The sequence below is a fragment of the Hordeum vulgare genome, chromosome 7H (assembly GCF_904849725.1).
Source record: "Hordeum vulgare subsp. vulgare chromosome 7H, MorexV3_pseudomolecules_assembly, whole genome shotgun sequence".
Lineage (NCBI taxonomy): Eukaryota > Viridiplantae > Streptophyta > Magnoliopsida > Poales > Poaceae > Hordeum > Hordeum vulgare.
The window spans coordinates 117,220,043-117,292,131 of NC_058524.1; the positions used below are offsets into that span (position 1 = coordinate 117,220,043).

Genomic DNA, 72,089 nt, shown 5'->3' on the forward strand with positions numbered 1-72,089 from the left:
AAAGCTTTGTAGCAGTTTTCATTATACATGATATAAAAAGCATGTCATAGGTTGTGTTTGTCAATTTGAAAATATGCCAACTTGTCATATTTACATACAACTTTGCCAGAAAATTATTTTGTGTGCTTGTTAGTTTAACTATGCCGAGTTATCATATTTACAAACGATGACCAAAAAAGATTTTTGTGGTCATCGGTTTTAAATATGTTGAATTGTCATATTTTTGCGCGTAATCGCCTAAAAAAAGTTGTTTCTACTTGTCAGTTTGATTATGTCGAGATGTCATATTTATACGCAATTTCTAAAAATATGGCAATTAAGTTATTTTTTATCAGACAAGTAAATGCAACAAATGTGGTAAGTACGAGCAAAAAAAATATTGTCGAAACATGTCGACATGAGATATAGTTTTGAAGATTTCATCGAAACAAAGTCAACGGAAAAAACGGATCATCGGTCGAATTAAAGGTTTAAGGGATAAAAGTTTTAAAATTCTGACCATAGGAACGGAATCTAGCGTGCGCCCGCCGCACGGAAGCACACGTATCCGCACACTTCTCTTTAGACTTTCCCTTTATTTTTTTGTTTTTTTGTTCAACTTTGTTATTTCATAAAAACACAGATTTGCAAAAATGATTTGTTTCATATATGTGTTCATGTTTTCCAAAAAAGTTCACTTATTAAACCATTATTTGAAACTATAAATTTTGTTCAAATTTTTTAATAAATATATAATATTCAAAATGTGCTCATGATATTAAAACAATCTCATGTTTAAAAAAAATTATATTTAGAAAAATCCAGAATTTCAAAAGTGTTTGTGTTTGTCAATTTTTTTGAGGATTAAGAAAAGTGTAGTCAGTTGTCGAAATGTCAATTGTTTTCTTCACAATCTTCATGATTGGTTCAGAAAATTTTGTTTGCATTTTGAAACAAATCTCAGGTTTTTTACCCTTTTCATATTTAAAATATGTCCAGTGTTTATATGAAAAAACAAAAATTTAAAATTGTATGCAATTTGAAAATATGTTCGAAATGTCAAAAAAATCACAACCTTCATGATTTGTCAATGGAATTCTAGAAAAATGCTTGGTTCTTCCATTCTAGTTGGTTCTTACATGTTCAAGGATTAGTTATTAAAAACTAATCAGCTTCAATGACTAGGAATGGGGGTTGTGAGTTTGATACCTTGCTAGCGTGCAACACTTTTTGTGAAACCGCTAGTTAAAGGGTACACCTTATAAAGGTCACCACCACCTTTTTTGTATTAACAAATGACGCATTGCATGTGTGTTTCATGTTGCAACCTAGGTATTTTTATTATTTTTGTCGATTCATTTTTTTTATGTTTTATCTTTTCAATCGTGTGTCTAAATCTAGACCCGTCTTATCATGATCTTCGAAACTAGATTCCATATTATTAAGCTTTAACGAACTTCTTCACCAAAAGAGAATACCAGAAAAGCAAACACAAAAAAACAATATAAAAAAATTTAAAACTAAAAAACTCGATTCGCGTAAAAAACCAATACCAAAAAAGGAAAGAAAACGGAGACTGGAAGCACTTTTGAGGCGTTTAACTTTTTTGGAGCGCATGTTTTCCCTTTTTTCATGGATGCTTCTAGCGAAAGCAAAATTGTGATTTCATGAAAAGTAAATGTGTTGTTCTCATGAAATCAAAACTTTTTTTTTAGAAAAGCACAATCGTGCTTTTGTTTCTCGTGAAAGCATAGATTTACTTTCATGAGAAGTCAATATGTGCTTCTCGTGGAAGCACGGATTTTTTTTTTAAGTGGCACAACTCTAGTTCTTATGAAAGCAAATATGTGTTTCCATGAAAGATTTTCTTCTTCTTCTTCTGAGTAGCACAACTGTTTTTTCACGAGAGCAAATTTGTGTTTCTCGTGGAAACACATAATTTTTTAAAAGCAAATATGTGTTTCTCGTGGATGCGATGGTTTTTTCTTTTAACTAATTTTTTTTGCAAAACTTTGTTTCCATCTAAAACCTTGGGAAAACCAAACTAAAACCGAAAACCCTGAGAAAATTCCATGTAAAACTCATAAATGTGTACAATTTTTTTAAAACAAAATTCAGAGAGAGCGCCGAGCGCTTGCCATATGGGGCGGCTGGACGCACCACTCGGCATGCTTCCAGGCAACCAAAAATAACCCTTGAAGGTCCACGCAAGGGGTAACCTTCATTTTTGTTAAACCGGACAACCTCCACTTAGTTGCTCTTTCTTTTTAGGGATTTTTTTTTGGATGTCGCAAGTTCTATCCCTCCTTTGGAGCGGGCCACTCAGAGGCATCCTTTGTGAAGCGGTTGTTGGACACACAGAGGGCGTCTCTATGTCTCGCATCCAGCGAGGCAGTGGGAACCCTGCTGATGGTTGGGTGCCGCTAGTTCGGCCAGCCCATGCGCGTGGGAAAACAAATGCCCTGTTTTTTGGGGGGAGGGGTGTCATTTTTTTTTTTGCTTTTTTAATCTTTTGCTTGTACAAACAAATATTCTGCATAAATACATTACAAAAATCACTCTACACAAAACGTTTGAGAAATGTTTACCATGCATATTAAAAATGTTGAATGTGTATAGAGAAGATGTTTATCATGTATATGAAAAATGTATAAAAACAAATGTATATGAAACAATTTGATCATGTGTTTAAAAAGGTTAATGAAGTATTTGAAAAACATGTTGAACAAGTTTTAAAGAAAATAAGCAAGCATTTGGAAAATATTAAAAGTGTATAGAATATTGTTTTGATCATGAATTGAAAAACTATGAGTAAAACTTGATCATGTATATAAAAATGTTAATCAAACACTTGAAATAATCTTGAAAAATTATTCAAAAAATTCTAAATGTGTATAGGAAAAAGGTTGACTATGTTTTCAAAACTGATGAAAATATGCACATGAAAATGTTAATCAATGTTTTTTTGTAAATATTATTTTTTTTTGTAAAATATTAATCAAGCTTTTGAAAAACATTAAAAGTGTTCAAAAAATGTTGACAATGTGTTCACAATTTCTTGATATTGCATTTAGAAAATGTTAATCAAATATATGAGAATGTTAAATGTGCATTTAAAAAGTTGATTATCTATTAGGAAATGTTAATCTTGCATTTAAACAATATTAAGCAAGCATTTGGGAAAAAAATATTAGTGTTGTAGAAAAACTGTTGAGTATATATTAAAAACTATTAATTTTGTATATAAGAAATGCTAATCATGCATTTTAAATTATTGAAAATATGTATGGAGAAAAGGTTGACCGTGTATAAAGAATTTATGAAATTTGTACTCTCTATGTTCCTAATTTGAAGTCTTCTAATAGATTCTGCTATGGAGTATATATAGATGTATAAGACATACTTTAGAATATATATTCACTCATTTTGTTCGGTATGTAATCTATAGTGAAACCTCGAAAATGGCTTACATTTAGGAATAGAGAGAGTATAATATGTATTCTAAAAATGTTGTTGACATGTAATGCAAAAGAAATCTTTACCTAATAATAAAGCGGCTATCGCTTCTGTCGGAATTTCCGCCGCGACATTTTTACAAAAAAAGTCCCTGTCGTTTGGCTGAATAAACCCGCAGTCCATTGTTTATAGTTGAAAAATGTTTCGTTTTTTAAAAAAGCCCCTTAGGCAGTGTCGGGCTGCGCACATCCCGTCGTTACCAAGCGCTACCACTCCGGTGCATCTCACAGTCCGGGTCCGGCGTCTACGGGAGGCGCAAACGAGGGCAGCTGGATCTGGATGGAGCCGGTCCGGTGGAGGCAGATCTGGCGACGGTGGGACTTGGTACAGGCAGCGGCGTCCTGCGTTCAGTAACAAATGAGAGAGATGTTACATAAGGAGAGAGAACGAGAGGAAAAAGAAGGAACAAAGAGGAAGGCAGGAAGGTTTAGGCGGGCCGGGGTTGACGGCGCGGTTGACAAGGAGGGGGAACTCCTCGGTGGAAGTTGCTTGGGGACGAGCGAGCCGGCGGTACTGGAGGCGCTCTGAGTCGGAGGGAGAGATGAGATGTGGGGATGGGATCGATCTCCCTGGCTTAGGATTAACGAAATTAGTTGGGCCTGACCCTGAAAGTTTAGGTTGGGCCAGCTGCATGCCCTTGCAAGTTGCCCCATGCTTATGAATGGGCTATTGTTTGTTGATGTAACGTGGGCCTCTAATTTATTATAAAGTCACTGAAATCCCTTTTTTAATTAAATAGGTACTTGAATAAAATGAAGATAGATATTGGATCTGATGTTGGGCTGGTTGGACTCCCTCTCACTTTTTTTTTCTCTTCTTTAGTTAAACAGAAACTTGAATATAATAAAGATAGAGAAGAGATTTAGACCAACATACTTATGTCTCTCTCATCGGAGAAATACTGGGAGTTTAAATAAAATGCTTTGGTGACTTTTACAAACTTTACAATTGATGATTGACACATCAAGTTTTCCGTTGCAACGCACGAACATATGTGCTAGTAAAGAAAACAAAAAAACAGAATATACCCAAAAAACCACAAAATAAAACAAATGCAAAAGGAATAAAAAACAAAAAAGATGAAATCCAATAAATAAATAAATAAATAGCAAAGAAAGAAAGAAAAGATAACAAACCGGGAAAAGCCTGGAAATAAAGGATGAAAATTTATGAAAAGCAAAGGGACAACAAAGAAAACGTTGGATAACAAAGAAAAAAAACTAAAAAAAACCTGAACGAACCAACCCACCGAGCATGGCGAATGAACTAGCGAAGGAAAAACAATAATACTCCGTAGAAATGAGACGAAAGAATCACTCGCTTTATGCGAGATATAGAGTTTGCGACGCACAGAGCATCATACACCGTCCTACCCTAGCGACCGACTTGGCCTGAAGACCAAGTCAACCCCGCAGAGTAACACAGTCAAGCAGGACCCACCCGGAGCACCCGTCCCCGTGGGCCAAGACCACGCACCGCGCCCCAACCCCGACCGTCCACGCGCCATCGGACGGACGAGGACCGTCCATCCACGTCCACGCGCCGTGTCTCAGCTCAGGGTGCAGTAGTATACCGCGTGCGCCCCGTGGTCAACTCCGATTCAAAAAAACAATCCCACCACTCTCCGCTTCGGCTCCACACGCCGCCCCCCGCCGGAACCCTAGGACGTCGCCGCCCGTCGCCGGGCGCGCGGCCGCCGCCATGACCGGGTGCGTCGCCCCCCCTCGATCCGACCGCGTAGACGCTTGCCCGCGCCGCGCTCCTCCGATGGCTCGACCCGCCGCGGGGGAATGCGATCTGCCTGCCTAGGTCGGGATAGGAGGCGCCGGCTGTTTCCCTTTTCGTGCCGAGCTCCGGTGGGGTGCCCTTTAGGGTCTGGGGGCTTGCGGGATCAGTATCCCCTTGTCGCCACTAATTTTTGCGATTCAATGGATGCACGATTTGGGCGTCGGAGTCGTGGGATTTTTTACAGTTAAAAACGATCTTTCCGCCAAGGGGTTTGGATCGAAAGGCGTCTTCTTTTCTTGCTTATGAGGCTCAGTGTGAAGGACAATGGCTAGGTTATGTGAATGTAACATGTTCTTGTTTCGGATGTGCATGAAAGGCATGTTCTGGTTTGTCCTTATTATTATATAGCAAGTTAAAGACACATACGCTTCTGGTCGGAAGGAAGAGTGGAAATGTTACTTCAAAGGAGGCAGTCATCGTCTCTCTGCTGTTGTGTCCATCTTAAACATTTGGATGGCTTTCAGCATGACTAATTAAAGATCACTTTCCAACGCTTTCTTCTATTTATCCGATTAGCATCGCATGCAAAACTGACTTCAGTCATTGTTAGTGGTCGTTAGTTTGCCAGTGTCATGGTTCCTGGGTAAAAAAAATGTTTCTTTCGAACTGACTTCTGGTTAGCAGTGCTTTAATTTGGATTTACACCGTAGCGAGAAGCCAGCAGTGTAGTTGAATTTGGTCCTGTATTTTGTAAATGAGATGCTTAACCGATATTAGCACGAAAGATATTTTGAGGAACTATGCATTAGCGGTACATATTGATTGTATTTCGGTGTTCTTGCCAGATTCAAAATTAAGTTCATTTTGTACCTCTAAAAGATTGACTGGATATGTTTAATGAAGTTATCCCCTTTCTTGTGTCAGCCTTTGGTTCTTCCTTTTTGTGGTTATAATGCTGTTGATAGGTGCATAAATATGCATTGAAGTTGTGATAATGTTGTTGGAGTTGTAGAACAACTTTTCTGTATCCATCTGTCTTGACTCTACTGCTAATAATTTCTGCAGGACATCCTGGCTAATCGATAGCCAAAGAATTGCTTCGAAAATAAAAAATGTATCTGGGTCACGGGATCTCAGTAAACAAAAATGGTTGAGCAACCCAACTAAGGAGTGCCCGAATTGCAGCCACATCATTGATAACAGTGACGTAAGAGTTGTGCATTTGCATTTCTATTATGTAAAATTGAACTAGCTGTGGTGCATGTGTATATCATTTGCATTTTGTTGTTAGTATGGCTGAATGGCTGATTCATGCTTATTTTAAATGGAGGGTTAGGAAAAAAAAACTATATAATTAATGTTTGAGCGATTACTCTTATCTTTATCCAGCCTTCTGCTCATTGGTCTATGTTAATCAGGCAATCACTTCTTCCTAAAGCTGGAACAGATTCTGTTATAATTCTGTGACTTTATGATTCTCATGTTCCAGATCAAGTGTTATATGAATATATTGTTTCTAAAGTTTTTGAGTTTTCCCACTTCGGGACTATGGATAAGTATTGTTGATTAGTAATGCCCATTAAGGTTCTATAAGGTGTAATGTAAACTGCAACCCTGATTAATTAAGGTTTTTCTACAGGTTGTTCACCAGTGGCCTGGTTTGCCAAAGGGTGTAAAGTTTGATCCGTCTGATCAGGAATTGCTTGGGCATTTGCTTGCGAAACATGCCGCAGCAGGTTCTCAACCTCACCCATTCATTGAGGAATTTATTCCAACAGTTGAGGAAGCTGATGGTATCTGCTACACTCATCCACAGAAACTTCCAGGTTCCCCTCAGTTTAAATCTTTGAAGTACCCAGACATCTTCCTGTGTTTACTATCTGGTCTTTTTCAGTCAGACCCAAGGCCCAGCATTTCTACTAAATCTAGCATTATTTTCAGTGTTGGCGATAACATTATTCTTTTCATTCAATATATTACCTTTACACATATGTCACTCAGGAACATTCTACACTGGTTCAGTTCCGGTCCTTTTTTTCAAACGGGGACTTCACTTTCTTTTATAAAGCACCTATTTTATAGCTTTGGCAATAGAACTGTGCTTTTGAGAAATTTATTAATCTGTTTTTCTCTGCTCTGCTTTGGTGCTTTGCATTACTGTTGAATTGACTTCATCCTTTTCAGGTGTTAAACAAGATGGAAGTGTATCACACTTCTTCCACAGAACATTTAAAGCATATAACACTGGGACTAGGAAGCGTCGAAAGATCAACACTGGTGATCTTGCCGATGTTCGCTGGCACAAAACAGGCAAGACAAAGCCAGTAATAGTTGATGGACAGCACCTTGGCTGTAAGAAAATAATGGTGCTATATATGAGTACCGTGAAGGGTGGGAAGCCTAAGAAGACTAATTGGGTGATGCATCAATATCATCTAGGCACTGGCGAAGATGAGCAGAATGGAGAATATGTTGTCTCCAAATTATTTTTCCAGCAACAATCTAAGCCTGGAGAAAAGAGTGCACTAGAGTTAACCAACACAGATGTGATGGAAACTATAGTAGCTGAAGGATATCTCCCTGACCTCCCTGAACCAACCATGGAAGAAGAAGATGAACGGATTAGTAGTATTAGTAATCAAGAGGTTCTTCTTAATAATGAATATAATGCTGACGAGGAAGCCCTTCATAGCCATGAACATAATACTTATCAGGTAGTTGCCTATTCATACCACTTTATTTCTGTTCATTACGTTCTTACTCAAGTTGAATTAGCAAACAAAACATAGGAAGTGTTTAAGGTAACTGAATAATGAAGCCAATAACTGATATTCAGGAAAACGGAGATTGTGAAATAAACATGGAAGAAAAAGCTGCTGAAGAAAATGCCGTCTATCCATCCTCTGAAAAACCCGAGGATGGAGATAATCCCCCATCACAAGATCCAAACTTGTGGGAAGGTGATTCCCAGTTTCTGTTAGATTCTCAGCAACTGGCAGAAAATTTGGCCATTTGTGACGAGTTCCTGCAGAGCCAGACCTCGTGCGGCGATGGAGATGAACCAGGTTCGATCAAGCCTCGCCTGGCAGTTTATGCCCAATTGCCAGTAGAGGACTTGAAGAAAGATCTGCAAGAATACAAGGACTTGGGCCCTTCAGACAATGCAAATCTTGAGCCTGACAACAATGCTGAAGTTCGATTGAGCCAACTTGTAAGATTTTGATACCTTGAATTCTGACGCAGTTTTTTGACATGTTCAATTTCCCCTTTCCACCCTGTGTTTGCTAATCTGTGCCTTACTTGCAGGAATTTTCACAGGACAGCTATACGATGGGAATTTTCACAGGGCAGGCGACTGATTGAAGTCGTCTCCTTGAATGCACTGCCAGCACCTTGTGCATGAAGAAACATCCGAGTCCCTTTTTGCGAGACAATATTAGAGCAATGTGCTGCAAGCATCACCAATTGTGGTTTTCAGCTGTTTGGTGCTGTGGCTATTTACCTCGGTGAATCCGAGTTGTAACCCGCCAGCTTAACACCTTGGCGCTGTATATGAGACGCCCTGTTTATGCACTGATGAATTGCTCTCAGGCATACAAACTGTAAGTTATGAAGAAGGCCAGAAGGTGCGATGTTATGTGCTGGTTACTGTTCAGCCCTAGAACTAGCTACGCCTGGCAGCATGCGCTTGTAAATTGTAAGGATTAGCTGCCTCATTTTGGGAATCTTGAATGAATAGTAAATGATTAGCTGACGTGCTGATGAGTTTTTCTTCAGTTATAAACCCTGAATTAGTGTTGTCTACTGATGTTGCAGTGTTTCTTCAGTTATAAATCCTGAATTTGAGTTGTCTAATGATGTTACAGTATTTCTTCAATTATAAATTCTGAATTTGAGTCGTCTAATGATGTTGCATTGACAACGTTGGCCGTCATGGTACCACCTATTAAATGTAAAAAATAAATCACTTTCATGTGCTGGATTAGTACCTTGGTGAAGCTGGGCTGAGAATTTCGTGCAAGATTGATCTCGTGATAATCACATGATAGAGATGGAAACCAACCCCAACTTTCTGAACTCCCTTTCAATGTCTGGTATAATATCTGTGAGTTTTGTATGAGTCGGTGTATTGTTTCAAATTGGATTATAATTGACAGCCATGCTTGGTAGTTTCCAGTGGGTTGGATTTAGGGACTTTGTATAGAATAGCATGTATATATAGAGAGAGATAGAAATAAGTTAAGGTTTCATGTGTTGCGTCAAGCTAAAGTCTTTGAAAATTCTTTGATGTGGGAATCATTAAAATTTGGTGTTTCAACGGTTCACGGGATTTTGGAGACAGACGACAGACACAGAGTCAAGCCTCATATAAGATTTCCTCTATTTTTGTGGAATCATACAGACAAATGCAGTTGTTCCAAATGGACAAATGGAAAGAGAAAAGGGGGCTCTGATCCTGGAAAAAAATAGCTTCATAAATCACTCTATAACATACTGGCATGTGTAGTATGTGTAACATAGTATGCATCCCTGATGACGGATAGCTTTCCTCGTGTTAGGAGCCCATGACATGTATTATTCCGTCGACCACCTGTATTGTTCTTCATATGAACTTGCTGCTGTCTTGGTTGGTTTGAGAGGCATTCTCTGCATATCCAAACCCAGAGGAAAGTTTGAGTTCAAATCGTACACGATCGGAGATTTTGGATCGAATCCAAACCTGTTCTCAAACACAATAGCCTCACTAATGTTGTTTTCCAGGAAGGTTATTATACAATGAGTTTAATCCGACACCAGACAACATACGTATGGTTGTCCAATTCTTAAAGGCATCACATCACTGTGTACAGGCCGACACAGTCATGTTTGACTAACCCAGAAAAGAAATAGAATCGACGTGCTGATCCATCTGACTAGATAATTTTCATCACGTTGCTAACCCGCAAGTGACGTCTGCTCTGCAGCAAATATACTGTCTCTAGTTTCTTCTTTTGAGAAACTCTATCGATACTGTCTGTAGTTTTGGTTTGGTAAGTACGTACAGATTTGCAACTTCGATTGGGTCCGCATACGTACGTGCACAGGCAAACGACGGCAGAGTACTCAATTTTTTAAGATGAGGCGAAGACAGCGCGATTAGTCCAGTGGGACCAGTGCAGCCGGGCCCATGCCTAGCGGCCCATGACGGTGCACGTCAGGACTAGAAAAAGGAGCGGCCCGGCCGTGTAGCGCGGAGCCGGCCGGCGGCTACCGTTGCGAGTGCGACGCGGAATACTTCGCCCCCACGGTATCAGCTGTCGCTCGGCAGCCCCTAAAAAAAATGTCCACCTCAAGCTTCTATCCCTCTGCGCCGAAAAGGTGATCGTTTTTGTTGTAGAATGTGTTGTAAGTTGAATTGAGAGAGATAGCGAGAGAAACAAATGAATAAATTGTTGTCTTTATTCCTTGATGATTGAACACTTATATACACGGGGAACGGACGCATCCAAAGGATGCGACGGTTCGGAAGGCGGTTCCTGGAGGCGACGCTCCAGGAACAATATGTCGGTTCCGCATCGTGGGGATATCCACGTGCGGTTACAAGTAGAGATTGATTTAACTAATTACATAATTAATTAAATTCTAACACTCCTCCTAATCTATACTTGTCCTTGAGCGATGTTCATCATCTTGAAATAGTCTCCTTCAAAAATTATGTGGAAAAAATATAAGGAGTGGTGTAGTATATGCGGCTAAAACTCCTTCAAACCCTCTGGGAAAATAAGGAGAAAATGATACATCATATAATGATTATTGCCTCTGTTAACTCTATATGAAATGTATCCATAGAATTAGAGGACAATGTATGTCGTATATATTTTCCTAAAAACCCCGGTGGGGAAAACAGATAATATGACATATGATCTTATGTTGATATTACCTCATTAAAAACCTCGATGAGAACCTATAAAGTAAACTCATAAAGGAAAAAAGAGTGTAATATGATGCTTTGAACAGGAACAGTTCAGGAAGATACTCCCCGTGACTCTTGCAAATCTTGGAGCCGTCGCATACCAATTCCATGAATGTATTTCTGAAATGTTGAAGCTGGTAGAGACTTCGTGAAAAGATCAGCGAGATTATCGCATGACTTGACTTGCAAGATGTTGATTTCCCCATTTTTCTGGAGTTCATGGGGATAAAACAACTTAGGGGCAATATGCTTAGTGATATTGCTCTTTATGTATCTTGTTTGCATCTGTGCAACACAAGCCGCATTATCTTCATAGATAATGGTAGGTGATTCGATAGAACCAGTTCCACATGATTGTTGTATGTGGTTTATCATCGTGCGAAGCCACACACATTCGCGTGAGGCCTCATATAATGTAATTATTTCAGAATGATTGGTGGACGTTGCAACCAGAGTCTGTTTTGAAGACTTTCATGATATGGACGTCCCATCATGTAGGAACACAAAGCCGGTCTGTGATCTGGCATTATGGGGATCAGATAAATAGCCAGCATCGGTGTATCCAATCATATTAGAGTCTAGATTTCTCTGGAACTGAAAAAATAGGCCAAGATCCTTTGCGCCTTGGAGATATCGAAAGACATTCTTGACTCCCGACCAATGGCGTTTGGTGGGAGTTGCGCTGTGTCTAGCAAGTAGATTCACTCCAAATGCGAGGTCAGGTCTTGTGCAATTTGCAAGATACATAAGCGCTCCAATGGCACTGAGATATGAAACCTCGGGTCCCAACATCTCTTCTCCATCATCCCTTGGCCTGAACGGATCTTTTTCTACGTCTAGAGATCGAACCATCATGGGAGTTTTAGATGGGTAGGATTTGTCCATATTGAATTTCTTCAATATTTTCTGGATATAGGCAGCTTGGTGTACCGTTATTCCTAAGGGAAGGTGCTCGAGTTGAAGACCCAAGCAAAATTTGGTTTTACCCAAATCCTTCATCTCAAATTCCATCTTTAGATGATTGCGTGCTTCATCAATATCTTGTGTGTTGCCGATGATGTTGAGATCATCAACGTACACTGAAATGATACAAAATCCTGAAGAGGACCTTTTGATGAAGACACATGGGCAGTCATCACTGTTGGAGTAACCCTTGCGAAGAAGGAACTCACTAAGTCGGTTGTACCACATCCGTCCCGACTGTTTCAAGCCGTATAGAGACTTGTTCAGTTTTACACAGTACATGTTGCGTTTTGCGCTTGAATTCGGGACAGAGACTCCGTAAGGAACCTTCATGTATATGTCTGAATCTAGTGACCCGTAAAGATATGCGGTCACGACGTCCATCAACTGCATAGATAGACGATTTTGCACTGCCAAAGATATAAGATATCGGAAAGTGATACCACTCATACTGGAGCATATGTATCATTGAAATCAATGTCGGGTCTGTGCGTGAAACCCTGTGCTACGAGCCTTGCCTTGTATCTCACCACCTCATTGTTCTCATTCCGTTTCCGGAGGAAAACCCATTTAAATCCCACAGGAAAAACATTAGGAGGTGTTGGTATTGCTTCAGTGAATACCTTTCTTTTATTAAGCGAGGCAAGTTCTGCTTGTATTGCGTCCTTCCATTGAGGCCAGTCGGAGCGTTTTTCACACACAACAATAGTCCTTGGATCATGATCATTAAGAAGGGAATTTGCAATTGTAGCAGAAAAATAAGTGTCGACAATCATAGACTTACGGTTGAATGATTCTCCAGAATCGATATAGTTGGTGGATATCTCCTGCACCCCTGATGACTCTTCGTGATTTCCCAATACGCGTGAGTCTGGGTGTTCCGATGTCCCAGCCAGTGTGTGCAGGCTGGAGCTGGGTTGTGAAGGTTGCCCTTCCACTGGGTGTAAACTACCCATAAGGTGTTCATCAACGTTGAGTTGACTTGCATTTACTGATTTTGAGGATTTTCTCCTCTCTCTCTCCTTTGCTGCTTGCGAGAAGCAGGTTCCGGGTCAGAGGCCATACTACTCCCCCTCTTTTTAGGAACAGGGAGTTGAGTGGTTTTAGTTGGTACCTCCACTCTTTCGGGCGCATTTCTGGCTGGAATCAAGGATTTTGTAACACATTTTAGATCAGTAAATGAATCTGGCAGATTATTTGCAAGATGTTGCAAATTGATGATTTTCCGAACTTGGAGTTTGGTCTCTTGAGTACGTGGATCAGAGGCTGAAATGGCAATGGCATTCCAATCAATTTCCGGGCATTCTTTCTGGTACTTGAAATCTCCCCCTAATGCCGGAAAATGTTCCTCGTCAAATATGCAATCAGCGTGACGGGTTGTGAATAGATCCCCAGTAAGGGGTTCCAGGTACTTGATAATTAACGACGATTTGTACCCCACATAGATCCCTAGTTTCCTATGTGGGCCCATGGATGTCCGCTGCGGTGGTGAGACTGGGACGTACGTAGCACATCCGAACTTACGCAGATGGGAAATGCTGGGAGGATTTCCACGTACCAATTACAGAGGGGAAGTACTGTGATATGCAGTAGGTCGCAATTGGATTAAGTCAGCAGCGTGTAAAATTGCATGACCCCAACACGAGGTTGGCAAGCTACAATTCATTAACAAAGGTCTTGCAATGAGTTTGATCCTCTTAATTAGAGATTCGGCCAAACCATTTTGAGTATGGACGTATGGAACAGAGTGCTGAACTTCAATCCCCAAGGCCATGCAATAGTCATTGAAAGCACGTGAAGAGAATTCTGCAGCATTGTCCATGCGAATTGATTTAATTGGACTTTCTGGATAATGGGCATGTAAATTAATCACTTCCCTCATTATCTTGGCAAATGCATGGTTTCATGTGGATAGAAGGCACACGTGTGACCATCGTGTAGATGCATCAATCAGAACCATGAAATACCAAAATGGTCCAGATAATGGTTGGATAGGGCCACGAATGTCACCTTGAATGCGTTCAAGGAACTGAAGTGGTTCAGCTTGTATTTTAAGGTGTGATGGCCTTAAAATTAGCTTCCTTATGGCGCATGATGTGCACACAAAGTTTGATGACTGAGGAAACTTTGACTCAAGCAAATTATGACCAATGGAATTGCTAGTAATTTTCCTCATCATCCCAACACTGGGATGGCCAAGGCGATCATGCCAAGTTTGGAATGCATTAACATTCTGAAAAATTACCTTGTAAACAACATGTTCTACGGGGTTGATGTACGTATAGTACAGTCCGGACAACAGAGAAGGAATTTTTTCAAGTACTTGCTTGCCATATCCGTAATCTTTTGTAAAGAGTAGAAACTCCTCTTTGTTGTCTTCATGGGTTTCAATGTGAAAACCATTTTTACGGATATCTCGAAAACTGATTAGGGTACGGGATGAATCGGGATACAACAAGGCATCCTCAATTGTCACTTGTGTACCACCTGGGAGGGTAAATATGGCACGTCCAGTGCCAACAATTACCGTATCGCGTCCAGCGATTGTCAAAATATCTCCATTCATCCTTTTCAGAGTCTAAAAATATTTCAACTCCCTCGGTATGGAGTTTGTGGTAGCACTGTCCACAAGGCATAATTCCTCTTCCATCGGATTGTCCCCGTAGAGAGCCATATATAAAAATGTGAAATTTTCAATAAGAAAACCTTGTTTCAATACATAGAATGCAATCTTATTATATCAAAGTGTTGATACAATATAAATGACAACAATACTTATGTTCTATTACAATCATCACACATGGATATGATTTATTTAATAAATCGATCACTAAGGAGATAATGGGACTAATCGAAGTCTCCAAACATGTCGGTTGAGGCTTACTCAACCATCATGTTCTCCGTGTCCATAGGGTCCTCTGATGTCTGGAGGGTCATGGTGTTGCTAGGTCCGAGAGGAACGTCTTGCGAACAACCAGCTCCATTGGTGCCATCTGGATGAGGGTTGAAGTTGGCTTCAAACATTTTCCCTTGAGGTACTTTGCGTCCCTGAGATTGCTGATACAGAATTGCCAGATGCTTCGAGGTCTTGCACTTATTAGCAGGATGCGTGTAGCATCCACACTTGTCACAAAGCTTAGTTTTGTCAAACTTGGGCTTTGCGGTGCCTTTCCCACGGTCCGAGTTTCTAGGCTTTCTGTTCCGGTTGCGCTTGCGTTTACCCTTGAAGTTCGATGGCTTTCCATGGAAGGCACCATCAAACTTTCGTCCGTTCACGACGTTCATATGAACTTCAGGCAGAGATTGGGAACCAACTGGGCGCTGAGAGCCATTCTTAGCGAGTAGCTCATCATGCTTTTCAGCCTGAAGTAGGATATGAATGAGGTCGGAATAGACTTGGTAGTCACGAGCGCGATACTGTTGCTGGAGGACCCTTTCAGATGGGAGCATGGTAGACAGAGTTTTTTCTATCTTTTCCGCATCAGTAGGTTCCTTCCTGCAAAAGCGTAATTTGGAACATATCTTATGAACCTCATGATTGTATGCCCCGATGGATTTGAAATCCTGGAGTCGGATATGCGTCCAATCATGGAGTGCTTCCGGCAGGACAACTGCCTTCTGCTGTTCATACCTCGTCTTGAGGGCCTGAAACAGAGTAAGTGGGGATTCCTCCTCCAAATACTCAGATTTGAGATCTGGGTGGATATGGTGCCTTATGATGTATAAGGCGACATATTTCTGTTCATCTCTCAGCGGCGTGACTCCATCCGGAAGAGGATCCTCCGGAGTCTGGATTGCACGCACTAATCCACGGGATGCAAGAGCGATCTTGATGTCCATGGCCCAGGTAGGGTAGTTGTGGCCATTGAGGTCGAGTGCATCGAACTCTCTTCCAGCCATCAGTTACCTACATGGGTAAACCAGAGATTATTAATTTACACTCGGTAAATTAAAACCGTCATGGTTATGTTGTATTGAACGTTGCAAAATTAATGATAACTTCAAGAAGTGGGCTTGAAATCATTAATGTGAATTTCAAATTGTTAAGTTTGACATATTGTAGATATGCCCCAAAAGAAAATTTCGGGGTCCGTCTCTCAGCACTAGAGAGTATAATCTGATGAAATCAGTAGATACTCATGTTTCTAGTACCTTATGTCATAACTTAATAAAATGTATGGGAGAGCACAATGTTAAGCAATCATAATGTCAATATGATAAAATGTAGGCTTAAACCGTAGTGGTGATAATCTGCTATGCAGTAGATCAACACACTACTTTATGGTCCCAAAACATCAATTTGAAAAAAAAATCACTTGGAATTTTGCATATCAACTCGTGCTCGTATTAAGCCAACTGCTCAATTAAGACGATGAATTGATTTTTATTTGCAAGAAATTGAAAATCTCAATTGCAAATAATAGAGGTAATAAATCTCAACATGTAGCAAACATGAAAATTTATTTAATCACATATTTTCAGGAATACACATGGTACTCGACCGACAAACAGTACTAAAATTTGTACTGAAATCAACAATCTCTAAAACAGGAAGCAAAATACTGCTAGGAGATACTGTTACTTTGCTAATATGCTAACATATCAATCAACTACTCCCTCCGTTCCTAAATATAAGACCTTCTAGAGATTACACTATAGACTACATACGGAGCAAAATGAGTGAATCTATACTCTGAAATGTGTTTATATACATCCGTATATAGTCCATAGTGTAATCTCTAAAAGGTCTTATATTTAGGAACGGAGGGAGTAGTTAAATAAGCTGAGAGAGAGAGAGGCCGCATGTGGCGTGCCATGTTGGGCCTGGACTGTCAACGTTGGACTGTCCACTAGATATTTCAGTAGTTGCATGTACTGCAGTACGAGAGGATAAGGTAGGAATCCTTCGATCCCCAATCTTCTCTACTGAAACAGCAACAACGACGACCACACGCGAAGTCCTCCGGGCTGCTAATGCAGCGGAGCTCACCATGGATGAGCGGCGCTCCGGCTGCCCCCTTCCTCGTCCTCGTCGGAGGATCCCCCAGGGAGCCGGGTCCCCGGGGCGACGCCGTTGGAGGCGCCATTCGCGAGTCCGAGCCCGGTCGGGCTCCAAGTGCCAGCGCGGCGGCCGCGGCTGCTCGTTGGCGAGTCCGCCGACGGGCTGGCCAGCGGAAGGCCGAGGGCCAGGAGGCGGCGGCGAGCGCTTGCTCGCGGTGAAGGAGGGGGCGTGGCCGGAGTTGGAGATGGCAGGCGCGGCTCGTCGACATCCGCGCGTGGCGGAGACGGAGGCGCCGCGGGGTCGCTCGTCAAGATCCTGACGTCGGAGCCCATGGTGAAGGCGGTTGCCCTGGCCGGTGCATGTCGAGCGACGGCTGTGGCGGGCGTTGGCTGAGTCGCGACGTCGGTCGCTGGACCGGAACGGCGGCGGTTGGGGAAATTTTGGCCACGAAAGTGGCCCATGCCGGGGCGGCGCGCCCGGTATCCGCCGGCGTTGCGGCGGCCGCCGTAGTTGCCAACGCCGAATCGCCGACCGTCGAAGCGCTGTGGAGCGATGAATCGGCGGCGTCGGCGGGCGGCGAAGCGGCGAAGGTACAGTGGTAGGCGAGGCATCTCGCCTTTTCTTTCTTAAACCGTTCTTGCCGGAATCGATCTCGCCGGAGTCGGTTTCGCTGGGAGCGTGCTGATAACGTGTTGTAAGTTGAATCGAGAGAGATAGCGAGAGAAACAAATGAATCAACTGTTGTCTTTATTCCTTAATGATCGAACACTTATATACAGGGGGAACGGACGCATCCAAAGGATGCGACGGTTCAGAAGGCGGTTCCTGGAGGCGACGCTCCAGGAACAATATGTCGGTTCCGCATCATGGGGATATCCGCGTGCGGTTACAAGTAGAGATTGATTTAACTAATTACATAATTAATTAAATTCTAACAGAATGAATGCAAATATAGACAAATGAAGAGTCTAAATGATCCATTCGTCTCATTGCAATGTGGGAGACCCACTTATATACAAGATGAAGGGATATGTTGGGGAGACATCTTTTCCCCAACAGACACCTCCTGGGAGGCATCCCTCCCATACAATTGATCACATGTTTTATTTCTCAACACCCCCCTTGATTAATTCGTCATCTCTATATTGCAAACTGAAAACTCCTCCAAAAATCCTGTGGAAAAAATTAAGGAGAAACCTTATAATAATATGCCATCGAAAACTCCTTTAAAACCCAGTGGGAAAAATATAAGGAGAAACCAATATGGCATACATCCGCACTTGTATTTATATTGTCTCGTTAAAAACCTTATATGAGAAACCATCTTGGAAAACTCATAAAGGGAAAAAGAGTACAATATGAATGATCTGAAGATCACCAACAGGTTATAACTTGGGATTTTACTCCCCCTGAATTTCGCAAACATCAATGTTGTCTCATACCAATTCCACAAATGTGATTCTGGAATATAAACATTGGTAGAGACATTGTGAATCTCACAGTAATTTATTTGCATATTATCCTCTTACATTTTTGTAATTTGCGAGGATAAATATAACCCATAAGAAATACAAGTGACATATCTTGGTAGATAATGATAATTGATTCCAATGAATCTTCACATGATCTCACATGTGACCAGTCATTCTATAAAGACATGTATATCTTGTCATGCTTCAATGCAGTTATGAAATAATGATCTTAGGAAGGACCCATTTAGAGTCTATTCTAAAGGATTCCCATAGAATATTCTTCCAGTAAATCTAGTTTTTGATATGGCATTGTTGGGATCAGATTATCGACCACTATCTGGATACCACATCATGGTCCCATCTTGATTTTCTCAATGGAATTAATCAGGACCTTTTGTGTCTTGGACATATCTCAAGATATTCCTTACACCAACCATTATACCTTTTATTGGGGATGCACTCTCAATAGATTGCCAACAAATATAGTATCAGGCCTGATTTACTTTGCAATTTATATGAGTGCTCCAACGGTACTTAGATACGGAACTTCATGTCCATTATCACTTTACCGTCTCCCCTAGGTTTGAATGGGCTTGTGTCCCATGCCACGTATAATATGACCATATGTGTCTTTGATACGATACATCCATATTGAACTTTTTCAATATTTCTAGATATATGAAGACTGACATACATTTATTCCCGAGGAAATGTGCTCAAGCTATAAACTTAGCACCATTTGGTTTGACCCAAATATCCGTCTCAAAATGATTGTGTGTATCTAATATGTCATGTATAGACATTGATAATAAGATCATCCACATCAATAACATGATGTAGATCCAATTAAGGATATATTCATGAATACACATCAACAATCATTACTGTTAGAGTAATCCTTATCAAGGAGTAACTCACTTAGTCGGTTGTACCACACAACTCTCCGACATCTTCAGAGTCATAGGATGACTTGTGAAGCTTCACACATGTTGCGACTTATCATTGGATTCGGAATATTAAGCCATTTCATGACTTCAATATATATCCAAACCGAATGATCCATGTGAGTATGTAGCCATTACATACATCAACGGTATGGATTTTTACCGCCAATTCAGTATCAAAACATAATTCCACTCATACCGAGAAGGTATGCTACATCATAACTGATGTCGGGTCTCTGCGGAAACCCATGCGCTACAAGCCTCGCTTTCTCACCACCTCATCTATTTCGTTTCTGAATGAAAAATCACTTCTCTTCACTACGGAAGATACTTATGAGGAGCAGGTTTTACTATGGTAAACACCTCTCTTTTGATGAGCGAGTGCTACTCTTCTTAATTGCTTCCTTTCATTTGAACCAATATAAGTGCAACAACACTTTCCATGTATTTTGGTTCAGGGCCCAAAAGGATTTCAACAATTCTCAATAAGAAATTTATGTCGACATATGTAGACTTCAATATATGATTCTCATGAATCAATATCATCAGTGGAATTCTCATTATGCCTCTTAACTCCTTGTGATTTCCCACAACAACGAAGTCAAGGTGTTTCGATGTCCCATCACCATAAAAATGTGTGCACATCTGCGCTGAGCTCTGGATGACACACATCCATCAGGTGTCATTCAACGCGAGGTTGAATCACATTTACTGACTCATGAGACCATTTTCTCCATTTTTGCGGAAACATATGAGAATTTAACCCCATGTGACCAGAATTCTCCCCCTCTTGCTCTCATCCGGGGATACGAGTGGTTATTAGGTACCTCCACTCATTCTGATACGAAAATTCAGTGACACCTTTGTCATCAGTAAATGTATATGGCAGATTATTTGCAATACGTTGCAAATTCTCATAATGTGAATCTCTAGTTCAGATTCTTAAGTACGTGGACAAAATGTCTATGACATTTGTTTTGCATTTCCCGGCATTCTATGTGGTACATTTCTCCCCCTAATGCCACAAAATATCCTTATTGCAAAATCAATCATCGTACGAGCTACATATAACTCCCTCACTAGGGTTAAGGTATTTGACGGATTAACAATCATACCACAGTTATTCCTCACATAGATCCCAAATATATGTGAAGGCCCGTAATGTACGCTAGGGTGGTGATATCGGCATGCAACCGAATTACTGCAGATAGGAAATACTTCACTAATTTCCACGTACAAACTACAAGGGGATGCATTATTATATGCATTTGATCTCATTTAGAACAAATATGCGGCGTGTGAGACCGCATGTTACCACCAACAAAATGTTGGATCATCACAATTCTGTTGCAATGGCCATGCAATTTGACTCTCTTTGACAAGAGATCTAGCCACTCCATTCTGGGTAGGTACACGATGTACTGAATATGATCATGGACTTCTCGTGAATCAAGTTCAACGACATTTCCATTCGAATGGAATTATCCCTAAGACCATCTTCTAGATGTGTCTATGAATACCATGAGGTACCAAAATATCCCAACCACCGGTTGAATATTTCGCATCATTATTGAATTGGTTCAAAAATAATGAGTGGCTCATTCAAATTTTAAGGTGAGAGTGCCTTAAAACTAATTCCCCTATGGCACATGCAGTGCACATAAAATCTTACGATTGTCGGGGATATTGCAACTTTGTTGTGGCCAACAGAATTATCAATAATTTTTCTAATCATCCTCATACCAAACTGATAAAGGAGGAAAAATTATTGTGCACGCGACAATATTGAGTATGAATTTATCCATACACTCAATTTCTCACAACAACCATGTCCCATAGACAAGATGTTCCAAATTATACTACATGTAGTAGTATGATTTTAGGATAATGATATCTTGGTATAACTAGGAGACTACACGAGATCTCCAAAATATCTTGGGAATATCATTCCACAAGCATATCATCAATGTAGAGGAGTCCATTCTCCTTCTACTATGCTAGAATATTTTCTGGTTGTCCATTTGAAGTAGAACTTCAAACTTATCCCATTTAATTCATTTGCCTTTTCCAATGGGTCGGTGACATGATTCAACCCAAAACATGGTAGTTTGGTAATCATTAATCCGATATTTCGTACAACCACCTCTTTGAAAAACTTGGGAGTTTTCATTGTGACCATTTATTTAAATGACACATTCCTTTGTGAGATATACACTCCATTTCTGCTTGTCTCTTTTTCCACTTTACTTTCAACTCCTGGTGGTTCTCTAACCACATATTATTTAGTACTGAAAGCACTAACACAAATTTAAGGTAATGATATTGTACCCATTGGGGTGTACCAGATGATTCTTCACAAGAAGGTCATCATATTTTTACCCTGAAATGAAGATGGTATTTATTTTACCATCATAGGAGAATGTAAAATGAAGTAAGGACATACAATCAGATCAAGATCTGAGACTTCCTTATCACATATCCTCAACTTAGTGTTGATTTTTAGACAACAGAATTATAAGCATCAATGGACTTGAATTCCTTAATACAGATGAATACCCATTCGAGTGATGCTTATGAGAACATATCTCTCCTTAAGGTGGTACCAAAAGGGCAAATGGACATTCATCGTCCATTAAATAGTTGGTTTGAGAACCAAGACATTGCGATGTCACATAAATGCAAATTTGCACATTTCATGCATTTATAAAATAGCCATGACATTCTCTGCAGGTGGAATTTCTATGGCGATAAGGCCACGGGTCAACAAAATCAATAATGTCAATGACCCATTTTCAATAGTTACTTCCACCTTATGTCATCACATCGCATTTACTTTCGAAAAAGGTCCGCCATATATTGCATGAAATGCTCATGCATTAATTTACCTTTCAGTAAATTAAGTACAATGAAAATGCTATGGCTAAGCATAATCACTATCATGGTGATTCTTAGTGACTCATAGGGTAATTAAGCCCTTCCACATGAAGATAATCACCATTATGTGGTGTAGATCTTCAAATTAAATGTAATCATCTCATAAAGGACAAACCTTTAATTTCCATAAAATACATAAAGGTAATCAACCACCTAGTAGTGCCTCACTCTTATGGATAGTTGCAATCAATCATAGCCTTCACAACCTTATGTTATTTAAAACACATGAAGGTAATTACCACGAAGTGGCATAAACCTCTGAGTTGTGCATGAAATTTAATTCATTGCTACGACTACATCTCATAAGTTGTGTACTCATGGAAGGTAATCACCAAAATATGCAAGTATTTTGCATAATTATCTTCATAGTATAATATGTAGCATAGTCACCAGTAATGCCTTGGATTCCTCTCCTGATGGAGCATGTAACACTGTAGTCACAACCAACGACAAATGCTATGAAATTGACAAGTATTTGGAAAAACATCATGAAGGTAGGCACCAACGGTGTAGGCCTCATAATGATTATGTCATAAGTTTTCTGCCTTCACTTTGCTTTGAACACATGGAGATAATCACTACTGAGTAGTGTAGGTCTCATTCTTATGGAGCTTCTCACAACCTTATGTTTTAAAACACATTGAAGGTAATCACCACATGGTGGTGTAGACCTCACAGTTGTGAACGAAATATAATTCGTTGCCACAAACGCAATCCATAAATTGTGTGCAAAATTGAAGGTAGTCATTATGTCAAAATGACATAATATAGACCTCACAATAACATTGAGTAATCTGCAATTAAGCAGTGGGTACCATTTGTCGATTCCTTGTGACAAATGTAACTTTCACATAACCAGGCAGTGTCAAACACTTCACTACCTCATGTTTTCCAAATTTGCAAGCAAGTTTCATATTCTATATTGATAATGGAATCTACATATTGCTTTGCAACAATATTACTCATGTGATACAAATAAATGCAGAAGTATAAGCATACCTATGCACCATATATGAGGACTTGTGACCTCAAATGTTCATTTTACATGATGTAAAATGATGCATAATCAATTATTATGCAATTCATCAAGACCTTATGGTCTATCTTATATATTTGCTCTGAAGCCTGAGGCATAAAACGCAAATAACAATAACCATTTGGTTAAAGTGTTGTAGAAAAAAAAAAACAAGCCCAATGGCTTGTTAAAGTCCAAAGAGCCCGATTGCTCTACTGTAATTTTCAATAAGCCGTATGGCTAAACCTCAAGTCTCAATAAACTTGAAGTTGAACATAAAATTACAGTGTGACAGCCCGATGCCGACGTTCCAGAAGATTCCCCTTTCTTTCCGTTTTCGTCATGTGTCTCTTTTCTTTTGTCGCATCATCATCGCATCATGCGCATCATCAGCATTACATCGGCATCCCGTTGCCGCCCGTTTTCAAAACTTGCATCCGTTAGTAGTTGTTGGTTCTCGACGTTGTCCGTTCTGAGTCTGACCGCACTCGCACGCGCCCGCGGCACCGTCGAAACCCTGTTTTAAAAGTGTGCGTAAAACTTTCTCTGATCGGGTTGAGATTTGACGTGCGGTCTTATTTTAATGTAGCTAGGCCGCCTGTCGAATTTCGTCGCGATAGGAGTCCGTCTGGTACCCGAACAGTCGACCGTAGCGGCACCGTATTCGGTCTACCGTCGGACGTCTGTCGATGTTTTAAATTCGTTGCCGCGCCGCCGGCTCTCCCTCTCGTCTCGGGATATCCACTCTACACGGCATCGTAACCGTACCCGCGTTCGGAATCGTCTGGATCCGACCGCACGGTTTGATCCGGAACGAAATTTCGCTAAACCTAGCCCCCCATTTGTCTATAAATACCCCCCATGCATTTTAGACAGCCTCCCTCTAATCCCTCCTTGTTTTCTGCGCCACCTACCCCTAACCCTAATTCTCCCACCTCTCTCTCCTACCCCAGCCGCCGGGCCCGCCCGAGCCCATCCGTCCGCCGCCGCCGCAACGCTCCAGCGCGCCTGCTCCCGAGGCAGCAAACTCTCCCTGCCCGAGCAACCCTCGCCGGAGTTCCTCGCCAGCCGCCGGCCGTCGCCTGCCCGCGTCGCCGCCGTCGGCCTTCCCCTGCCCTGTGCCCCGCGCCAGCCCTAGGGCGCCGCCGCCCGCTGCAGCTCCTCCAGCCGTTGCCATGCCCGCCGCCAGGGAGCGCCGCCGCCGATCTCCCTGTCCGGCTTCCTCCTCGAGCCGGCACCACCGGGAATGGAGCCCCGGTGGCCGGATCCGTCCCGCGCCGCCATTCCCCACTGGTTCCCCTCGCTGCCGAGCCTGGAGCTCCTCCGGCGCCTCTCTTCCGCGCCGCCATGGCTCCTCACGGGAGGACGAGGGAGCCTCCCCGGGAACGACGACCGGCCTCCTCCCAGCGCGCCTGGGTCGAGCGCCAAGGCCCAGTTGGACCAGTCAGCGCCAAGGCCAGCCTGCCTCCTCCTCTCCCGGCCCAAGTGGCCTAGGTGAGCGCCTCCCTGTCTATTTTCCGCCAAGCGTTATGTTGCTAAGTTGCGCCGATGCCTTTGTTAGACCGTTAGGGGGGATTCGGCCCATAAGGATTTATTTAATTCCTGTGGATTTTAGCAGTTTCAGAAAAATGCTTGTTTTCAAACGCCCGTAGTTTATTAACCGTTAGTCGGATCGCGATGAGTTGTATATAGTTTTGGGGTAGATTTTCGCGTAGAATCCGTTTTTGCAACATGCATAGTTGTTTGACGTCGCTTAGCATGCCTAACGCCTAATTTAGCGTGCTGTCCTAATATGTTTTGCCCGTGGTTTATTTTCCGCGCGTGTCCGGTTTGCCCGATTGCCGTAGTTTAAATGCCCATGTTTTAGGGACCATTATTCCATGTATTTTAGAGTAGTCATTTGTATTTTTGCGTGTAGGGAATTGCGCTAGCTTATTTTTCTGTGTCTAGGTTATTTTCTCGCATATTTGCGTGGCAATATTTTTGTGTTGCAACCTCACATATTTTATATGTTTTCGGGGTAGAAAAATCCATTGGATTTTTCTGTGCAATTAGTTTTAGCTTTTAAGTAAGTTAGTTCGCGAGATATTTTGCTATGTTGCCCTCTTGTTTATTTCGTAGGAATTATTCCGTGCTTCGTTTGATTAAGTTGTCAACTAGGGAGTTGATCTTGGATGTTTTCTCTAGCCCCTGGTATTTTTGGTTGCAATAGAAATGCATGTTTAGGTGTGGTTTGCATGCTCTCAAGTTGCTAGAAATAGTGCTGATTTGGAGGTGCTGAAATATTTCTAAGTCTGGAATCTGTTATATTTTGTTGATGTCTTGTCTTGCTCGTATCTTGTGATCTGTAGCTCTTTTGAGGTTGGTCCAATGGAGTTAGTTGTAAACCTTGTGTTTCTCTAGCTTGATGTGAATTTTCATGCCATTTGGAGTCGTGTAGCTTATGGTTTTGCTGCTGTCAATATAGCTTCAGATTGAAAACTGCACTTTCATGAGGTGTAATTTTCAGTAAGTCTGAAATAGTGTGTGAGATGCCATTTTGTGTCTTCTTTCCCTAGTGATTCATGATGCCATGCTAGTATATGTTAGTTGTTTGTTGTAGTGCTTCTTGCCCTCTTTTATGTCATGCCTTGGTTGATTATAATTGAGTTGAGTAGCTCGTAGTTGTGGGGTGTAGAAAATGCTATGTGGCTGATTTTGGCAGATTGTAGTCATTTCTTGTTTTGCTCGTAGTTTTTGAACCTTAGCTCCGATTTGATCGTGTCCTACATGAAACTTGCTTAGAATCTTGTGTAGATTCATTTTCTCTTTCTGGTTGTATGTTTTGAAGTGCTCGTGACCGTTGTTGCACACATATTGCATTCATGCCATCATATCTTGCGGTGCTTGTATCTTTTGATCTGTAGCTCCGTTGGAGATGTTCTCTATGTGTAAACTTCTTGTCTCAACGCATAGAAACACGTGAACCTATTTGTTTTTCTGTTTAACAACCAATTAAATGTGTTAGTTCAGATCTAGACAGAATTGTAAATTAACATGTGAGGTCGTCTCGGAGGTGCTATATGTCATTTCCGACCTCATTTAAAATGTCTAGATAGGTAGATTAATTGCGCTTCACCTCTTGCCATGTTTAACCACATTTAATATTGCCGTGCACCTAATCGGGATAGAACTAAATAATTAAACGTGAAGTTTCGTCAATATGCAACTTGTTGCATATTGAACTTCACTTAATGTGTAGTGTTTGTTTGTGTGAATTGTCATGCCGTGACTTGCATGTATTCAGCTGCTCATGCATCATTTGTGTTGTGCATCGTGTGGTGATTCCGTGTGTTGATTTGTGTTTCCGGTTTGCTTCGTCTCGATAGAGTTCCGCAGCGTGCCGGATTGTGAGGACCCATTCGACTACGTCGGTTCGTCTGCTTCACGGAGGCATTCTTCTTCCAAGCGGGATCTCAGGCAAGATGACCATTTCCTCAGATACCATTACTATCATTGCCATGCTAGTTTTACCGTTTCTACCGATTATGTCTCGTTGCCTACCACCTGTTAAATATCAGCCTCTCAATAATGCCATGAAAACCTTTAACCTGTTCAACCTAGCAAACCACTGATTGACTATGCTACTGCTTGCTTAACCCTGTGTTAGCGTTGCTAGTTGCAGGTGCAGTTTCTTCCATGTGATAACATGGACCCCTTGTCATACCACCATATTAAATGCTATTTAATTTAATGCACCTATATACTTGGTAAAAGGTGGAAGGCTCGGCCTTTCTAGCCTGGTGTTTTGTTCCACCTTTGCCCCCTTAGTTTCCGGCTACCGGTGTTATGTTCCATAATTGAGCGCTCCTAACACGATCGGGGTTGTTATGGGGACCCCCTTGATAATTCGTTTTAGATAAAAGCTGGTCTGGCAAGGCCCAACTTTGGTACTACATTTGCCTAAACACCTAATAAAATTGCATAGGGACTTTCCGGACCCCGAGGATAATTTAATCAACCCCCGGGCCAGTGCTCCTCATGAGTGTTGGTCCCACCTGAGCGATGTCTAGCGCCCCTCTGGTCACCCGGAGGTTTAGCGATCCCGACGTCTAGCTCATCCGTCGTGTCCTGAGAACGAGGTACGCGACTCCTATCGGGATCGTCGACACGTCGGGCGACCTTGCTGGATTAGTTTTACCTTTGACGAGATATCTTATGCATCGGGATTCCGGGGATGCTTTGGGTAATCTCAGAGTTGAGGTTTTCCACTAGGGAATCCGACGAGATCGCGAGCTTCATGATTGAGGATTTCTATGCGGCTTGTGGTAATTTGTGATGGACTAGTTGGAGCACCCCTGCAGGGTTAAATCTTTTCAGAAATCCGTGCCCGCGGTTATGTGGGAACGTGGAAACTTTGTTTAACACTGGTTCTAGATAACTTGAAGTTAACTTAATTAAAATATGCCAATCGTGTGCGTAACTGTGTCTGTCTCTTTCGTGAGTTCTTTCTCCGATCGAGGACACAGTGGGGTTATGTCTGACGTAGGTAGGTGTTCAGAATCATTCATTTGATCATTCGTAGCTCACATCCGCTATGCGTAGATCTTCCCCCTCTTATTTCTTGTACTCGTAAGTTTAGCCACCAAATTATATGCTTAGCCGCTGCTGCAACCTCACCACTTAACCATACCTCACCCATTAAGCTTTGCTAGTCTTGATACCTTTGGAAATGAGATTGCTGAGTCCCCTGTGGCTCACAGATTACTACAACACCAGTTGCAGGTACAGGTAAAGGTTACTTGACGCGAGCACGTTGATTGTACATTTGGAGTTGATTTTTCTTCTTCTTCTTCATCGATCTAGGATGGGTTCCAGGCCGACAGCCTGGGATAGCAAGGATGGACGTCGTTCTTCTTTTGTCGTTTGTTTTCGTCCGTAGTCGGACCCTGCTCTTACTCTTGATGTTTATGTAATGTACTCATGTGACTCTGATGTAGCTTGTGGCGAGTGTAAGCCAATTCCATTATATATCTCTTCTTTTCAGTACATGTACTTGTAATGATATCCATTCTTGCGACACGACGAGATGCGCTTCTATCCCTGACGAGGCCTTCGTGCCAAATTGAGGATAGGGTCGCATCTTGGGCGTGACATACAGGGACTTGTATAGGATCATCAAATAATCCATTAGCTGATTTGTTAAATCGCGAAAGAGATAGGATTTCTCATCCTTCTCTTGTGTGGTTACTCCCTTTTGGAAATAACCGCCGCCCGCCGGTTAGAACCTGTGCGCCCCCGTGGTGGTGTGCCACCGCCGGCCGGGCCTCGCACTAGGCTCTAATTCTCCCCGGTTTGACTAAGCGCAAGTCCTGCTCGCCACAGACTGGGCCTTGCATTTGACAATGGGGGCCGTGGTACCGCGCGTTGGAAGGCGTCGTCGCTCTGCAGGATTCTACGCCGGAGGCCTCTGCTGCGTTTCATGGGAGCAATCGCCTCCGCGTCGTGATTTGTGATCATCGGCAGTCGCGAAGGTCTTTGTATTTCAAGTCCATTGTAGAGATTCATGCATGCGGGTGCATGCATGTCTCTCCTTTCTCTGATGTGTCGTTGGGAGGAGCGCTAGAGCACCTCACGCCCTGGGCGCTTCCACCGGCGGGTGTAGTGGTTTAGTGGCCGATTACTTTTACCGCCGCGTTCTGGCGAGTCTCGCCGCCGCACACCCTGTGCGTAACCGCTGTCTCGGCCTTTTCTTTCTCTAGCGGTAGAGACTATGTGCTGATAACGTGTTGTAGAATGAATGCAAAGATAGACAAATGAAGACTCTAAATGATCCACTCGTCTCATTGCAATGTGGGAGACCCACTTATATACAAGATGAAGGGGTATGTTGGGGAGACATCTTTTCCCCAACAGACACCTCCTCGGAGGCATCCCTCCCATACAATTGATCACATGTTTTATTTCTCAACAGTTTTATTCGCTGCGATTACTGGGGCCCCTGAAGTTATCTTTGTTTCTTTTTTCTTCATTCTTCGAAAATTTGTAGGAAAGGCGAGGATCATATATTGGATAATTTATAAATTCAACTTTTAGAAGAACTTTCTTGCAAGAATAAAAAAAATACACGCAAATCTTTGAAGACATCAGTGTCATCTTCCTTTTATATCTGTCGACGGAGTGTCACGAGAAAAACGCCTTGCTGTATCTGGACCTCCGTCTGAGCGAAGAAAACTTGTTGAAAAATTGGATCTTGAAGAAGCAGTGGTTGACATGTAGTCGATGTAGACCAGAAGACGTCGTCGATCATGATCTGAACAAATCACTTGTCCCGGATAAGCTGGAACTGAGGAGAGCCATGACATAATCCTAACTCTGACCAAAAAGAGGAGGCATGAAGGAGACACAAACCTCACTAGTTCCCCGACGGAGCTCCGTCTAGTTGAGCTTCAACATATAACGAAGGAACGAAAGAACAAAGCACGCCACAACATCATTCCTTTCGTAGAGCGCCACCAATCACCTAGACAAAACGATGTCAAAGACCGAAGACACGCCACAACATCATTCCTTCACACACCTTTTGTCGATGCAATTAACATCGTTGGAACGAAGACATTGTGTGGAAGACTTATTCCTCTTTGGCGATGGCGCCATCGTATCACCACCACCGACGAGGCACTTAGGCTTGTGCCAATGCTAGTTTCTTAGCACGGTTTCATAGGCATTTTGCTGATGTGGCGGACTAGTTAATGAAGAAAGAGAGTGAGGTTGTATCTTAGCTAACATACAACCCTTGCACGTGGTCATAGGCAAAAAATGGTTCTAGCCCAATCATATGCATGCATTACCCCAAATTATTAAATGTAGATACAACTCATAAGAAACAATGCATTGACATTGTTGTATCTTAAATTATTAATATTCCTATGATAACGTGATAAAATACGATGCATTGACATAGGCCTTAGACTTAACCTTAAATAAAATTAGGACGGCCAAAGACTACACGGACAATTATGGCCATGGTTTCCCTCGCCTCGTCGGTGCCATAAGGCACCTGGAGGTGAAGGGACCGATGGTGGCAAAAACCTTAGTAGGAAACCTAACGCCCTTTTTGGGGGAGGAGGTGGTGGTTGTTGTATGGAACATCATGTGATCCATCCTTCTTCTAATTAGTGAACTTGGAATCTTTTCCGCGAATGTAAGCTCGGCTCGCACTGGATTGTGCAGTAAACGTTTTTATCCCGGCGCAATCTAGATTGTTGTTATCAGACACTAATCTCCTTGTTGACATTTAGTCGAGTTAGGTATTGATTTGCTATAAAACTGCGAGAGATACACGTAATATAGACTAAAAGGCGGTTGTAAACACTACTATATAAATGATACCATGATGGATTTTCGCATGCAACCTTGCTGAATGACACCTTCATTGAGATTCTGCCAAATTTGCGAGGGCTCACATAAATGGACAGAAAAATATTGGGTACGACTAATGAATAAAAAGATACTGAATGTTAATAATTGGGTGGAGCCCAAAAGACACCTTGGTTGACAACCACACCAAATGATATATGTATGCATTTCGATAAACACATTAGTGATACACTTTCGTCTCGTCTTGATGGATGTGTTGTATTCATGTTGTTGTTGTGGCATTTATTGGTTGGGGCTCGCATACTAGAATTGGCGATGTGGGCACACGTGTGCTCTCCCATATGGAAGGCATCACTTTGGAAAAACGTTTTAATTATTCATAAATGTGCTTTGGTGATGTCTTGGCTTGGTTCTCCCTTTGTTGTTATTAGGTGTTCTACTTGTCAATGTTGTCTTTATTTTTTCATTTGTTGTTATTTAGTGTATCAAACTTGTTTGATATTTTTCCCTTGACCTTATCTCTCATTGAATTCACATGCATGATGTACTACTTATATGAGTGGGATACAAATGTTGAAGTCATGCTAGAACATTGTTGGTTGTGAGAGATCACTTACTTCAAATATTTTAGTCATTACGACACACAATCTACCTTTTCTAGCCCTTTTAAAACTTTGCCCTAATTTTGTTACGTGGGTATCACTCTCAATCCCAAGTGGGCTCCTGCATGGATCTAGATAGGTGTCGAGTTTCTTAGGGCATGCCTGAGGCAATAGTTGGAGCAAGATGGTTAAGCACAACCAGTTCCTTGACTCAAGACGAACCTTCCAAACCACCATTGTTTTCTCGAGTGGAAAATTAGGAATCGGAATCTGACACTAGATAAGTGAGCGTGAGTGATCAACGATGATCGTTTTGGGGAAAAGAGGCTCAGCGAGACAACACAAACCCTATTGGCTTCCTTTTTGTGTTGGCCTACTTGTGCATCCATCTCCCACGCAAACAAACATATCGACTAACTTGTGAATCCTATTTCAACACTAACCACCATCATTGCCGCTCCCTCTGAAGTTACCCTGGAATCCCTAATCCTACACCGTGTGCGTGTGTGTGTGTGTGTGAGAGAGAGAGGGGGGGGGGGAGAAGGAGAGAGGTGTTCGGGGTCGGGCTTAATCAACTCACCCCACACCCCTAACAAATGTGTCACATATGTAATATCTAATTCAACAAGTTATGTTGGACTGACACCAAGCTCCGCCTACCAGGAAAGGACACAACAAAGGGGGGCATACTAATACAAACTTGGTTAACTAGGGCAATTTAGAGAAAAAAACTTGTCAAATGGGATATAAATTGTCATAAACTCTATTTCAGGGAATAAAGAGTGGAATTCACTCTTTCCTATAATTATGATTCAGTAGGACATTCTCCTTGTTGCAAATCTTCTTTGTATGTTTTGTTCATGAAACATAATCAAAGTTGCAAGTAATTTGCTCTTAGAGCACCCCAAAGTGCTTAAGAGACAAGCGTAATATAATTGACAACACCGATGCTACAAAAGTTGATAGTAGATAAAAAAACTTGAATGCTAAGATAAATCAAATGCATTTTTAAATTATCATGCATTCACAATCTATATGTGGTGCTAGCAGCAAACAAATCAAAAAGGTGAACGGAATGTAGTTTTGTTGTTAAGTTACGTGTGCTGGATCCGCACGCAGTATATAAAGTTCTAAGCAAGCAACAACATTCGAACTTCGAATGCAGTTATGTGTTAGAAATAACAACTCCCTCTAGCCATCGTAATATTTTTTTATGTTTGGTGTATCATGCAAAAAAAGTTGTTCACCATTTCAATGTTTTTAAGTATACTTGACCTCTTAGAGCATCTCCATCTCCCAAAGTCCCAATGACAAGATGCTGAGATATTTAGCAATAAGCTAAAAAGGTCAAGATAAAAAAAGGTTTAGCACCCAATGTTTAGATAAACCAAATATATTCAAGACACACGGAAGATGGTGCTAGCAGAAAACAAATCAAGGAAATCTCTGAGTACATAAAGCAAAGATAGATGAACGGAGAAAGAACACATGTGCCTGTTTTAGTGTTTATTACCCCCGTTCCTAAATATAAGTCTTTGAAGAAATTCCACTAGAAGACTATATACAAAGCAAAATAAGTGAATCTATACTCTAATGTATGTCTATATACATCGTATGTAGTTTTTTAGTGATTTTTTTAAAAAAACTTATATTTAAAAACAAAGGAAGTATAATTCATTCGTTAATGCCGAGACATGGACGCTTTTATGGCTTTGCCACTAATTGACTTGGCAACATAGGATGTCACACTAAGCAAGCAAAACCCAACATTCAAGTTTGGGACGGTTGGGAAAAGGACATCTTCCCTTGATCATCCTTATTTCTTTTATATGAAGTACCACTACAATAAGTTATTCACCAAATCAAATATTTTCTTCTTCCAATATTGTATTCAACAGGACAAGGGTATGACTAATTTGCAAACCAACAGGTGGTTGGATAGTTAGGAGGATGTTGGTATTTTCTATCCATCAGAATTTAGGTCTCAGACTTGATATTTATGCTTGTATCTTTTTAAAATTTATTTCAGACTTTTTGATGATGTGCGTTCAGTTGAAGGAGACGTTTCCGTCGATTACGAAAGTGTCTGTGACGACTTCTTTAATCTTAAAATATTATGCCGACATAGGATAAAATATGCGGGCTTGCGTTATATAGAAACAAGTGTGTGTTCGTGTATATGAGCGGTTTCGATTATACTGTGTTAAAAAATACTCCCTCGTTCCTAAATATAAGTCTTTTTAAAGATTTTACTAAAAGACTATATACGAAGCAAAATGATTGAATTTACACTCTAAAATATGTTTATCAGTATGTAGTTTTCTAATGAAATCTCTTAAAAAATTATATTTAGAAACAGAGGGAGTATATGATTAATTTATGTACACAAAACAGCAAGTAGCAGTATATACATTCTTCTTAAGCCAAAACAAGATACGGAAAGTGTAGAAGAAAACAAATCGAATCTCCCTACAAGTTGTTTAGTGTGTTCCGGCTGGCCCACGGGACAGGGACGCGGACTCCCGCGGCGGCGTATTATAAGCGTAATTACCCAACCTTCCCGGGGTTCTGGACGCAACAACTCGCCCCCCGCAAGGTTTAATCCGAAAAAACTTGCCACACCAACGAAGCAACCCCCCTCCCCCTGGTGGCTTCCTTCCGTTCCCCGGCCGCCTCCGGCGACCCCACCCCCGCCACGCGCCGGCCGGCCGCCCCGGACTCGCGCTCGCCGAGGGAGGGGCGGGATGGGGCTGCTTCGGGGGTTCTCGGTGGGGGCCGTGATGAAGCGGATGTGCAAGGCGGTGCTGAAGAAGGGGCTCGGGGATCTGTTCCTCGGCGAGCTCGACCTCGACCAGCTCGACCTGCAGCTCACCCGCGGCACGCTCGAGCTCACCGACCTCGCGCTCAACGCCGACTACATCAACAGCCAGGTGCGTCACGCCTATCGCCTCCCCGCTCCTTCGTCCCTGACCCGTGTGGGTTGGGTTTGGGGCGCGTTTTTTTTTTTCGTGTTCGATCGGACGCGGCGGAATCGGGTTTTCGGGTGCGTTCCGTCGCGATTGGTCGTCCCCGCGTGCCGAGGGGAATCGAATTGTGGTGTGATGATGGGCAGGTTGGATGTAGGGTGGGGGTGGTGGGGGTTGGATGACTAAATCAGTTCCCTCTGATTTTGGTTGCTATTGGGCACTGGGGTGACGTGTATAGGCTCGATTTGGTTAGAATTTTGGACGGGTTTTTGCGAATGACAGGGGCAAAGGATGGACGGGGAACCCGTCGTTTTCCCTTACCAGGCATTCAGGCTGGTAAGTTTTTCGTTCGCTGGCGACCGCAGGTGGCTGTGGATTTTGACTAAGCGGCGGTCGTGGTCTCGTTGTGGTTTAGTAGGGCTCTTGGAGTGCAGTTTGCATCTAGAAGTGTACGATCAGTCTGGAGTATTAGGGTTTGGGAGAAGCTGTGGGGTGTTGGTCCCTGTCTGCAGTTCCTGCATTTGAATCATAATAATTTAAACATTGTTACAATGGACTGAATGGAGCATGTGCAATCATATGCCGTCCAACTGTCAGTTATGGTATTAAGCTGGATCATAATTTTCTAGCTTGTACAGTTCAGTGTTTAATCCTTCTCTACAAACCCGACACCTGATTTGTTGTGATACTTACTGCTTAGAATATACTACTAATCTTATGCGCATGCTCCTCCTACCGCCCACTGTGAAAACTTACATTTTCAACTTCTTCTGTTTCGCGATGAACATAGAACTGTAAATATGAAACCTGTGTATCTGAATCTGTAGTTTGTTATAAATTGAACTGTTCAATTGGGCCCTCACTTCAGATTTTTTAAGTTAATATCTTTCTCCATTTCAGCTATCAGGATTATCTATCATGGTGAAAGAAGGATCAATAAAATCTCTGCTGGTTAAATTTCCTCTACAGTTAAAGAGTTGTGAGATTGTAGTGGAAGACTTGGAGCTTGTGCTCGCTCCATCTGTTGCTATTGAAATTCCACCTGTAGTTGCTGAATGCTCTGTTTCTGGTAATAGTAGTTCCACACAGGCATCAGTCAACACCAAAAGAAATGAATCTGATAAACACTGTTCTACATCTGCATCTCGAGATGTGGATGAGGGTGTCAAGAGAATAGCCAATGCTGTCAAGTGGTTTCTTACAAACTTCAAAATCAAGTTTAAAAATACATATGTTGTATTTGATCCTCAGACCATTTTGGATAACAAGATCTCAGAATTTAACCGATCACTTGTTTTCCGGGTTAAAGAGATAGAATTTGGAACTAATCTTTCAACAGATGGTCTTGTCAAGTTGAATAATTTCGTAACGTTCCATGAGGCGGTGATCGAGTTCTTGAAAATGGATGATGTTGATGTACTTCATCAGAATGGTTTGGATAAAGCAACAGCTGACATCTCATCAGGTCATAGTACTACCTCGGTCTTGACAGGTCCTATTGGTGGATTCTCAGGGACATTGAACTTAAGCATCCCGTGGAGTAATGGATGCTTGAACCTTAAGAAAATCGACGCAGATGTATCTGTTGATTCATTAGAGTTGCTGTTACAAATCAGCAGTATCCAGTGGTTCATGGATGTGTGGGATTCTCTCCATAGGAATCAAGCAATTGAACAGATTCGTCCCCATAATACGGCAGATATGTCCTTGAGCACCTCCAGATCTGCCTTAAGCACTTTGAAGTCAGGTTTAGATTCAGTGATGATCAGGAGGGAAGACACAGACCAGATTGCACTTTCACAAAACAGGCAAGACAAATATCAGGATTCTTTTCTAACTAAGGCACATGTTATTCAAGACTGGATTCCGGAGCTCGTTGTTCACGAGGATCAAGGTGACCCTGATTCAGATTGTGACGAAAGGTTTGTTTCTTTATTTAATTCCTTAAAATTCTTAATGACATTCGTTGCACTGTGTTTCTATCAGCTTCCAATTTACTTTAGATCACAATGATTAATCCCTTAAAGAAGTATATGTTTGACATAGCTGTTATGAGATCATTGTAGAAAAGATTAAAATATCTTGTTGCTACGTCATATTGCATCCATTTCTTTGGCTTATGAATGACTGACCAGATGTATGATTTTACATAATTTTTGGTCATCAATTTTGAACTATAAGGTGCATGCTTTGGGAGTCACAGCTAACAGTGGTCATTGCAACACACACTTGTTGCTCCTGTCCTGCCCTTTACTTGAGCTGTCTTATGGATGTTCCGCTGTCTTATAGTTGCAACTTACCGAGGATCACTGCCCATTGGGCTAGAAAAATAGTTCTCTGCAATTGGTATCTTGCCTGGGATTTCGTTGACCAGATGTACTAGACCTCTTCATTGACTAGCATATCTTTTCCTCTGCTTTGTCTTTATTTATTTTGTTATCCTGTAAGAGTCTATCTCTGCTACGTGTGTTTGCATTTACATTTATTAAGAGAAGCAGGTCATTTGAGCCAAAAAAGAAAGCAAGATTTGGACTAGCCTAAGTGGATTACTGATTTGTTCTTATCTTTGACAGCATTGATCAGTTCTTTGAATGTTTTGAAGAACTGAGGAACTCCCAGACTAATTTAGGAAATAGCGGCATATGGGACTGGACGTGTTCAGTATTCAACGCAATTACTTTTGCATCCACTTTAGCTTCTGGATCAGATCAAGTTCCTAAAGGTATATAATGCTTATTTTGTTATGGATTTATGCTTCATATTTGATTTGTTTGTCTTGTATGAACAGTGGAATGGCAATATATGCGATAGCATTGACTTCCATAATCGAGTTTTTCTTATGACACACTTTCTTGCGGATTCAGGGCATAGTTTGTACTTTGTAGCCTAAAGTTTGCCACACCTAATCTTAGTCGTGCCACAATACCGTATGCATGTGTTGGTTCACAGCCACACTTTTTTAGCCATATGGTCCACATGCCATAGTCTCAGTTTTTTGCCAAATCACCACATATGTGGTGGCCATTTCGTTCGCCACACCTTTTGTGGCAGCCACATTTGCCTTGGTTAGTTGTGGCAAAGTTAATCATGAACCAAACATGCCCTCATTTATCTTGGATAACTTGGCTCACTCTAATGCCATCCATGCTAAGTTCATAGTGTTTCACACTTCTAAGGAAAAATGTTACACCAACTGTTAGTCAGCATGCAAACGAAACATCCTGGTAAAAAACATGGATACATTATGTTGACTTGTGAATAACAGCAGACGTATATGATGCTCTAAGAGCATTCCATGCTGGTATCCACACCTATGAGTTCCACCGCAGGCGCGTGACTTTGTATAACAGCTTCTATCCATTCTCTTGCCATGGCTATAAGCTATAGCATTGTGAGCATGTAAAACACCATCGAATGTGTTCCAGTATTGAATCGAACCAAGTGGCTGTAATGTTTTGTTTTCAGTTAATTATTGTCTGATCTTCTAAATCTCAAGACTTGCTTTCCTTCTCATTCTAACAGAAGCGCCGATTGAGAAAACGTTACGGGCTTCCATTGCTGAGATATCTGTCATTCTCTTGTTCAGCGATGAAATGGATACTGGCGATTCCAGTGTTCCTGTCAGTCTCGTCAATGATATGAGAAATTCCGAAATGTTCTCGAGCTGCCTTTCCTCCCCGCAGATTGAACAATCGATGATGTATCCTGCTACTGCTTCCAGCTTAAATATGCATCATCTTGAAGCCAAGTGTCAGAACATTCATCTTGAACTTGAGGTATTGTTTTCCTCTGCAGCACTTGTTCTGAGTTCATGCATTGTTGAAGTCTTATAGCTTGATACTGATTTTTTTTTTCTGATGTCCGCAGACATATCCCAAAAAATTAGGGTTCAAGGCATTGATTGCCCACATGAAGCTTGATGAATACTACAGTACTAACCATGATTCAAATCACTTACACCTTGGCACTGCTTTCTTAAATAATAATTTCTGTAGAGAAGTTCAAGCTGCTCTCCCTGAATTCCCATTTGCTGCTCAAGATTATTGGGTAGAAACAGCTGGAAGCTCTTCCCGCCGTTCAGAAAAATTCATTAAGGTTGAGCTGCTAAAAACATTTGGTGAGTCCACATTCCATTATGATGTCAGTAGCACAGATCAAGATGGCAACTCAGTAAGCACAACTTCACTGTCCATATATTTGGCTCCTTTGACTTCGTGGGTGCACTTCCATACAGTATACATGATACTGAATTTTGTCAGTAAAGTCGAGTCTGATGTGTTACATGGAGAGCATAGACTTAATAGGGATGGGGATGAAAGAAGCAGCAAACTGGCTAATACTTCCTCAAGCGACTCTCTGAAGGTTCAGATAGCCCCATCACATGCAAGAATCGTCTTTTGCTTTCCTTCTGAGCCCTCATGGGACTTAGGTCGCCCGTCAATCCTGGATAAGTTCCTTGTCATCGACCACACGACATCTCATAACTCAGCAGAAGCCTCTTCCCCACTTCGAAATGAAAGGTTTAATGATGTCCATCCAAGCACACAATCTACTTCACTCCATTTGGCTACCGGGAACTTTGACATCTACTTGGTTAAACCCTCCAGTGCATTGGATGGTATATGTGCTTTAAGTAGGCAAACTTTCTCTGCTCTGAAGATTTTATCTGTGACTAGATCTGATTATGAGGACTCCAGCATTAGAATGATCCGAAAAAACCACCCTGTAACTTGCCCTGAGATGGTGAGCAAAGTTTGGAGTTTGCCGAGCCTACATGATCAGAAGATTACTCAGAAAGAAAATAATAAATGGGTCGGTGTTGCCTCTTCTACAACTTCACAAGATCTTGTAGAGTCAAGTCTCAGTATTCGCCAGGAACTCATTCGGAGCACTGAGTTCTTGCTACATGTCCAACTTCCTTGTGTTTCTGTTCATCTCAATAAGAAGGATTGTGGACTACTTAATCAGCTGCTAGATCACGTACTCGACGGGCTTTCAGATGGAGCACCACACAGTTCTGAAAATGTCAAGGACAAAAATAACGAAATTGCCATTCAAACATCTGTCACCTTTGAATGCAGCATGTTAGATATTTGTACTGAGTTGGATGAAACTATGGAAGTTGGTCCATCGTTGCAGACAGAACTAGAAGGTTCTTGGAATCGCCTTAAGTTATCCATTTCAAAATTGTCTCTGTGCTCCTTCTCTAATGTTGGTGGGGTCAAGAATACCAGTTTTCTTTGGGTGAATCATGGTGAAGGTGAGCTTTGGGGTTCGGTTACCGGTACAGATGATAAAACCTGTGAAGAAAGCAAAGATTTTCTTCTAGTTATTTGCAAGGATTCTGCTAGCAGGAGGGGTGATGGTGAAGGTAACAATGTATTGTCTTTTGGTACTGCTGGCTGTTCCGTGACCCACATCAGGAACCCAAACCTACAAGAGAATTATACTTCTGTCAATGTTCGTTCTGGGACAATTGTGGCACCTGGTGGACGTATGGATTGGGTCAGTGGAATATCTTCGCTGTTCAGTTCAGGTTCAAGTGGAACTGAACAATCCAAGAACAGTAGTAGCACAAATAATTCACAGGCTGGCGAACCATTTTGGTCCTCTTTTTTTCTCGAGTTAGCCGATGTTGCTCTGAGCTATGAACCTCACCTGAAAAATTCCTCATTCAATGCTGACGCTCCGGACTGCAAGTTTTTCTCATGCCTTTTAGCTGCATCATCATTTAAACTTCATAATAAATCTGCATCAGATTCTGCAGCTACTGATTTTGATATCCAACTGCGAGATCTCGGTCTTCTCATTTGTGAATCGTCTGGTTCCAAAAATGTCACTTGTGGTTATGATGTTGAGTACCTTCGTCAAATGGGCTATGCTAAGATTGGCCATAACACATTCATTGAAGCTGCTCTAAGAACTGATACTTCCTTTTGGAAACTTGAAATATCCGAGTCACTGTTTGATATTGGGACATGTCGTGATACAACACATGGTCTTGTTCGTTTGGTTTCCCAACTACAAAAGCTATATGCTCCGGATATGCGGGACGCTTTAGCTCATCTTCAATCTAGGTGGAATATTGTCCAACAGGCAAACGCACAAAATATGCCCAGTGATGCATCAGATATGTCAGAGAGCACTGACAACTTGGCAGATTCGGGAGAGTGCAAGTCAGATGGTCTGCTTGATGACATAATTGAGGATGCTTTTTACACTGATCAGGCCTACACAGACTACAATTTTTGGGACAGAAATTGTCATAACTCGAGCAGCAGTGAAATGAATGCTGAATATGAGATGAATATGGCGAACCCTGAGGCAGCTGATGTCGGTGTTTCACAAATAGTCGCCCCAAAAGCGAATACTGCCCAAATACCAATTAAGCAGAATTCCTGTCCTGAGCAAATCATTGACTCTTATTATATGCCTGATCTTCTAAATTCATCATTGTCATCATCTCCTTGTAATGTAAACCATCAGTCGTCTGGTGATGATGCTCGTAAAACCATGGACTGTGATGATGGTGGATGGTACAACAATAGCCCCTTGACGATAGTTGAAAACCATGTTTACAAAAGGAACAGCCCACATGGAGAGCATGTGTACCAACAAGAAGGCAAGCCTGCTGTTTGCAGCTTGAATTCTGATGAATCTTGTAATCTGAAAGGCAAGATTCTTATTCATGATATAGACGTTAAGTGGCGCATGTATGCTGGTGATGACTGGCCATTGGCTCACAATGATTCAACTAGCCACCTATGCTCAAATGGAAGAGATAGGAGTTCTTCTTTAGAATTCATCGTGTCAGGACTCGGTGTGCAATTTGATATGTATCCAGATGGGGCAGTTTCTGTTTCTAGGTTATCCATCTCCGCTCAGGATCTAAATCTTTGTGACCAAAATACCCATGCTCCATGGAAAATGGTACATATTTTTTTCTTCTAAATTTCATTGAGCACTTGCTTTCATCATCGATTAACGCCTTTTAACTTCTATCATCCATTTTAATAGGTTCTCGGATGCTACAGCTCAAAGGATTACCCAAGAGAATCTTGCTCGACTGCATTCAAGTTAGAACTAGAGTCTGTAAGACCTGAACCACAGGCTCCTCTAGAAGACTACAGGTATATACAGCATTAAGTTGTCCACACAGTGGATTATTAATCTATTGGAAAAGATATCTGCTTGTTTCTTATGCTTTGTACTGTGTTCGCTTGATGCTACATAGCTTCAAATGGTTAAAGATAAAGATAACTGTAAGGATATCCTATCTACATCATCCATACATACATAGAAGACATCCATTGACCTGGTAGATTGTACTCCCTCCGTTTCAAAATATAAGACCTTTTAGAGATTACACTAGGAGACTACATACGGAGCAAAATGAGTGAATCTACATTCTAAAATATGTCTATGTACATCCGTATGTAGTTCATAGTGCAATATCTAAAAGGTCTTATATTTAGGAACGGAGGGAGTAGTAAAATAAGCTATATATTGGTTTCAGAACATTGCAAGACTAAATCCTAATGTACTTGGCTAATTTGTCTTCTCCCCTTAGTTTTGAGGGGTATATGGAATATGGGGTTTGCACAATTAAATATCAGCGACATAATTTCATGTAGTAACCGTATCCTGGTGCAATAGTTGTTTTCATCCTATTCCAGTATTTGGTTGGCTTATGTTAATGATATGTGAATTCTGAAGAAAAAATTGTATGGCAGATCCATATTCATGATTTGTGCATGTACGCTATGGTTAGTTGTTTATGCATTCGCGCTCTTTACACTTTTGTTCTTGCCACTAATTTGTGTCTGCCATGTTTGATTCTAGTCCGCAAGAATAGTGCTGGCTTTTTTTTTTCACCTTCTCCTTTCTGACACTTTCTATGCTCTCTCAGTTTGTCGTCTGACCCTCTTCTCTTGCATCCTTCTTCAGGTTATGCCTCGAGATTTTGCCTCTTCAATTGCATCTTGATCAAGGGCAACTGAACTTCCTCATCAGTTTCTTCCAGAATGACTCAATTAACAACAACCCTCATGTGCCTTGCGAAAATGAGATTGTTGGTATGGACAGCACAACCTACGGAAGCACTACAATTGTGGATGAAGCATTACTTCCTTTTTTCCAGGTATTTTGGATTTACCAATTATTGTTTTCCTCTTAATCATGGGACTTGATAGGGATCACATAAGAACTCTTTGCACCTATTTAACCTGACATATTTTTTTTTTGAAATTCTGTGCATTAACAGTCATCGAAATATTTTCCTTTCTCATTTTATTTGCACTGGACGAGCTGGGCTCTGTTTGTCTTCAGTAAACATTTGTTGCAATCTGATCTTCTTTTTCTGTGGTGCCAGAAATTCGATGTGAAGCCTCTGGTTCTGCATATTAATTATATTCCTCGTCAGTTTGATCCTATTGCACTAGGTAAAGGAAATTATGCAGAGCTTCTCAACATCCTTCCATGGAAGGTAATTTGTTGTTGAAAAGGAAATACTTTAGAGCAGTCAGTTCGCTGCTGATTATCTGTAGATCAATAGGCAACACTGACAATGATTTTTTTTGCGTGCAGGGAATCGATTTAAAGCTTAAGAATGTTTCTGCAATGGGTGTTTATGGGTGGAATAGTATATGTGAAACAGTAGCTGCAGAGTGGCTGGAGGACATCTCCAAGAATCAGGTTCTGATTTCTCCATGCACGACTGTACATTTAGACATGCTTCTTGTTGTATGCACACACACACACACACACACATTTAGGACAAGGAATATGAGAAAGAAAAAGAGATTAAATATGTAGTGGAGAATATTGTAAATCTGCCTTTTCTTACACAAGAATTCCTGCTCTCACCTGAACTGACAATATGCTGCTTGTGTAGGTCCATAAAGTGTTAAAAGGTCTTCCTCCTATAAAGTCATTAGTTGCCGTTGGTTCAGGCACTAAGAAATTGGTCTCCTTACCAATCAAAAGCTACAAGAAGGACCGGAAGTTGCTCAAGGGAATGCAAAGAGGTAATCTGGTTCTATACTGTACTATGACACTGATATCAGTTATTAGCTAACATTTATGTTGGAGTGTTAATAATATGTGGTGGTACATTGTTATTAAACATTTCTTGAATGATGACATGCATGGTTACAAATTGGGATGATTCTTACATGCTGTTTGGCAGGTGCTGTTGCTTTCATCAGAAGTGTATCCATCGAAGCTGTAGGCCTTGGTGTCCATTTGGCAGCGGGAGCTCATGATATGCTTTTGAAGACAGAGCGTGCCCTTACCGCTGTTCCGCCGCCTTTAACCTCACGTGAAGCAAAAAAAACCAAAGAAAACATAAGAGCTAACCAGCCTGAGGGTGCACATCAAGGGTTGAAGCAGGTATTCAGTTCTCGTCTGAATCGTATGATAAAAGCATCTCCATTTTTGCCAATTAGAGATAATTCAATCTCCAGCCCCGGCACTGCTATTTCTCTTTATGTTTTTGTTTGTTTGAAATAGACCTTGTTTCCTGTTAATTTCTCTAAACTATATCTAGGAGTGCTCAATCCTACATACACCTTTCATCTTTTCATGTCTTGCCTAGTTATTAAGATTAACATGAAATTTGTCCAGGCCTATGAAAGTTTAACTGATGGGTTTGGAAGGACAGCTTCTGCTTTGATTGGGAATCCTATCAAGGTTTATAATCGTGGGGGTAGCACTGGATCAATACTGGCTACTGCAATCTGTGGAGCTCCAGCTGCTGCAGTAGCTCCAGTATCAGCTTCTGCTCGTGCTATGCACTATGCACTTCTTGGGCTAAGGAACAGGTGAGTTTTTTGCTTGTTCTCAAATGTTGGTGGAAAACAGCCTATGGATACAGCAGTACTTACAATCACCATAAGGGACTATTCAGTTCTGCTCATGCCTTCCTGAATTCTTAAATTTCTTCATGTGTGTCCGCAACCAACTGTTGTTTCCTATCATTTATTCTGTGTAGTACGTCTTGTGGTTAAATATGCAATTTCTTCTTTATTCGCATGTATAATCAGTACTAAACAGCTTGCATTTGCCCCTTAAGATTTTAACACTGCATATGGATTTCTATTTTTATATCTCTGCCAACTAAAATATTTGCATTGTTGGTAAGACACTGATTTGTGGTATAGATAAACCCTACAACAATTGAATTTTATGAGGCAAACTTGTAATTTATTGGACATTCCATATGTAATGTTGTACTTTTTAAAGAAGTTACCTTCCAACAGTAATAACAAAGATAATATAATAGGAGTGTTCAGAGGCCAATGAACAAAAGTGATGGATGTATCCAATGAACAAAAGTATATTTCGGGTGGAAAGAAAAATAATGCAGCTGATTTGCCCCTTCACACACACTATTACCTGGTTTTGTGCTGACAAGCTAATTGTTGTTGAACTGCCATATATAGATTTGTTAAGTAACTTGACTAAATTCACCAATTACTAGGGTAGCTGAGTAGTAACAATTTTCGGTACTAAGCCCTTGAGTTCTATTGATTTAACATGTTGTGTTGAGTTCTGCTGGTCAGTGCATTAGTGAATCTGAGGTTATATACCGGATTGATATGTTCCAAACATGTTTACCTTCCGTGTGAATGCCACACACCAATTTAGCCTACCTTTTACCATTCTTGGTACACGGCTCTTACTTTGTGTGCTTAACTTATTTTACGCAGCCTTGATCCTGAACACAAGAAAGAATCTGCGTACAAATATTCCGGGCCTTCTCAATCGTAGACTTGCAGTGCGGAGGAGGTTGGTTAACCATTGTCCTATTATGGAAGAAAACTGGTTGCCCGTGTTCAGTTTCATCAAATGGCAACATGCAAACTTGTGCAGTGAAATGAGAATTCTGTACTGCTAGAGATCCTTAACCCGAAGAATCTATCAGCATCAGCTGGCCTGGTCTTTCTGGAGTTTCTAACACGTCTGTGCAGGTGTACAGCTGTATGATAGGTTGTATGTGGCGTCAAAACCCGTCTATAGTATGTATATATATAAATTAATACACAACACGGTTGTAGTCACCGCACCGTTTCCACCTCGGGTGGAAGTTTTGTAAACCCCTAGCTTAGGCATTGACCTAAGGTCGAGGGAGGGGATCAGGGGGGATGGCTCCAATTTTGTACATAATTTGGTTGCTTTCTGAGTTGTGCAGATGTAAATAACTCTTGTTTCGGTTGCCGGTATGTTTGTTGGCTTGCTAAACCGCCGATGATATGTTTCTCTTGCTTTGCAAGTGTATATTATTGTTACCAGATTTTGTGCTGTTGCTCGGCTCTTTTTATACTCTCGATGTCCTTTAACCTTTTGACCCTGGTGAAAGTGGAACGTTGCTGACCGGTTCTTTTATGTTCTGTAATGCATTAGCTTGGTTTATGCCTTATCAGGAGGCGATCTTTTTTTTCTTGAAGTATTTAGAGTTAAATTCGTCCAATTTGGTACAGCGAGAAGGCTTGAACCAAACTGGCCACGTGTTCTACTGTACATGCTTTGTATCCCGTCCGGCTCCGTATTCAAACAGTCAGACTTAGTTCTAGCTAGTCTGTGGTGGTGCTGGCCAAGTTTGTGCTAATTCAGCACTGCCTATGCGGGACGCTGCTTTGCACCTTGCTTGAGAGTAACTATCAAATTCCCTAAGGCCTTATTTGATAGAAGTGGATTTGGGAGGTTTGGAGAGGAGGGGATTTTAGGGGATTTGGCGAATCCCTTTCTTCCATCCAATCCTCTAAAATCCCCACCAATCTTCAAACCTCTCATATACCCCTACTATTTGGTATACATGGATTAGTACACAGGGTTTGCAAAATTACTATACTATAGTTAAGGATGCAATTTTTACAACTTCAAAAGCTCACACAAGAATTATGCTGGTAACAAAGTTACAACTATATTACGCGAAACAACAAAAGGCTTATATAATCAACGGTTCAAATGAGAATGGTACATGCATACACACCACGGTCCAAATGAAAAACATGACACATGCCACGGTCCAAATGAAAAATGCAGGATGTTCGGCCAGTGAAAGTCAACGGTTCATCACAACATAAACACATGTTTGATAAGCGAATGCTCCAAGACATGTTTGCAGGCAGCATGGTGTGCATGATACTTGTGGCAGTAAAGCATGGTCACCCGTGCTTTCGTGAGATCAGGTCCGTATAAAAATAGATGAAATGATCCAAGGGTTAGATGTGGGAAAAAACTGAACATATCAATCAACAAAATTAAAAAAGAACCAGCAAATAAGTCGTCATCTATCTTCTCTAGAGTGTGAACAATCAGACAAGGCATACATGAAGGAATATAACTTTAAATTAAGTCAAGTAGAAGAAAGCCCAATGAGATTTCAATCATTTCAGCACGAGTCGATCTCAATACAAAATACAATGCCTAAACAATCCCAAAACAATACAACAATTGTTATGTAATGCGACGTTGGTTATGCCAGGAACCAGCACACAAACATGCAAACAGTTTCTGTCAATTTAAGCCTGCAAATTACAAGGTGGGCAGACTAGACTAGCTGATATGATTTCATCACAAATTCTGAATGAGTAAACAAACAAACACCACGACAGAAAAATGGACAACTAGTTATGTCGACAAAAGTAGTAACAACAACACCTTGATGAGCAACGGTAACTTTTTAGGCGATCATGGTCACTGAGTGAGCAGACAGAAAGAAGTTCAGGAGTTGAAACTGAGTTTATGTGTGATGATATCAAAAATAAGCACTCAACAACCACTAGGACGATTTGATGATGCTGCTGCTGGTGGTGGTATACTAATTGTAGAGTATTATCGGTTTGATTGATTTTGACTCCAGTATTCCATCCACTACTTTTCCAGCATTTATTTTTTCCTTCCTAGTTCTAATGGACACGAAAAAATCTACTCTGCATACGACTATGCTACGCTACAGGCTACAACACCAATGCAAAATCCTACAATGACGCAACCAAGTTATTTTGGATTAAATTTACAAAAATATAGTCTTGACCGTTGATGGAAAGCATATGCAATTGGTTTTAATAGAGGAGAGGGGCTTATGCATGACACTGTCCACACTAACTACTAATCTCATAATTTTAGCAGCAAAGGTGAGTGGTGCTCTAGTATATGACAGAGTTGAGAAGTATACGAAAGCTGAATCTACTAGTGGATAGATCGGTTGAACAAATACATGGACAAAACCTTGCTTAAATGCCAATGTGGAAAGATTTCCAAAAGAAAGCCTGTAATTTTTGTGTGAAGTCAAATGATGCATAGTTTGCACAGAACACTGTAGAACCTTCAACCAATTTTTTTCTTCGGATCTAGTACAATAACTAAGAACATAGTAAAATCTTACCTTAGATACCTCGAGGCAAGTCTGCCATTTCGCTCCGAAGGAACACGACTGCGCTCACTTCATCTTCGGCGGCGACATTGAGGAAAATCTCACGATTCTCGGTGTTTTTGAACACCTTGTATGCAGCGGCTCTTTCTCCATGTGAGATGCTTTCCATCTTGTGCAGAACAACAATGCACTTGGTGATGGTGAATTGTTGGGCATTTTTTGACCCTGCGAAAAGAGCAGACTCCTCCTCTGCTTGCTTCTGTTTGATCTCCACATAGTTCGCCATCACTTCCCCCATGGGATCATCCCGCTTCTTCTTCTTGGGCTCTTTCACTGGCTTTTTATTGAAACCACCAGGAGCACCTGCTCAAGTAACATCACTTTGAGTACCATCTATTGGACCATCACTTTGAGTAGCTCCACTTGGACCATCACTTTGAGCCACATGTCTTGGATCATCATACATGTGTAAATCATCTTCACACTGATTCAGATCAAAAGAGAACCCAATCTCATCTCTTTCAACTTCAGGATCATCGTCAGTCACTTGTGTAGCCTCAATTGATGTAAAATTGAAATTACCTTTTGCTATGTGTCCTGCACAAGCACCCAAGTTCTCATTAAAGGTCACATAGAAATATAAATTCTTTATAAAAGTCAAGAAAAAGGTAGCAAATGAAAATCCATTAAACTCACCATCATAAAGATCACCTAGCTTGTCATACAGAGGAAATGGCTTTGTTTGAAACTTGCTTATGTCTGGCCAGGACTGTATATAAGAGAAATGATTTATCAAACCTAAATCATCCGAAAACAAGATTGATTACAAAAGAAGCATGGAATAGAAGTTGCATTGAATATTATAGAACTTACAATAATCAAGTTTTGCCAAAGATGTGGGTCGGCCTCTATCATGTGTGTATGATAGTTCCAGCTAACACCACTTTGCTTTCGAGCATCCTTGATAAGCTTGTATTGACCCTTCAATTCTTTTTGTTTATCTTGGATTTGTTGTTTTGTGAAGTTTGTATGGGCATACCTCTCATGGAATATTTTTGTCATTCTATTCCAAGTTTCACTAGACCAACCATTTTGTCCCCTATGATATGGATTATTATGCTCATGAAGTAAATCTACCAGAGCCTTTTCAAGAGCCGGGTTCCACTGAGCTCTGGGCTTCTTAACTACACATAGCACAAATTTAATAGAGTTACTATAATTCAATTTGAAAAGAAATGTATAGAGTAAAATAATGGTATACTTGATCACACTCAACATGAAAAGAGTTGCTATAATTCAACAAGCGAAGATGAAGCATTAAAATACCTTTTGGAGGAGTCTTTTTAATTTTGGGTGACAACTTCTTCGCACCATGTGAAGCTTTTTTTCCAGTCGCTTTCATAAGATTGTACTTTGGAGACCCCTTTGGATATATATCTGCATTCAACAAGGATTACATTGTTAGATGATGAAGACGACATAAGTTAATTAATGCATATGTATATATGTTTAAAAAACACACCACATTGTTTGTTGATTAAAAAACGAGTTCCTAAACAATTCTGAAAGTAAATGGATTGAAGGTCAATAAAGAACTTCAAATTAGATGAATAACTTCAAGTTCTGAAAGTAAATTGTGGAAGTGTTACTGATGGAAATCTGGAAATAAGGATAAAATCTTGGGTTGGTGGAGATTTTTGGATGTGGCTCATCAATGCTCGGAGGCTTCAAAAATCGACTAGCTAAGAAAGGAATAATGTTGAAGAACTCGTTGATGTACTCATGGAATGTTTGACCACTATGTTGAAATTATAACTCGAGATCTTCATAAGACGGCGTTGTGGGACACCATGTACAAAAAAGGCCAACTTCTCCTCGAACGTAATTCTTGTATCCAATATCAACTTTTCTCTTCTAAGGTAAGATGCCAAAGCCATAAAGATATGTGGCTCCATCCTATAAGCTATGAGGCAGTTTTTAATATGCCGTGTAATAATATCATGGACACAGTTCTTTCCATATAGGATGGAGTTATGTCGTTGCTTTCTCTCGATTGATCCTCTTTTACGCATTCGATGCAATACGTGCCAAATGAAGGACATCATGTCTTCATCATCGTCTCTTCTTCTCTTCTGAATTTGGTCAATGATTTCAGAATTCATCTCGGCACTACAACTAGAATCAACAAGCAACAAGCAGGATAATAAACGACATGTAAGATAACACATAATCACTCATATACATACATATATATATATATATATATATATATATATATATATATATATATATATATATATATAGAAACAACCACCCCTACTATAGATCCAACTAGCCTAGCACAGGTTTCTCTGTAGAGAAAATGTGAGTGCAGTGTCCTTTTATGAAGTGTCCTTTTATGCTTGAAGAGGCCCAAAAATACGGAGTTACTATAACTAGCATCTTTCCCCTTCCTCCACCTTATGAAAGACTTATCCTAAAATACATTTTAATTAAGCGACATTTCTTTGTACTACATTTGGTGTTTAAGGTCATTTTCTATGGAAGCTTGAGGTCATAATGCAGATTGTAAAAGAAACACCTGCACTGCACAGTACATAGGTCTTTGGCTTGAAGGCTCTAAAAAAAACTAGTGGTGCTACAAATCACACCTGCCTGTCGGTGCCACCTTGCTCTCATGCCCCAAAGATAGAGAATGTCAATGTCAAGTGTAATGACATATAAAGCAGCTTAAATTATTGCATTCTGCGTAACACTAATGCTTGACCAAATTACACCCTTGAAAGTGCGTTATATCGACTAGAAGGGGGGGGTGAATGCGCGATTTTTAGAATTTCATCGTTGAGGAAGTTCCTTGTGAGGAAATTCCTCAATGATGAATTAAGTGCAGCGAAAATGGCGCAGGATCAGAAGTGCAAAGACTACTACATCAGATTACTTGGTGAAGATTATGAGAATCGGTTTGCACAATACGCAGGTACACAGAACGCAGGTGAAGATTAACTTGAGTGAAGAATTTGAGGTTGAGGAAATTCAGAGAAAGTCTTCAGACAAATTCTTCAAACAGCAGAGATGAAAGTCTTCAACATACAATTTTGAGGAAATGAAAGAGTTGAAGAAATAGAACCCGTGTCACGATGAAGACAGTTGTTGATGACCAAGTTCCAACTGCTGTGACAGTTGCACGTCTAGTTTGGAGCGGCTTGGTATTGAAACCAAAGGACACACAGTCCCGGAACACACAGTCCCTATCGTATTCTCCTTGAGCTAAGGACACACAGTCCTCGGCGAACACTCGTGGTAAGTCTTCAGGGCAGACTTCCAAACCCTCACAAACTCGATCACCCGGCGATCCACAATTGAGTGCTGGATGCTCTAGACCATGACACCTAACCGTCTGGAGGATGCACAGTCCTCAAAGGTAAAACTCTTCAGTTCCACACAGGAATAAATTCTTCAGTGATGCTCAATCACTTGGTTTTTGGTTTGGGGTTTGGTGTTTGGGGGTATTTCCTCACTTGATGATTTTGTCTCGAAGACTGTGAGGAATTTGGGTTGCTCTAAATGACAAGTGTCAGTTTCTATCGGAGCAACCAACCAGCTTGTGGTTGTGGGGACGGCTATTTATAGTCTGGGAGCATCCCAACATGGTTTGACATAAATGCCCTTAAATAATGTGACCGTTGGATGGATAAGATCAGTGATGTGGAGAGTGTTGCAGCAACGGTCGGAACTTTCAACTATGAAAGTCCTCATGTCTCTCATATTCCTCACTTTGAGACTTCGGTAGGTTTAGGCTTGGGTTGAGCATCATGAGGAAATTCATTCCGTAGTATTACTTTGACCCCCTTTAACAGTATGGTGTTCCTATGACTCAGGAGTAAAGAAAATGAAACAAAAAGAGTAAATCTTCACGCTTCAAAGTCTTCACACAATTTTCTTCACGAACCACCGAATTCCTCATCTTCAATATCTTCATGAGGAATATCAATTTTATTGCAATTTCTTCACGACCAAAGTCTTCAAGATAAGACCAAAGTCTTCAGCCGAAGACATACATTTTAGGGGTCGATATTCATCGTATAACTCAAACTCCTCAGCGACTTATAGAGACTTGTACACTTATAAACACATTAGTCTCTTAACCTATAAGTCTTCAAACCACCAAAATCACTAAGGGCACTAGATGCACTTACAATCTCCCCCTTTTTGGTGGTTGATGACAATTAGGTTAAGTTTTCAACGAGGATAATAATATGATATGTAAGTACTGAGTTTGAGGAATTTGAAATCAAGATACCGAGAGACTCCCCCAGAAGATGTGCATATTTTGAGGAATTTGCTTTGCACAACAGATGTACATTGATGATTTATATCATGGAGACCTCCCCCTGTATCTTGTAAATCATGCATACATTTGACATATAATATGAGGAATTTTAAAATGCATGATGAAAAATGGTGTCTGACGAATTTCAGCATGCCTGCATTAATTGACTTTGAGGAATAAACATGCGAAGAAAAACGTTCAAAAGAGTGAGAGCACCATCGGGCTTAAGTTACAACTCATTACATCAAAACACTTCAGAAGAACCAAGAGTTTGTAACTTATTAAAGTTTATAAGCCCCAAAATAGATCCCGCTTGAAGACTAACTCTCAGATTTCTCCCCCTTTGTCATCAAGTGACGAAAAGTGAAAAAACTGAGGATTAACGCCCTTTGAAGAGATTCACTTCTTGGTTGATGTAGTGGCGTGAGGATTCTTGGAGACAGGCTTCTTCCTTAGACCAGTCGCAACATCTTCTAGTTCTTCATCTGATTCATGAGTGCGAAATGAAGAAAATGAACTGTCCTCTAAATCAGGAACTGGAATTGGCTTGAATTTCTTCTTTGGAGGCCACGACCAGTCAAAGTCCTGAGTAAATTCCAATTCCTCAATTTCCTCTTGAGTCTTCAGATGAGCCAAGGTGATTAAACACCTCATGAAGATAATAGTGATTTTTCTTCACTGCATTCTGAGTTTCGTTGAGAGTTTTCGCAATGGAACCAAACTGGCGTTTCACCCACTTGTGATTGCGATCGACCTTTTGATGAAGACTGAGGAGTAGCTCTCTGTTATTCATCACTCTGGGGGCAGTTGGGCTTGGAGTATCTTGAGTAGCAGTGTCATCATATGAAGAATAAGAATCTGCCTTGCGAAATTGGCCATCAAGGGGCTAATTTCCTTCATCAATTACAGACTTGCCTTTGCCTTCAACATGTTCAAATGATTTCTTGATGACTTTGATAGGAGGCAGATATCCGAGGTGATTTTGAAAACCATCTTGATAGTTGATGTCTGACCTATTTTTGATGAATCTCATAATCCAAGGCGCATAAATCTTCAACTCAAATGGCGACAAGGCATTGTCAGCCAAAGTCCTCAAGAAGAAATCACGAAGATTCATAGGTATGCCATGGATGACAATGAACAAGATATTCTTCATGATGCCTACGACATCTTCTTCATCATCACGCCCTTTGATAAGAGCAATGGCATAAGATAGGATTCTGTACACTGTTCTGGGTTCATACTTCAAGTCCTATACCAGAAATCGAGTTCTTGGGGGTTGGTCCTTGGCCAAAGGCTTCATTAGGACTTCCATCAGCTTGTTGGGCAGTTCTCGTTCATCATACATCAGAACTGCATCTTCTGAGGGAATTGAAGTTGGAAGAGCTCGAAGCATTTCAATGGCAGGAGCTTTGTAGTGCGTGTGCTAAGTCATCCAATCCAAAACCCAAGTGTTGACATCCTTTGGGTCGCCAGAGATGTGCAATGTGGCATAGAATTGAAGAATGATGTCAGTGTTCCAATCTCCGATGTCAGTACAGAAAGGCAGTAATCCAGCTTCGTGAAGAACGTTGAGGACTGGAGCAAAGCAAGGTATTTCCTCCATATCACAGTGAGGGATATGGGTATGCTGAAATATCTTGTTTCTCCCACAGAGCACAGAAGCATAATAGTTAAGATGATTTCTTGTCCAGAACTTCCTGTGTGTGATGCGAAGCTTGTCATATGGATTTTTGCCAGTGAAATACATGCGTTCTTCATAGAATGCCTCTTTCTGAAACTTTGGCCTTTTGGAGAAAGGCTGATTTTGCTGCGGTTGAAGATTGTGCAGCTGTTCCTGAGGAGTAGCCACTACCGTTGTTGTTTCTACCACAACAATAGCGGTTTCAGTGTTGGGCGCAGGAGCATGTTCTTCAGGTTGAGCATTTTCTTCAGCTTGAGGAATTTTCTTCTTGGAGGAGGCAGTTGTAGTATTCGTTGCTGCATTGTCTTTAGCTGATGCAGCTGATTCTTGAGAAGATTCCTCAGGAATGCTTCTTCCGTCAGAACCGGTGAGAATCTCAATTGCAATAGGGGTTGGAGGAATTTGAGTTGACCTTGGTGAGCGAGGATGAATTTCTTCCCAGAAATCATCATGAATTACTGGTGTGCTGCACCCAATGTCATCATCACCCACTTGTTCTTCAGTGGTGTTTGGAGGAGTGGTGGACTGAGGAATATCATCTATCTTTATTTCCTCATCCATCATTTCATCATCTTCAGCATCATCCATTTCTTCATCTTCTTCAGGAATGACATAGTCAACTCCAAAGGGAACGATCATGTATGATGTTGTTACATTCAGAGGGGTAGCATCCACCGGGGCTGATGAAGACTCTGACTGAGTAACCTTCAGATGTTTGGCCTCTGAGGTTTCTGAGGCCATTGAAGCTTTTCTCTTTTTGGCTTCTTTCTCAGCCGCTTTGGTCTTCTTCACGTATGATGCAAACAGAGTCACTTTCTTCACCTTTTGAGGGTTGTGGTGAAGGAACAATTTCATCAGGCATTGATTCTGTGTCGGGCCTGACAGTTTCTTCAGCTGGAGCAGTTTCTTCAGCTGGAATGTTTTGAGGAATTTTCTCAACACTTGGTTCACTAGTTTCATCTTCCTCAAGCAGCTAAACAGTGTAGTTAGACTGAGGTGGTCTTTGCTGCTTTGGAGGGGCCATTCTCTTGTTGTATTCATCAACAACAGCTGTTGCAGCCTTGATGAAATTCACTTTGACGCCTTGATAATTAGAGTGAAGACTTGTATACTTGTCTGTCAGGGTTTTAAGTTCAGCCTGAGTTGATACAAGTGCTTCAGGCGTCAGTTTGAGGAGATTCTACTTGAGGAATCTCTCCTTCTTGAGTTTGGCATCCCTTGCTTGCTTGGCTTGCTGCTCTTTCCACTTTGCTTCATTGATAAAAGTGGCCACCATATGGCTGACACCAGGGGGAAGCTTGAAGTCATCAACTGGTGTGTTTGGATCTTCATACCAGAGATCGATGAAATCCAGCAAAACATTCGGATACATAGCAAGAGGAATGGAGCTGTCGGAGGCTTGTGCAACACGTTCCTGTTTGTTTCTGATGATTGCTTGGAGTGTTTCCTCGTCAAATTCTTCACTTCCTTCTGATGCAGAAGGAACGTTGATGACTTTGCTAGGACTTGGTTTGATGCCTCCCCCATCAGTCATTCTAGTCTTGAAAAGAGTGGGTGAAGACTTTGCAGCAGAGCTAGTGGCAGATGGCACTGAGGAACTTGATTGAGCAGGTTGAAACTTACTGAGCTGCTTCTGTTGTGGGGGTGAAGACTGTGGTGCTGTTGAATATTTTTCTGTCGTTGCAGCCTTCTGAGGCAATTGCTCTTTTGGCACTGAGGCTTTGGGTTTCTTCAGCAAGGTCTTCTTCTGAGGAATTGCTGTAGTAGAGGCCTCAGCAGCTGAAGTAGTGGGAGCATGTGACAGCCCGATGCCGACGTTCCAGAAGATTCCCCTTCTATTTTGTTTCCGTCGTGTGATTATTTTATTTGTCGCATCATGCGCATCATCAGCATTGCACCGGCATCTCCGTTGCCGCCAGTTTTCAAACTTGCATCCGTTGTTAGTTGCCGATTCTCCTCGTTGTCCGTTCTGAGCCCGACCGCACTCGCACGCGCTGCACCCCCAGCGCGCACCCCAACTCCGTGTTCCCTCGCCCTAGCTCGCCGCAGCCGCCTCCTCGCCGCCAGTACGCCGCCCCTCGCCGCGCCGTCGCATGGAGCCGCTGGCCGCGGTGCCCCGCTCCTTCCCTCGGTCGCCGGAGCCCTGCCTCCCTCCGCCGTCAGCCCGTAGCAACCACCGCGCCATGGGCCTCCGCCTCCTCGTGCAGCGCCGCCCCGCCCGTCTCCCGTCACGCGGCCACCGGCTGCAGCCCCGCCGGCCGGGCTCCCGCCGCCGCCGATATGCCCTCGCCTCGATCCGGATCGGGAGGATGACGAGGCGAGATGCGCTAGTTCGCCCTCCAGCGTTGACCGATGGCCGCCGCGCTCGCTTGGGCCTCGTCCATGACGCGCATCCCAGCAACGGCCTCGCCCCGTGCGCAGCTTCGCCTGTGGGCCGCCTCCCGGCCCAGCTCCCCTTCGGCCCACCTCCATCTTCAGATCCGACCCAGCCCGAGGTGAGAACCACCCCGACCCTCTATTTTTCGCCTAGGCGCGTCTTAGCTAACTTACGCCCGCAGATTCGGCCCGTAGAATTTTTAGTTTTTTTTGTGATTAGGATTTTTAGAAATATAGTTATATTCAAACGGCCGTAGATATTTAACCGGGCATCGGATCGAGATGATCTATATATGTAAATTGTGTAGTTTTTCGCTTAGATTACAAATTTGCAACTTGCATAAATGTTTGAAGTAGTTTGACCCGCCGAATACCTAGTTTAGCGTGCTGTCCTATTTTTTTGTCCCGTAGCTAATTCTCGTGCGTGTCCGGATTGCTCGGATCCCGTAGTTTAAATGCTCATGTTTTAGGAACCCTATTGCCATGTATTTTAGAGTAGTGGTTTGTATTTTTGCCTGTAGGGTTTAGTCGCTAGTTATTATTTCGTGTTCAGGACATTTTCCCGCATATACGTGTGACGTTGGTTTTATTTTGCAACCCCTCATGCTATATATGTTTTCGGGGTCGAAAAATCCATAGAATTTAACCGTGTATTTAGTTTTAGATTTAGAGGAAGTTAGTTCGCGTGATATTTTGCCATGTTGCCCTTTTGTTTATTTAGTGAGATTTAATCCGTGCGTGATATGATTAAGTTGTCAACTAGAGAGTTGCTCTTGGATGTTTAGTCTAGCCCCTGGTAATTTTGGTTGCAATAGAAATCCATGTTTAGGTGTGGTTTGCTTGATCTCAACTTGCTAGGAAATAGTGCTGATTTGGAGATGCTGAAATATTTCCAAGTCTGAAATCTGTTATATTTTGTTGCTATCTTTGCATGAGTTTATCTGGTGATCTATAGCTCTTTTGAGGTTGGTGCAATGGAGTTAGTTGTAGACTTTGGGATTCTCTAGCATGCTATGAATTTTCATGCCTTTTGGAGTCCTGTAGCTTATGGTTTTGCTGCTGTCAATATGCCTTCAGATCGAAAACTGCAGTTTCATAAACTGTTATTTTCACTAAGTCTGAAATAGTGTGTGAGATGCCATTTTGTGACTTCTTTTCCCAGTGATCCATGCTTCCATGCTAGATGTTGTTAGTTGTATGTGGTAGAGCTTCTTGACCTCTACCGCCTCATGCCTTGGTTGAGCATATTGGATTTGTGTAGCTCGTAGTTGTGGGGGTGTAGAAAATGCTATGTGGCTGATTTTGGCAGATTGTAGTGATTTCTTGTTTAGCTCGTAGTTGTTGAACCGTTGCTCCGTTTTGATCGTGTCCTATATGAAACTTGCTTAGAATCTCGTGTAGTTTCATATTATCTTTCTGGTTGTGTGTTTTGAAATGTTGTGGCTGCCATTTGCACACATATTGCATTCATACCATCATATCTTGCGGTGCTCGTATCTTTTGACCCGTAGCTCCGTTGGAGATGTTCTTTATGTGTAAATTGCTTGAAACGATGCGTAGAATCATGTGAACCTATTTGTTTTGCTGTTTAACAAATATTTAAACGTGTTTGTTCAGATCTAGACAGAATTGTAAATTAACATGTGAGTTCATCTTGGAGATGCTATATGTCATTTCCAACCTCATTTAAAATGCCTAGATAGGTAGATTAATTGCGCTTCACCTCTTGCCATGTTTAATAACATTTAATATTGCCGAGTACCTAATCGGGATAGAACTAAATAATTCATATGTGGAGTTTCGTCAATATGTAACTCGTTGCATATTGAACTTCACTTAATGTGTAGTGTTTGTTTGTCGTGAATTGTCATGCCATGTCTTGCATGTTCAGCTGCTCATGCATCATATGTGTTGTGCATCGTGTGGTGAATATCGTGTGTTGATGCTTGTTTTCGGTTGCTTCGTCTCGATAGAGTTCTGCAAGTGTGTCGGAATGTGAGGACCCGTTCAACTACATCAGCTCGTCTGCTTCACGGAGTCATACTTCTTCCAAGCGGGATCTTAGGCAAGATGACCATTTCCCCAGATGCCATTACTATCATTGCCATGCTAGTTTTACTGTTTCTATCGTTATGTCTCGTTACCTACCACCTGTTAAATACCAGCTTCTCAACAATGCCATGAAAACCTTAAACCTGTTCACAACCTAGCAAACCACTGATTGACTATGTTACCGCTTGCTTTACCATGTGTTAGCATTGCTAGTTCTAGGTGCAATTGCTTCCATGTGATAACATGGGTTCCTTGTCATATCACCATATTAATGCTATTTTAATTTAATGCACCTATATACTTGGTAAAAGATGGAAGGCTCGGCCTTTCTAGCCTGGTGTTTTGTTCCACCTTTGCCCCCTTAGTTTCGGCTACCGGTGTTATGTTCCATAATTGAGCGCTCCTAACACGATCGGGGTTGTTATGGGGACCCCCTTGATAATTCGTTTTAGATTAAAGCTGGTCTGGCAAGGCCCAACTTTGGTACTACATTTGCCTAAACACCTAATAAAATTGCATAGGGACTTTCCGGACCACGAGGGTAATTAATCAACCCCCGGGCAAGTGCTCCTCATGAGTGTTGGTCCAACCGAGAGCACTGTGCGGGGCCAACCTAGGGCAACTTGGGTGATTTCTATCAGGCCACCGTACGCGTAGCTTATCCATCGTGTCCTGAGAACGAGATACGCGGCTCCTATCGGGATCGTTGACACGTCGCGCGGCCTTGCTGTATTGGTTTTTCCCTTTTTCGAGATATCTTGTGCATCGGGATTCCGGTGATGCTTTGGGTAATCTCAGAGTTAAGGTTTTCCACTAAGGAGTCCAACAAGACTGCGAGCTTCGTGATCGAGGATTTCTATGCGGCTTGTGGTAATTTGTGATGGACTAGTTGGAGCACCCCTGCAGGATTAAATCTTTTCGGAAAGCCGTGCCCGTGGTTATGTGGCAACGTGGAAAGTTGTTTAACACTGGTTCTAGATAACTTGAAGTTAACTTAATTAAAATATGCCAACTGAGTGCGTAACCGTGACTGTCTCTTTCGTGAGATCCTTCTCCGATCGAGGACACGGTGGGGTTATGTCTGACGTAAGTAGGTGTTCAGGATCATTCATTTGATCATCAGTAGTTCACGTCCGTTATGTGTAGATCATCCCCCTCTTTATTCTTGTACTCTTAAGTTAGCCACCTCTTATTATGCTTAGCCGCTTGCTGCAACCTCACCACTTAACCTTATCTCACCCATTAAGCTTTGCTAGTCTTGATACCTTTGGAAATGATATTGTTGTGTCCCCTGTGGCTCACAGATTACTACAACACCAGTTGCAGGTACAAGTAAAGGTTACTTGACGCGAGCGCGTTGATTGTTCATTTGGAGTTGCTTCTTCTTCTTCTTCATCGATCTAGGATGGGTTCCAGGTCGGCAGCCTGGGATAGCAAGGATGAACGTCGCTCTTCTTTTCTCGTTTGTTTTCGTCCATAATTAGACCCTGCTCTTCTTCATGATGATTATGTATTGTACTGATGTGACTCTGATGTAGCTTGTGGCGAGTGTAAGCCAATTCCATATATCTCATCTTTTCAGTACGTGTACTTGTAACGATATCCATTCTTGCGAAACGACGAGATGCGCTTCTATCCCTGATGAGGCCCTCGTGCCAAATTGAGGATAGGGTCGCATCTTGGGCGTTACAAGTTGGTATCAGAGGAGTACCGACCTAGGAGCCCCCTTGATTGATCGAACTTGGCCGAGTCGAGTCTAGTGAAAAATTGCTTTGAGTCTAGTTATATATCAGAGAATAGGATTCTTTTTTCTCCTCTTCTATGCTCTGGTGAGGAATCTTGACGTGATAATTTCAATTCTGCTCCTCTTCTCACTCAATTTTTTTAGGATCACGCGGATATTTTTGTTGGGGAACGTCGCATGGGAATTTTTTTTTCCTACGCGCACGAAGACCTATCATGGTGATGTCCATCTACGAGAGGGGATTTCCGATCTACGTACCCTTGTAGATCGCACAGCAGAAGCGTTAGTGAGCGCGGTTGATGTAGTGGAACATCCTCACGTCCCTCGATCCGCCCCGCGAACCGTCCCATGAACCGTCCCCCGATCCGTCCCACGATCTAGTGCCAAACGGACGGCACCTCCTTTTTTTTTTCTTTTCTCTTTGATTTTCTATCTATGGCGCATAGGGCCTTCTTGGTCTGTCCCACCAGCCCACCAAGGGCTGGTGCGCCACCCCCAAGGCCTATGGGCTTCCCCGGGGTGGGCTGCCCCCCCGGTGAACACCCGGAACCCATTCGTCATTCCCGGTACATTCCCGGTAACTTCGAAAACCTTCCGGTAATCAAATGAGGTCATCCTATATATCAATATTCATTTCCGGACCATTCCGGAAACCCTCGTGACGTTCGTGATCTCATCCGGGACTCCGAACAACATTCGGTAACCAACCATATAACTCAAATACGCATAAAACAACGTCGAACCTTAAGTGTGCAGACCCTGCGGGTTCGAGAACTATGTAGACATGACTCGAGTGACTCCTCGGTCAATATCCAATAGCGGGACCTGGATGCACATATTGGATCCCACATATTCTACGAAGATCTTATCGTTTGAACCTCAGCGCCAGGGATTCATACAATCCCGTATGTCATTCCCTTTGTCCTTCGGTATGTTACTTGCCCGAGATTCGATCGTCAGTATCCGCATACCTATTTCAATCTCGTTTGCCGGCAAGTCTCTTTAGTCGTTCCGTAATACGAGATCCCGCAACTTACACTAAGTTACATTGCTTGCAAGGCTTGTGTGTGATGTTGTATTACCGAGTGGGCCCCAAGATACCTCTCCGTCACACGGAGTGACAAATCCCAGTCTCGATCCATACTAACTCAACGAACACCTTCGGAGATACCTGTAGAGCATCTTTATAGTCACCCAGTTACGTTGCGATGTTTGATACACACAAAGCATTCCTCCGGTGTTAGTGAGTTATATGATCTCATGGTCATAGGAACAAATACTTGACACGCAGAAAACAGTAGCAACAAAATGACACGATCAACATGCTACGTCTATTAGTTTGGGTCTAGTCCATCACGTGATTCTCCTAATGACGTGATCCAGTTATCAAGCAACAACACCTTGTACATAGTCAGAAGACCCTGACTATCTTTCATCAACTCGCTAGCCAACTAGAGGCTTGCTAGGGACAGTGTTTTGTCTATGTATCCACACATGTATATAAGTCTTCATTCAATACAATTATAGCACGGATAATAAACGATTATCTTGATACAGGAATTATGATAATAACTATATTTATTATTGCCTCTAGGGCATAATTCCAACAATTTTTGGAATCTATATGATGCCGATGTGACGGAGTTCTATCTTGGCGCCTCCTGTCTGACTTGATTTCTTCCGGGGAGTTGAGCTCTAGGGGATTCTCGAGCACATCGCTATCATTCAGATTTCTTAGTATCTCAGAACGAAGGATGTTCGTAATTGCTTCAATACTAGTAGTGGAGAGATAACCCCGATGTCCCGAGTACTCGTGCAGATTGTTTGGGAGTACTGCCATACTTTGTATCGTTGTGATCACGAGGGTATGTAGTAGATGGAGGTCCGAGATTCTGGTTATGTGTTGATGGATGTGATACATTGGACGGGTTAGTATAGGAGTTGTGTGAATATTACTCCTTGTATCCGTGTACCAGATTGCATGACCAGAAATTTCGGGAGTTCTTAGGTGGGAATTCAAGTAGTTACTTATAGGACAATCTTCCAACAAATGCCTGATGTTAGGTTGGGGTTCAACATCTAGTGGATTCGTTTGTTCACGGTCGTCTTACAGCGGTTCTCGTTGTGTCTTAAAGAGTCCTTGTAGCTTGCTACGACTCAGGGACGCTTCGTATGTCGTGTGCACTGCCTTGCACTTGATGTCTACTGTAAGATCGAGCCCGTTCGATCCTGTCCACGAAAATATCAGACGAAATCTTTCTCATGAGTTTGTTCTGGCTAATTTGCAAGCCTCATCCGTTGTTTTGTTGGAATATGGTAATTCAGGTTGATTCGATGTCAAATGGTGAATTCATATCTTTCCTAGAGCGGTTCTCTTATCTCTATGGGAATGCTCATTAATTCTTTTGCTCAGATCTATGGTCTTGTCAATTCTTGTCAACCGGAGTCGTCATGTTAATTCTTTTCCACCCGGTGTGTTTCTCTCCAAGTGAATTCAATCATCTCCAATGTTTGCAAGATCAATCTCTCTATTCTTATTCCGGAGTTTGTCTCATCTGTCCCAAGTTGTCTTTGTTTTTTCCGCCCTCCCGCCCTTTTCTTCAGTGATTGGATTTCATGCAAGTGCATTTCATTTCATTGTTGCTTCCGCTATCTTTTCTTTTCTCTCTATCCGGTGGTTCATTGTGAAGATGCTCAGGAGTTCTGAGTTCATCATTCTTCAATCTTGTTATCTTTTTTGGTGAATTCAATTCAGTTTTCCGTGTCATCTTATCCTATTCATCCTTGTAATTCTTTCCTATGTTGGAAATTCTTATGAGCCTATCTTGTTATTCATTCCTCTCTTTTCTATCCGGTGTGTTGAAGATATCTCAGATTTTCTTGTTTTCAGATCTTTCATTATTTCGAGGTGCTAACCTCATCTAGTTTTCTTTATACTGGTGCAATATCTCTCTTTCTAGCAATCTTTTCAACGGTGGTTTCTTGAGTGGGCCCATAACCCACAGGTTTTTCCCAGGATCTTATATGTCTCTTCTAATTTTTCCGGAGATCTCTAAATCTTTTCAAATATGACATGAGAATGATTTCCATCAGTCATATCCCTTCTCCAAGATCTATTGGAATTAAATCTCATATTTGGATCAACCTTTCATTCTTCGTTATTCCGGAGTGTTTCAGTTATTCTTGGTGGTGTTCTCCTCATCATTTTCCGCTTGGAAGACCGAAGGAGTGTATATCTAAATTCTTGTCCATTCTTGTGAAGATTGTCTTCTAGCTTTGTGTTATCTTCTCAGTTGTTCCTAATCATGAGTAATCCCTTTCTTGCTATCCGGTGCTTTCTGAGTTGTTTTCATTCTCGATCCTCCGAAGGCCATCATCCAGAAGATTTTGTTCGTTCTCAGCTTGCAGCTTTCATTCTCAAATTCTTCTCCATTGTTGCCTCTTCGTTCGTCTCTCGTTTATCCGGTGCTTGTTCAAGTGTTTCTCTCAGGTGGCTCATGATCTCTTCATTCTCATGTATCTCCATCCATTCTTGTTTGCCTCATTCGTTTCAATTCTCACCGGTGTCTCCTTCAAGACTTATTCAAATTCGTGCTCATATATCTCCTCAATCATTTCTAGAAGAATAAGTGGTACACTAAATCCGTTGCTTGTCATCAATTAAACTTGATGATGGATAAGCATAGCATAATTCTTATTCTTGTTCATAGTGATGTCAATTCTTCTTCCGGAGTGGCTCATGATATCAATTCTTTTCTCAAGTGCTTACTTTCGTTTCCGAAGTTCCAAGTGCTATCAAGTCTCTCTTTGAGAAGCTTCATCTAAATCATTGCAAGGCCTTTAATCTTATTCTTTATTCATTTCATTCCGGTGTTCCCCAAGAGGTTCGTCGTGGTGGTGCATCAAGGTTTCAATTCTTTGTCTCAAGTGTTCTTCAAGATTCTTGTGATAGTAGTTGTCATTCTCTTATTCATTCTTTGATCCCAATGATCTAGTTTTATTCCCTTGTTCCGGAGGCATTGTGATGTTGCTCTTTTGGGTCAATCATGTTGTTCTATCAAGATCAAGGTGTTCACTTGTTCTATTTTAGTTGTTTATTATGGATCTTGTCTAATTCTCCCATCTTATCTAATTTTTGTCCCCTTTTCCTACCGAAGTGCTGCCGAAATTTTCCATGAATTCTTGATTGTTTCTCATATCATTTCTCATATCTTTGCAACCTTCGAGGATCGTTGGTTTCACTCGTTTGTCAAAGAAGCGATTAATTTTTATCACATGCTTTCTCTTCCTCTTCCCCTTTCATTCTTGGATCTCGGGTTGAGATCCTCTTGTAGTGTAGGAGAGTTGTGATAGCCCGATGCCGATGTTCCAGAAGATTCCCCTTCTATTTCATTTCTGTCGTGTGATTATTTTATTTGTCGCATCATCATCGCATCATGCGCATCATCAGCATTGCATCGGCATCTCTGTTGCCGCCAGTTTTCAAACTTGCATCCGTGGTTAGTTGCCGGTTCTCCTCGTTGTCCGTTCTGAGCCCGATCACATTCGCACGCGCCCGCGGCAGCCTTTAAAACCTTGTTTTAAAAGTGTGTTTAAAACTTCCTCTGATTGGGTTGAGACTTGACGTGCGGTCTTAATTAGATATAGGGTAGGCTGCGTGTCAAATTTTGTCGCAATCGGAGTCCGTGTGGTACCCGAACGGTCGACCGTAGCGGCACCGACTTCGGTCTATCGTCGGACGTTTGTCGGTGTTTTAAAATCGCATTGCCGGGCCGCCCGTTTTCCCTCTCATATCCGGATAACTACTCTACACGGCCACTTAGCCCGTCCCGCGTTCGAGATCGTCCGATTCCGATCGCACGGTTGGATCCGGGATGAAAATCTGCTAAACCTAGCCCCCCCTTTTGTTATAAATAGTCCCTCCTCCTAATTTTGGGCAGCCAACCCCCTCTCCCTCGAAAACCGTGCCCTCACCTAACCCTAGCGCAGCCTCCCACCTGCTCTCTCTCTCTCCTCAGCGCCGCCGAGGCCCGCTCGGGCTCGAGGCAGGCCCGCTAGGCCCGCAGCCGCCACCGCCTTGCCCGAAGCTGCTGCACCCCCAGCGCGCACCCCAACTCCGTGTTCCCTCACCCTAGCTCGCCGCAGCCGCCTCCTCGCCGCCGGTATGCCGCCCCTCGCTGCGCCGTTGCATGGAGTCGCCACCGGATCCACTGGCCGCCGTGCCCCGCTCCTTCCCTCGGTCGCCGGAGCCTCGCCTCCCTCCGCCGTTAGCCCGCAGCAGCCGCCACGCCATGGGCCTCCGCCTCCTTGTGCAGTAATGACCCACAAGTATAGGGGATCAATCATAGTCCTTTCAATAAGTAAGAGTGTCGAACCCAACGAGGAGCATAAGGATCTGACAAGTGGTTTTCAGCAAGGTAAAATGTGCAAGCACTGAAATTATCAGTAACAAGTGATTGTGTGGTGAGATGATTTGTAGCAAGCAACAAGTAACAAAAGTAGCAACGGTGCAGCAAAGTGGACGAATCCCTTTTGTAGCAAGGTACAAGCCTGGACAAAGTATTATAGGAGGAAAAACGCTCCCGAGGACACACGGGAATTTCTATCATGCTAGTTTTCATCATGTTCATATGATTCGCGTTCGTTACTTTGATAGTTTGATATGTGGGTGGACCGGCGCTTGGGTACTGCCCTTACTTTGACAAGCATCCCACTTATGATTAACCCCTCTCGCAAGCATCCGCAACTATGAAAGAAGAATTAAGACAAAGTCTAACCATAGCATTAAACTAGTGGTTCCAAATCAGCCCCTTACGAAGCAACACATAAACTAGGGTTTAAGCTTCTGTCACTCTAGCAACCCATCATCTACTTACTACTTCCCAATGCCTTCCTATAGGCCCAAATAATGGTGAAGTGTTATGTAGTCGACATTCACATAACACCACTAGAGGAAAAACAACATACAACACATCAAAATATCGAACGAATACCCAATTCACATGACTACTATTAGCATGACTTAGCCCATGTCCCCAGGAACAAAAGTAACTACTCACAAAGCATAATCATATTCATGACCAGAGTGGTAATGAGTAGCATCAAGGATCTAAACATAAACTCTTCCACCAAGTAATCCGACTAGCATCAACTACAAAGAGTAATCAACACTACTAGCAATCTTACAAGTACCAATCGGAGTCGCGAGACGGAGATTGGTTACAAGTGGTGAACTAGGGTTTGGAGATGAGATGGTGCTGATGAAGATGTTGATGGTGACGAGTCCCCTCCGATGAGAGGAGTGTTGGTGATGACGATGGCGACGATTTCCCTCTCCGGGAGGGAAGTTTCCCCGGCAGGATCGTCCTGCCGGAGCTCTAGATTGGTTATGCTCAAGTTCCGCCTCGTGGCGGCGGCGAATCCACGAAAAAGCTCCTCCTTGATTTTTTTCCGGACGAAACCCTTCATATAGTAGAAGAGGGGGGCCAGTGGGCCAGCGGGCTGCCCACAAGCCCCCTAGGCGCGACCAGGGGGGTGGCCGCGCCTAGCAGGCTTGTGGCCACCTGCTGGCGCCCCTCTGGCTTCTTTGGCCCAGTATTTTTAAGAAATCCGGAAAAATAATCCTCATTGATTTTTAGGGCGTTTGGAGTTGCGCATAATAGGTATGTCAAACTTGCTCCACTTTCAGGCCAGAATTCCAGCTACCGGCATTCTCCCTCTTCATGTAAACCTTGCAAAATAAGAGAGAAAAAGGCATAAGTATTGTACCGTGAAGTGAAATAACAGCCCAAAAAGCGATAAATATCAACATGAAAACATGATGCAAAATGGACGTATCATGCAGCGCCTCCCCGCCCGTCTCCCGTCGCGCGACCACCGGCTGCAGCCCCGCCGGCCGGGCTCCCGCCGCCGCCGATTTGCCCTCGCCTCGATCGGGATCGGGAGGACGACGAGGCGAGATGCGCTCGTTCGCCCTCCAGCGTTGACCGATGGCTGTTGCGCTCGCTTGGGCCTTGTCCGTGACGCGCGGCCCAACAACGGCCTCGCCCCGTACGCAGCTTCGCCCGTGGGCCGCCTCCCGGCCCAACTTCCCTTCGGCCCAACTCCATCTTCAGATCCGGCCCATGCCGAAGTGAGAACCACCCCGACCCTCTATTTTTCGCCTAGGCGCGTCTTAGCTAACTTACGCCCACAGATTCAGCCCGTAGAATTTTTAGGTTTTTTTTGTGTGATTAGGATTTTCAGAAATATAGTTATATTCAAACGGCCGTAGATATTTAACCGGGCATCGGATCGAGATGATCTATATATGTAAATTGTGTAGTTTTTTGCATAGATTACAAATTTGCAACTTGCATAAATGTTTGAAGTAGTTTGACCCGCCGAATGCCTAGTTTAGCGTGCTGTCCTATTATGTTTTTGTCCCGTAGCTAATTCTCGTGCGTGTCCGAATTGCTCCGATCCCGTAGTTTAAATGCTCATGTTTTAGGAACCCTATTGCCATGTATTTTAGAGTAGTGGTTTGTATTTTTTCCTGTAGGGTTTAGTCGCTAGTTATTATTTCGCGTTTAGGACATTTTCCCACATATACGTGTGGTGTTGATTTTATTTTGCAACCCCTCATGTTATATATGTTTTCGGGGTAGAAAAATTCATAGAATTTAATCATGTATTTAGTTTTAGCTTTAGAGCAAGTTAGTTCGCGTGATATTTTGCCATGTTGCCCTTTTGTTTATTTAGTGGGATTTAATCCGTGCGTGATATGATTAAGTTGTCAACTAGAGAGTTGCTCTTGGATGTTTAGTCTAGCCCCTGGTAATTTTGGTTATAATATAAATCCATGTTTAGGTGTGGTTTGCTTGATCTCAACTTGCTAGGAAATAGTGCTGATTTGGAGATGCTAAAATATTTCTAAGTCTGAAATCTGTTATATTTTGTTGCTGTCTTTGCATGAGTTTATCTGGTGATCTATAGCTCTTTTGAGGTTGGTGCAATGGAGTTAGTTGTAGACTTTGGGATTCTCTAGCATGCTGTGAATTTTCATGCCTTTTGGAGTCCTGTAGCTTATGGTTTTGCTGCTGTCAATATGCCTTCAGATTGAAAACTGCAGTTTCATAAACTGTTATTTTCACTAAGTCTGAAATAGTGTGTGAGATGCCATTTTGTGACTTCTTTTCCCAGGGATCCATGCTTCCATGCTAGATGTTGTTAGTTGTATGTGGTAGTGCTTCTTTCCCTATACCACCTCATGCCTTGGTTGAGCATATTGGATTTGTGTAGCTCGTAGTTGTGGGGTGTAGAAAATGCTATGTGGCTGATTTTGGCAGATTGTAGTGATTTCTTGTTTAGCTCGTAGTTGTTGAACCGTTGCTCCGTTTTGATCGTGTCCTATATGAAAATTGATTAGAATCTTGTGTAGTTTCATATTATCTTGCTGGTTGTGTGTTTTGAAATGTTGTAGCTGCCATTTGCACACATATTGCATTCATGCCATCATATCTTGCGGTGCTCGTATCTTTTGACCCGTAGCTCCGTTGGAGATGTTCTTTATGTGTAAATTGCTTGAAATGACGCGTAGAATCACGTGAACTTATTTGTTTTTCTGTTTAACAAACATTTAAACATGTTAGTTAAGATCTGGACAGAATTGTAAATTAACATGTGAGGTTATCTCGGAGATGCTATATGTCATTTCCGACCTCATTTAAAATGCCTAGATAGGTAGATTAATTGCGCTTCACCTCTTGCCATGTTTAATAACATTTAATATTGCCGAGTACCTAATCGGGATAGAACTAAATAATTCATATGTGGAGTTTCGTCAATATGCAACTCGTTGCATATTGAACTTCACTTAATGTGTAGTGTTTGTTTGTCGTGAATTGTCATACCATGTCTTGCATGTTCAACTGCTCATGCATCATATGTGTTGTGCATCGTGTGGTGAATATCGTGTGTTGATGCTTGTTTTCGGTTGCTTCGTCTCGACAGAGTTCCGCAAGCGTGTCGGAATGCGAGGACCCGTTCGACTACATCGGCTCGTCTGCTTTATGGAGTCGTACTTCTTCCAAGCGGGATCTCAGGCAAGATGACCATTTCCCCAGATACCATTACTATCTTTGCCATGCTAGTTTTACTGTTTCTGTCATTATCTCTCGTTGCCTACCACCTGTTAAATATCAGCCTCTCAACAATGCCATGAAAACCTTCAACCTGTTCACAACCTAGCAAATCACTGATTGGCTATGTTACCGCTTGCTTTACCCTTTGTTAGCGTTGCTAGTTGCAGGTGCAATTGCTTCCATGTGATAACTTGGGTTCCTTGTCATATCACCATATTAATGCTATTTTAATTTAATGCACCTGTATACTTGGTAAAAGGTAGAAGGCTCGGCCTTTCTAGCCTAGTGTTTTGTTCCACCTTTGCCACCTTAGTTTCGGCTACCGGTGTTATGTTCCATAATTGAGCGCTCCTAACATGATCGGGGTTGTTATGGGGACCCCCCTGATAATTCGTTTTAGATTAAAGTTGGTCTGGCAAGGCACAACTTTGGTACTACATTTTCCTAAACACCTAATAAAATTACATAGGGACTTTCCGGACCCCGAGGATAATTAATCAATCCCCGGGCCAGTGCTCCTCATGAGTGTTGGTCCAACCTAGAGCACTGTGCGAGGCCAACCCAGGGCAAGTTGGGTGATTTCTATTAGGCCACCGTACGCGTAGCTTATCCGTCGTGTCCTGAGAACGAGATACGCGGCTCCTATCGGGATCGTCGACACGTCGGGCGGCCTTGCTGGATTGGTTTTACCTTTGACGAGATATCTTGTGCATCGGGATTCCGGTGATGCTTTGGGTAATCTCAGAGGTGAGGTTTTCCACTAAGGAGTCCGACAAGATTGCGAGCTTCGTGATCGAGGATTTCTATGCGGCTTGTGGTAATTTGTGACGGACTAGTTGGAGCACCCCTGCAGGGTTAAATCTTTTCGGAAAGCCGTGCCCGCGGTTATGTGGCAACATGGAAACTTTGTTTAACACTGGTTCTAGATAACTTGAAGTTAACTTAATTAAAATATGCCAACTGAGTGCGTAACCGTGACTGTCTCTTTCATGAGATCCTTCTCCGATCGAGGGCAGGGTGGGGTTATGTCTGACGTAAGTAGGTGTTCAGGATCATTCATTTGATCATCAGTAGTTGACATCCGTTATGCATAGATCATCCCCCTCTTTATTCTTGTACTCGTAAGTTAGCCACCTCATATTATGCTTAGGCGCTTGCTGCAACCTCACCACTTAACCATATCTCACCCATTAAGATTTGCTAGTCTTGATACGTTTGGAAATAAGATTGCTGAGTCCCCTGTGGCTCACATATTACTACAACACCAGTTGCAGGTACATGTAAAGGTTACTTGATGCGAGCGCGTTGATTGTTCATTTGGAGTTGCTTCTTCTTCTTCTTCATCATCGATCTAGGATGGGTTCCAGGCCGACTGCCTGGGATAGCAAGGATGGACGTCGCTCTTCTTTTCTCGTTTGTTTTCGTCCGTAGTCGGACCGTGCTCTTTTTCATGATGATTATGTATTGTACTGATGTGACTTTGATGTAGCTTGTGGCGAGTGTAAGCCAATTCTATATATCTCATCTTTTCAGTGTGTACTTGTAACGATATCCATTCTTGCGAAAGGACGAGATGCGCTTCTATCCTGACGAGGCCCTCGTGCCAAAATGATGATAGGGTCGCATCTTGGGCGTTACACAGCAGCTGCAGAATCCTCATTGAATTTGTTCACATCTGTTTCTGCTTTCTTGTGTAACTTAGACAAATATTTGTCTTTCTCATCTGGGTAATCCTTAATAGTTTCTACGCTTGAGGGATGAGCGACTTGTTGATCACCCTGTGGAGGCCTTTTGCAAGATGGCTTGAGGGCGAATTTCTTCACATATTTTGGAGTCACATATCTGTACTCCTTCCACTCCTTAGCCCACCCGCGCTCAATCTTATGAAGCCTTATCTTGCGCTTTGCCATGGTCTCTTTACCATGAACTTCCTCATCGGGAGTACAATAATCAGCATATATGTATTCTGGTATTTCAAATGCTGTATTTTGTTCCAGCTTCTTTCCTCCTTTTTGCTTCTGATCATGCTCCATTTTCTTCAACTGGTGTTTTTGCTGAGGAATCTGAACTCTTGATGACTCTGAAGACACAGATAAAGTTTCTTCGAGGAATGCTGCAAATGAGTTAAGTTGATGAGAACCTAGAGATTCATCAGCTAACATTTTTGTACCTGTGAACTGAGTATAGGTGCGAAGAATTTGGGGAGGTCACATGTGTTCTCAGATTTAAAGAAATTGATTTTTTTTTCAAAGTTGAGGAATTTGACCAGTGAGTTGACGAATTTGACTAAGCATTCTGATCTTGGGTTCCAGAGTTGTGCAGATTCGAGAATTTACACATTTGAGGAATCTCATGAAGAATTTTAGTTGCTTAGTGAAATTCATCAAGTGTTTGAGGAATGAGTGTGCATGGCTGACAGACTTTCTGAGGAAAAACAGATTTCACGAGTCTAAAGTGAATTAAAAGATCAACAGAGTAGTAAAATAGGATTTTATTTACCCTGTGCGAAGAACACGAAGAATGGAGCAGTAAAAGAGAGAAGTTCCTCGTTTCAGATCTTCAGGGCCCTAACTTGGCAACTGAAATCAGCTACGGCAGCGGTGAAAGAGGATTTTCTGCGGTCGGCGTGAGTTCGGCGACGGCGAGGGTGAGGCAGCGAAGATTTTCCTCACTGACGACGAGGATGCTAGCGGTGGTGCTATCGTTGAGCTCAAGCGGAGAAGACGAGAGGATGAAGAGTTTTGACTCAGGGGGGGGGGGTAAGGGCCTATTTATAGCTCAGGTGGAAAACTGTTCGGCCGAAACTTTCGGACCGAACTGCCCTTGCCCCTTTGTCTCCGCATGACACGTGGTGCCCACGACTGAAGCGGTGGAGTTCGTGGTTATCCGATTCTGAGAAGTGGGTCCGGTAACTGTCTAACATTATAAAAACAATTTTTGAATTTTTGAGGATTTTGTTGCAAAGTCCTC

The 72,089-nt window shown here is 42.1% G+C and overlaps 2 protein-coding genes across 2 annotated transcripts; both read left to right on the top strand.

Moving 5' to 3' along the window:
- The first annotated feature begins 5,106 nt into the window (after window positions 1-5,106).
- Window positions 5,107-9,007, top strand: LOC123410534 (SUPPRESSOR OF GAMMA RESPONSE 1-like). The gene is made up of 6 exons (XM_045103483.1): window positions 5,107-5,204; window positions 6,289-6,430; window positions 6,863-7,049; window positions 7,408-7,937; window positions 8,060-8,434; window positions 8,530-9,007. Exons 1-6 carry the CDS (start codon window positions 5,197-5,199, stop codon window positions 8,584-8,586), a joined length of 1,299 nt encoding a protein of 432 aa, XP_044959418.1. The 5' UTR covers window positions 5,107-5,196; the 3' UTR covers window positions 8,587-9,007.
- Window positions 9,008-34,120: 25,113 nt separating this feature from the next.
- LOC123410864 (autophagy-related protein 2-like) lies at window positions 34,121-45,729 on the top strand. Its single transcript, XM_045103798.1, has 13 exons — window positions 34,121-34,397; window positions 35,334-36,355; window positions 37,007-37,155; window positions 37,956-38,209; window positions 38,301-41,363; window positions 41,451-41,563; window positions 42,381-42,573; window positions 42,805-42,918; window positions 43,020-43,127; window positions 43,327-43,459; window positions 43,621-43,823; window positions 44,058-44,254; window positions 45,143-45,729. The coding sequence occupies exons 1-13, from the start codon at window positions 34,212-34,214 to the stop codon at window positions 45,201-45,203; spliced, it is 5,796 nt and encodes a 1,931-aa protein (XP_044959733.1). The 5' UTR covers window positions 34,121-34,211; the 3' UTR covers window positions 45,204-45,729.
- The last annotated feature ends 26,360 nt before the right edge of the window (window positions 45,730-72,089 follow it).

What these genes read in the sequence shown, in the direction of transcription:
- LOC123410534 (XM_045103483.1), top strand. An exon ending in TCATCCACAGAAACTTCCAG is followed by an intron (nt 7,050 to 7,407) that starts GTTCCCCTCAGT and finishes CATCCTTTTCAG; the next exon opens with GTGTTAAACAAGATGGAAGT. An exon ending in ATGAACATAATACTTATCAG is followed by an intron (nt 7,938 to 8,059) that starts GTAGTTGCCTAT and finishes ACTGATATTCAG; the next exon opens with GAAAACGGAGATTGTGAAAT.
- LOC123410864 (XM_045103798.1), top strand. Translation starts at nt 34,212, where the DNA reads ATGGGGCTGCTTCGGGGGTTCTCGGTGGGGGCCGTGATGAAGCGGATG. An exon ending in CCGACTACATCAACAGCCAG is followed by an intron (nt 34,398 to 35,333) that starts GTGCGTCACGCC and finishes TCTCCATTTCAG; the next exon opens with CTATCAGGATTATCTATCAT. An exon ending in CCCATGCTCCATGGAAAATG is followed by an intron (nt 41,364 to 41,450) that starts GTACATATTTTT and finishes CCATTTTAATAG; the next exon opens with GTTCTCGGATGCTACAGCTC.